Source organism: Urocitellus parryii, chromosome 10, assembly GCF_045843805.1.
Source record: "Urocitellus parryii isolate mUroPar1 chromosome 10, mUroPar1.hap1, whole genome shotgun sequence".
NCBI lineage: Eukaryota > Metazoa > Chordata > Mammalia > Rodentia > Sciuridae > Urocitellus > Urocitellus parryii.
In genome coordinates this window covers 93,621,531-93,690,973 of record NC_135540.1, presented here as the reverse complement: position 1 = coordinate 93,690,973, position 69,443 = coordinate 93,621,531, and the positions used below count along the sequence as shown (strand labels likewise).

General features: G+C 34.7%; 1 protein-coding gene across 1 annotated transcript; it reads right to left on the bottom strand.

Annotated features, from left to right (window-relative positions):
• Positions 1-26,011: 26,011 nt before the first annotated feature.
• On the bottom strand, positions 26,012-63,783 carry LOC113196067 (transmembrane protease serine 11F). The gene is made up of 10 exons (XM_077803138.1): positions 63,734-63,783; positions 60,995-61,146; positions 53,976-54,094; positions 41,150-41,217; positions 39,416-39,579; positions 36,066-36,104; positions 34,876-35,077; positions 33,038-33,297; positions 32,426-32,568; positions 26,012-26,170 (listed from the first exon to the last, which is right to left on the bottom strand). Exons 1-10 carry the CDS (start codon positions 63,781-63,783, stop codon positions 26,012-26,014), a joined length of 1,356 nt encoding a protein of 451 aa, XP_077659264.1.
• Positions 63,784-69,443: the final 5,660 nt, after the last annotated feature.

The window sequence follows — 69,443 nt, the reverse complement described above, 5'->3', positions numbered from 1 at the left end:
CAAGATGCCTGCTGTCATGGAGCTCATGGTTATTAGAGGAGACCAAAATGAACAAATAAAAATCATCAGTTTTGACAGGTGAAAGTAAAATTCACCAATGCGTGACTGAAACCAGAGGCTGGGGGCTGGGAGTATGGGGTGCTAGACTAGGTAGCAGGAGTCATCGGTGAAGAAATGTCATTTGAGCTGAGAGGTGAATTGGAAGGAAACAGGCTTAAGAAAAGCTGGGGAATGAGCAACCAGGTAGCAGAAAGTTCTGAGAGCAGGACAAGAGTGAGCTTGTTGAATTTCTTCAGTAAATGAAGCCAATGTGGCTGGACTGCAGTGAGTTCCAGGAAGGGTGGGGAAAGTTGGCCACAAAGGATCAGATCTCAGGGGCTCTGAGAAGTAAAGGCAAGGTGATACTAATTCTAAAAAATCCATTGGGTAGCTTTAAATGAGTGAGAGAGGTGATGTAATTTACATGTTTAAAAGGAAGTTCTTTCATTTGCTGAATTGAACTGACTTTAGTGCTCTTAATTCACAGTGCTTCCCTTCACCTGTGCTATTGTGTTCCTTACATTCACCCAACCTAGTGCTTTGCTCACAACACCTACTCCATCTGAAATACCCACTCTCTTCTTTCCCCAGCTGCCTGTATTAGCATTTCTGGAAATCTTTCAATGTGCTGTTCTAATGTCTTCTCCTTATTTTAAGAGCCATTTCCTTTCATGGATCCTGCACAGTTAACTCTCTTGAAGTTTTCTGTTATTTTTTGTTGCTCCTCATATTATCACATTGGTCATGTCCTGTCTTCTGTTCTGTATACTTGTGTCACTGAGCTTCCCCTTCTGTCTATTTTAAGCTGCTCAGTCCCATAGTTATGCCCTATGTCTGTCATTATCAATAGCTTCAATTTTTCCAGAATATAAACCTTTACTGAGGTTCCAGCTTACTGCCTTATACCTTGTTTTTAGTCCTAGTGGGCCTTTAACTCACTGATCCTACCACCTTTGCACTCTCTCTCTCATTACTCTCAAGTCAGTATCACTCTTCTTTCCCAGCTTAAATCCCATGGGCTCCCATTATACTCATTCTCTGGCATACAACCTCAGACCCACAACTCTCTCTCATTTTGTCATAATCATCTAACAAAATCTAAACATGAGTTAAATACAACTTTCTACCTGGCCTTTGCACAAATATGGTTGGGAAAGAATACGCAAGTATTCTGATAAGTCTTATTTTAAATTCAGGACAACTAACCTCAAATTTTCCCTCAGTACTTCCTGGCTATCATACTAATTTAGCTTTTCTTTCTCTTAATTTAAGTAATAGACATTATTTATACCTTCTCTTCTCAAATCTCCAATACCTTCTCCTTCATCTTCACCTTCAGCTGATGAACTTGCTTATTTTGTGCTGAGAAAATAAAGGTAATCAGAGCAGAGCATGTACAACTCCCACTACTACATCTGGTTTTTGTGTACCTCATTTTTGTGCCTATGTTCTCTGTCTCTCTTCTTGTCTCTACAGTACTGTTGAACACAGTTCTTGGTCCATGTGGACCTAAATTCTGGTTAGTTCATTGAACTGACTGATATTGTTCTGTTTTCTGTAGTTGATACAATGTGAGAAGAGTATGGGATAGCAAGTGACAAGATTGGGTTCCAGTCTTATCCTCCTGCACTTGCTCTGAATCACTTTAAAAAGGGAAGTCAAGAATTAAGACAATTATCTGGATAATTAAGATGAAAAGCTGGAACATTCTCTTAATTGCCACATAGTTTTCTTGATATTCCACTCATCTGCATATTGTTGTCTCTTTGGGATCTATCTCATATTAGTATTGTTATCTAGGTTGATGTTTTCTTTTGAGCAAGAATAAGACTGATAGTTGCCTATTTACTCCTTTGCATTTTCCTGCTGAGCTTTGTTAAGATATTGACAAAAGTTGTATATAGTATATATACAACTTAAGGTATATAGTATGACGTTTGTATATGTATACATCGTGAAATTACTACCACAAACAAGCTAATTAACATTTCTAGTGCTCCACAGAGTTGCCATTTTTATGTGTGTATGGTGAGTACAATTAATACCTACTCTGCAGAAAATATTAATCATATAATACAGTACAAGTCCTATATTATATATTAGGTTTACTGAACATTGAGCACTCTAATGTGCCAGACATCTAAGAAAGATGTTTGAAGACAATGAGCTAATGCACTATTCTAATTATCAATGGGTTCTGGGGAAAATAAGTAATTTTTTAATGATATTCAGCCTCTTTCATCCAATTTGGCAACTCTCACATACATGTTGGAGAGAAAGTAAGCAAGATTTCTTCCATGTTACTTTTTTCTTAAAGGTGGTTGAAGCAGCCTTACTAGCTCTTCAAGAGGTTGTGTATGTGATAGGAAGAACCTGGGTTATTTTCAGACAGGATTCCTTAGTACTCACAAGAGGTGTGACCCAGCCTCACATATCGGTGCCTGAGGTTATTCTGTAAAAGTGGAGATAATCTCTTTAAGGCTGTTGTGAGAAAGAAGATATGGGAAGTGTTCCCTCAATGTTAGCAATCATCAGACTTGATTAAAGAAGTATCTGTGACTGATTGAACCATGGAATATAATTCGATGGTTTGAAAAAGGTTAACAGTTGATAGCTGCTCTGATCAAGATGGTTAAGCCATATAAAAAAAGTCTTTCTCATTTTGGAGTTTCCTGTCAACATTGTAATCAGGGGATCTCTGCCTAGATAATTCTTTTATCCCCACTTTCCTCTTACTCACCCTTGCATTTTAGTGGCAAGATACCAGCCAGAGGGTGAATGTTACCTCAGCTAAACATAAACGTCATTTGCATACATCTGATAAGCTATCCTAATTGGTGGGAACTCTTTCTGCCTGATGCATTTGCATGGTGTAATCGGAGCCTCTTAAGAGAGGTTTTCCAGTGTCTTAAGGCCCCAGAAAAGGAAGGGAGTGGTCTTTTACTCAAGGTTGCCCCACCTTATTTCAAACAGGTTTGAGAGAACAACAGGTGAGGTATAGAGGTGAAGCATAGGTTGTACTACTAATAATAACAATGATAATTAGTAGCTTTCATTTATGAAGCACTTTACAGTTTATAAAGTACTTAACATGCTCCACAACTCTTGATTTACCCAACAACTATGTGAAATTCATATGGTAAATATTGTCATGCCCATTTTTCAATTGAGGCTATTGAGGCTAAAGAAATTTTCCCAATAGAGTAAGAGCAATAACTAATGGATCCACCTAAATTCCATATCTTCTGTTTATTAATACTTTCCTTTGTACTTTCTAATGCAAAATTACCACTCCAAAGGGACACATTAGAAAAACAGAAGCTTGCAAACTGGGAATGAGTTTTGCTGAGCAGAATTATACTAAGACATAATTTTATTATTTTCAGTAGATTTGAAAGAATTCCAGACTCATGAAAGTGTTGCATGGTCAAAAGTAAGAGCACTAGTATTGTGTGCGGTTGCCATAGCAATCAAGGATATCTGCTGGGGCTGCCCAGCAGACCTTGAGAGAGAGGCAGGCCTTGGTCACATGGTATATGTCTTAACAGAGTAAGGACACTGTCTAGACAGTGACCTTCAGGTCACTCCCAAAAGGAGGATGCTAGGAAATATTTATTCCTTTTGAAGAAGCTAAAACCTTTTAGGGAAGAAAATTAGTTCACTTGCAAACAGAACACAAGAATCTATTCTGTTGGGTTTGTTCTCAAAATTCTGAATAGGAATCCAAATGAAAAAATATGGTAAAAATATAGTCAGGAAAAAATTTAAAAATGACTTGGGACAGTGGGTACCAACAACTTTTAGAGTTTTCCTGTGGACAGGAAGAGAGAGACAAGTCATCTATGAATGTGAGGTTGATAGAGAAATTTATTTTCTTCTGGTTTGGAGAGTTTAAAATATACTTTAAATGACAAAAACTAACCAGCAGATATTCTGAAGTTAGGAGGGGCATTAGGTACAGAGCATTTTTAATGTTCATGAATTATCAACTATTAGTTTCACTGATATGAAATTTATCTTCTATGTAGTTTAAAAGTGGTCATATTTAAACTGGGTGCAGTGACACAGACCTGTAATTCCAGCAACTTGGGAGGCTGAGACAGGAGGATTATACATTCAAGGCCAGCCTGGAAACTTAGCAAGACCTTGTCTCAAAATTAAAAAAAAAAAAATTACAATAAAAAAGGCTGGGGATGTAGCTTAGTGGTTAAGCACCCATGGGCTCAATTCTCTCTATCAAGAAAAAAAAGTAGTCATATATTGACATTTTCATCTGACCCAATCTAATAAATTGGGGAAACTTGTACAACTGTAAGGTCCTCTTGAAAATATGAGTAAAAATGTGAGCAGATAGGTTTGTTGGTTTGATGTGAGGAAGTTGAAGGCATTTTTATCTAGTTGATCAACCACTTTATTTCTTTGAAGTAGTAGAAGATGAGACAGCAGGTGATGGGAACTGGAAATTTTAGGAAGATAGAGAAGTTGGAATAGCGTTAATGATGAAAGAGAAATTGGCAAGAGAACTTATTGGAGTTCATGATACCAATAAAGAATTTGTTTAAATAAGGAAACTAAGAATCACAAGAGAACAAAGATGTGTGTGGATATGTGTACAAATGTGTGTGTGTGTGTGTATGTGTGTGTGTATTTAGGGTGGCAGCTGATACATATAAGGAATTTAAAAATTAGAAGAATAAGTGAGTTTTTAAAAACTCTGGACCATTAGAAGCAAGACTGTAAGAAGGAAGTTTGGAGCTGTGATAGAAATCCAAAGTTATGATTCACATAGAATCATTTCCAGTCATGACAACTACAGGGTGGGGATATGAGAGTAGTGTTTGAATAGATTATACAGATGAGAACATCAAGGAAATAAATGACTAGGTTGTTGTGTACCTACCACAGGCACTGATGCTACCTAGGGCAAATTTAGGAATTGGAGTGGAAAAGGAGTTTGGGAAGGAAGTGCAAAAGTCTTCAATAAATAGGGGGCATAACCGGGGGGCTATCAGGTTAACATTGAGCAAGGACAGTAAAATTATGAACCTCAAAATAGATAATTTTACAAGGCTGTAAGAGTAATGGTCAATGACAAGGATAGCAAAGATCACATACTCAACCAAGAAGTTATCTTGAATTCTTGGGAGAATGAAAAACACTTATGTTAGAAGGCCATAAAGAATCATATCCTGATCCAGGCACAGTGGTGCACACCAGTATTCCCAGGAGATTGGGAATCGAGAGGCATGAGGATGGAGAGTTCAAAGCCAGCTTCAGCAACAGGGAGGCACTAAGCAACTCAGTGAGACCTGTCTCTAAATAAAATACAAAATAGGGATGGGGATGTGGCTTAGTGGTTGAGTGCCCCTGAGTTCAATCCCTGGTATCAAAAAAAAAAAAATGGTGTCCTGAGGAAAGAACTATATTTCATTTGTTCGGGGGATTATTATAGGGAGTAGTCAATGAAACAAAGAAATTTATCATGTAGAGTAGTTTGTTAATCATGGAATGGCATTTCAGGAATTGTGAAAGTGTTTATGCAGAAAAGAATTTGTCTTTAGGAGTCAATTTTGACTAGGCAAACATTATCCAGGGGGATATTTATTACTAAGATAATAATGATTATAATATATGAATAAGTGTAATACTGACTTCAATTCTATTGAAAAATTTAAAAAAATGAATACATTAAAATATTTTCATGACATTTTCCTGTAAAAATACCTAATCACAAATTAACACAGATATGTTTTGGTCTTATTTAAAAATCTATGTGAATATACATATGTACATTCATATATATGTATATATATATATATATGTTCTGATATAGTTACAGTTGCATTTTTAAACTTGAAAATATGCTACTTCAGCAATATTAATTACTCTTGTTTGGTTTGGGTTCATCTTCTCATTTTTCATCTAGTGCTACACTGACACTAGTGAACTCCTATGACCCAAGGCCCTATCATAAAAGACAAGGGGAGTTTCTCACATGGCAAATTTGGTCTCTATATTTAAATTACTAGATCCTGTGTTCTACATTTATACCTTTTTCACTTGACAAAATCTTTTTATGCCTGTTGTTAAATCAACAATCTTGATTTTTAATAATCTATATGGAAAATAAATTAAAATTCACTCTTGGGTGTTACTATATGAAAAGAGACTCTAATATTTCTATATGAGGAAAAGAGAAATGTAAAATTACTCCAACCTTTATTGTAGAAATGAAATCATCTTAAGAGTCTATATTATAGTTACTCATTTTTAGGAAAGCAAATAAGAATTAGATGCTATCAATGTATTTATGCTTATTGACATCACTACAAATACAAAATGGTTTTCTAGAAAATGAATAAAATATTTCTACATAAAATGTAGCCTATAAAATTGGTATAAAATCTATTTGTGTGAAATGGATGAGACCCAAACAACCAGGAGATGCATTGTTCATTGGAAATTAGTCTAAATAAATTTGAAGAACAACTAAGTAATTCCCTAAAATGTGTGCCAAGCATTGTACTCAATACTGGCATGTACAACAAAAAATAAGATAATATTTTCTTCACATTACTCTCAGGTGACAAAAACTAATAAAGATCTGTTTGTGTGTTCCAAATGGAGAAAACCCTCCGAAGCACTGATTATTAATGGGAAGAGGAGAAATGGCTTTTCAACACCTCTGCACCCATCCTCACAACTTCACCCTTCACTTCCCTCTGAACCACAAAAAGGAAAACAAACCTGACACTGCAAAAATATATTATGTGGGCCTACTAATTATATAACTAGAAAGTAAGACTGTGGAATTTTCAAGAATCTTTGCCCTGGAAAGGACAGTTTTGAAAATTTTGAAATAGAAGGTAACAGAAATATACAAGCCTAAATGATTGCCAGGCCTATTAACTAGACATAGGTCTTCTGCTTTCCCAGAGTTTTATTTCACTCCATTTCCCCAGTTTACTTCCTTTTATGTCACTAACACTTGTCTGTTTACCTTTCTTATGGATTTATTTTAGCTTCATCTAGTTGTAATACAAAATTAATATATAGAAAAGTCCTAATAGAAACATAATTATTGCATGTCCCTCAGGACAAGAATGGTTCCTGGAACATAGTAGTACTTGAATCAATGCACAACTGTGAAAGAGAAAATGGATTAATTAAATTACTTTTATTGGTATGGTATCATCATTTTCCCCCCTATGGATTAGAGATCCTTTTAAGTAAAAATAGAAAGATATTTTGTCTTTTAACGAAATAAACCTTAATTTGTGGTGGAAAAGGAAGAGCAGGTAGAAAGGGAAACATTTTGTATTATCTATTTATTTTATTTTTTAATTGGTGCATTATAATTATACATAAAAGTAAGATTCATTGTGGTATATTCATGCATGCATGTAAGATACTTTGGTCAATTTCATAAAAGGAGAACATCTTAAATCATTGGGAAGAATAAAATTAACTCTTAAGAAGATTGTGGTCTGAAAATCTATTTGTTTAATTGAATTTTTATATGCAAATATCCATTTATTAATAATGAAGAAAAAGTGCAATAACTCTGCTTATAAACCATTAAAAAAATCTGAAATTCCCTCATTATCCTGAGTAGGTTTTACTAATTTATTTCATATTTGTAGGTGAAGAACTAATGTTCAATAATGTAAAAAAAAAATTTAAAAATGCAGAATGGATCATAAAGGAAAATGAGGGCTAAAATATGTTTAAGGTATATTTCTATAGATTTCAAAATCTATTAATTTACAAGAATCTTGCAATTATCTTTGCTTCTCACTTTTTATATGCTTATATAAAATTATTCTTATATTATTTCTTAATCTTTAAATTTTAAATATAAAAGTACATCTTTAAATTAAAATTCTATTTTTTGAGTTTCAGTTATATTTATCAGTTTCAGAATGGGATTAAATACAATATTTCCTATACATCTGGATATTTCCTTTCTTTTTCATGAACCAATTTAATGCACAATTTAGGAAGATAACAAATAGTATTACATGTTCTAAACTCTTGAGTAAACTTGAGAAACACTTGCTTCCTTGTGCCATTTCACTGCTATAAACTTACAAATACATGCCTGGCTCTGTTTTTCCTCTCTCTCTCTCTCTCTCTCTCTCTCTCTCTCTCTGATTATCTCATTGTCACATTAAACTTTTCAATTAAAAATTCAACAGTAAATTAAATTTTAAACTGATCCAATATTAAGTTTTTAAAACTTAAATGTAAAAATCATTAGCATAGCTTCCTGATAGAGTATTATTACTATGGCATTTTCTCTAATATAAAGAGCAAAAATGATTAGATTGCCAACTCAAAATAACTTCCAATTTGCATTGGCAACCACAAATATTAAAAAAAATCTTTCAAACATGAAAGAAAATTAAACTTACTGATACATCACACACTGCTGAGAATGTAAACTCCTCCACCACCACTGTGCTGCTTTGTGATTTCTCGTCAAATGAGTAGTATCCCAGGTACTCTTTCATACTTGTAAGCTGACTGAAGTTAAGAATACTTAAGGATTTAAAAAAAAAACTAGTTTTACAAGTTGGGAAGGGTAAATATTAACCAATAGTATGGTTTGAGGTGAAGACTCACTTGATAAATCTTTGTTACAGGAAGTTAAGAATTTCCTGGTTCTGGCTTATTAAAATTAAGTGAGAAACAATTTCAAGTCTAAACCCTAAGACACACCCTTTGATGCTTTGAGGAGTTTTGTATTTGCTTTTCAAAAGGTAGCAGTCTTCCTTCTGAGTCAGTGCAAGTCTGGTCTCCGGCTCAGCCATCCATCTCTATAGGAGGCAAGTCTGAAATAAAATCAGCTTTCATGAATCTTTAATGCCCTTGACTAGTGCAATAAATAGCACTGTGCTCATTATATTTGGCCCAGTGGTTCATTTGTATCTATTCTGAAAGTGGATTCTTCTTAAGGTGGAAAAAGTAATACATATATTGAACCAACGGTCATCTTAAGGTCTTCACCATCTAATCATCTCTGCATGCTCAACTTTTCAGCCACATTATTTATTGTCTACTTTCTTTGAATTAGTCAAGTTCTCTCCATCCAATCTTTTTGTCCCTTTGAGTTTTTGTGTTGCATGTGGAAAAACGTCTTTTCTTTATGTTACAGTCTGCAATTAAAAATCCACTTCACTGTTAGTGTCAATTCATATATTTAATTAGGATCTTTCTGCACTGGCTCCATAGATTGAAAGTCTCTAAGGTAATTTCTCTAGAATGTTCTTTCCTCTAATTACCCTACACATCACACAACCTGGACAATGCTTTACCCACACTTTTCCTTCAAGGGAGCTTCTAACTTTAGTTTGCTTATTTTAGGGTTTTTGAACACATTTCTTCCAGTAGTGAATGATTTGAGAATTAAAGTTGTGATGTCTTTCAAAGCACTTCCTAGTACTCTTGCAAATACTAAGGCATTCTGTACTTATTGAGTCCTTCTGGTCATCATTCTGGTAGTTAATGTTCCCATTTATTTTTCTACTCCTTCATTTGAAAAAATGTTTTTGACAGAACAGGGACAGGTTATAATTACAATTAATAAATTAATATAGAGAGGAAAATATTCAAACTGGCTAATAAATGTAAAATTCTACATTTTTGTCATTTTTCTATTACTGTTTGACAACTTACCATAACCTCTCCATCTAAAAATTATTTATTTTTATTCTATAAATCAGAAGTATAGATAAGTTTGTACAGGTCAAGTTTGTTTTCTGCTTAGGTTCTCAGAAATTGGAAAGCAAATTATATACCTGACTATGGTGAAAAGTCACTTCCAAACTCATTCAGCCAAAGGCAGAATTTAGTTCCTTGTAGAAGGAGTAAGGGCCCTCTTTCCTTGCATACTGTGAGTCAGAGCTGTCCTCAGCTTCTACATTCTGCCAATACCAATATGCCTTACTTAACACATGGCCCCTTCAAGGAAACAATAGTACATCTTCTCACACTTGGAATTTCTTTTTCTGCTATTAGAAAAAGCATATAATTCTAAATTGCTTTATTTATAACATACTACATTAGACCCATTGGATAAAATCCCTTTTGATTAACTTAAAGTCAAACTATTAGTAACTTCTATGATCTGAATATTTGTGTTCCCCACCTCTGCTGCAAATTTATATGATGAAAAGTTGACCACCAAAGTGATGGTATTAGGAGGCAGACTTTGGGAGCTAATTAGATATGAAGGTGCTTAAAAGTTCTAAATGATGCTTACAAAAGCAACCCCGAGAGCTGCCTTATCCCTTCTACCACGTGAGAAGGTGCACATATATGTCTATATAACAGATTTAATCTGTTAGTCTTTTGACATGATGCTTCCCAGACTTTTGAACTGTGAGCAATACATGTTTGTTGTTTATTATCTTTTTGTTATTGCAAGTCTAACACAATTAAATAGTAACTTTAATCAAATTTATTAAATCTCTTTTGCTATGCAATGTAACATGATCAAGGGTATATACCTTTGGGATTTATATAGTGGGATTTAGGTAGAAGATCTTGCAGGATTTTTTTTCCGAATTGTCTACTATAATACCAAAACAAATGCTATTTTATATGCTTTTAACTATACATCTAATAATGCTAGCTAATTTTAATGAAAAATTGGCATTCCCATATTTCAGAGACATGATAAATTGGTAAAATAATTTCAGAAAAAAACTTGCATAGAGTCATAAGGAAGAAAGAATGTCTACGAATATGGATTTTGTAGTGCATTAGGCCTTAAAAAAGCACAAATGTTTTAAAATGCTTTTTTAAAATGAAGAATGAGGCAGAAATGGCAAAAGAGAATTAAAAGTATAAAACAGGAGGAGGATAATTATAAAATTCTTGCACATCAAGAAAATGAGACTGACTTGGAAGATGGTGGAGTAGAGAAAAGCTGCATCCCAAGGTACACTACAGTGTAGGACCAAATCAGTGGGTGTGCAGCTTTTCAGTCATGTGGGTGAAAGAGAGATTTTCATAAATTTTAATATTGGACATTCAAAGTGGCTTAGGGATACAGAAGTTTGGGTACAATAAACAAAGAATACATGGGAGCCAACCTGGTTGTCCCAGGGGCACTGCAGCTGCAGATATACTATAGAGTGTGGTGGCAGGGACATAGTATTGTACAGAGAAGGCTGAGATAAAAAATGCTGCTTAATCTTAGTGATCCAGAGGCTTCAGTGTGTGCTGGTGCTCAAAAAAAGCATGCTCGGTATCTCAACTTGCCTCAGAAAGTTGATGAGGAGCCATCTTGAATTCTCAGTTGAGTTCTATCGGCCTTTATAGAAGAAATAACACCAGTCTTTCTCAAATTATTCCATGAAATTTAAAGAGAGGAAACACTCCCAAATACATTTAATGAAGCCAATATAACTTTGATACCAAAACCAGACAAAGATGCATCAATGAAAGAAAACTATATAGACCAATATCCGTGAAACATCAATACAAAAATCCTTAATAAAATATTAGCAAAATGCATCAAAAACACATCAAAAAGATAATATACCATGATAAAGTGGGTTTCATTCCAGTGATGCAAGTTTGGTTCAACATATGCAAATCAATATGCATAATTCATCACTTAAACAGAATTGAGGACAAAATTTACATGATCATTTCAATAGATGCAAAAAAGCTCTTTGATAAAAATTTGACAACCATTCATGTTAAAAATGCTGCAGAAACCAGGGATTGAAGGCACTTACCTCAACATCATAAAGGCCATTTATGACAAACCCCAAACCAACATCATACTAAATGGAGAAAAATTAAAAGCATTTCTTATAAAATTAGGAACAAGACAAGGCTGTCCATTCTCATACTCCTATTCAATATAGTCCTTGAAACATTAGTCAGAACAATCAGGCAAGAAAAGGGAATCAAATGGATATAAATAGGAAAAGAAGAAATGATGATATGATACTGATGACATGATACTATCTAGAACCCCCCCAAAAACTCCATTAAAAGACTTCTAGAGCTTACAAATGAGTTTAACAGCATAGCGAAGACATGAGATCAACACCATAAATCAATAGCTTTCCTGTATTACAACAGTGACTCAGCCAAGGAAGAAAACAGGAAAATAGTCTCATTCACAATAACCTCAAAATAATTAAATAACTGGAAATTAATCTAACCAAGGAGGTAAAAGAGCTCTACAATCAAAATTGTAAATCACTGAAGAAACTGAAGAAGACCTTAGAAGATGGAAAGACATTCCATATTTTTGGATAGGTAGAAGCAATATTGTCAAAATGGCCATGCTACCAAAAGAAATATACAGACTCAGTGCAATTCTCATCAGAACACCAATACATTCTTCACAGAATTAGAAAAACAAGTCTTAAATTAATTTGGAAGAATGAGACTCAGAAGAGCCAAAGCAACACCAAGCATAAAAAGTGAAGCAGAGGCATCACAATACATGATCTGAAATTATACTACAGAGTTATAGTGACAAAACAGCATGGTATAGGCAGCAAAGTAGACATGAAGACCAATGAAATATAATAGAAGACACAGAGACAAATCTACATATCTATAGCCATCTGATATTTGACAAAGGTTCCAAAAATATATCTTGTAGAAAAGACAAGCTTTTAAACAAATGGTGCCTAGAAAATAGGACAGCTATATGTTAAAAAATGAAATCAGACCCTTCTCTCATACCTGCACAAAACTCAAAGTGAAATGAATCAAAGACTTAGGAATTAGACTAGAAACTTAACAAGTGCTAGAAGAAAACATAGGGTTAAAACTCCATCACCTAAATATTGGCACTAACTTCCTCAACATTCACCAAAAATTCACCGAGACAAAGACCCCCAAAGTGCAATAAATTAAACCAAGGATCAATAAATTAAAAAGCTTCTGCATAGCAAAGTAACTGATTAAGAACATGAAGATGTATGAATTGCCAAGATCATTGTAATGTCATGTGTAGCTAATAAAAAAAAAAAGAACATGAAGAGTGAAACTACAAAATAGGAGAAAATCTTGTCCAGTTACTCTTCCAATAGGTGATTGATATACAAAATACACAAAGAACTCAAAAAAAAATTAATACCACAACACAAAAAAAACCCAAAAAAACAAACCAACAAAAATCTCAAATCACCTAATCAATGAATGGTCAAAAGAACTAAACAGAAACTTCTCAAAAGAAGAAATACCAATGGCCAACAAATATACAAACAAATGTTCAACATCTCTAGCAATGAGGGAAAAGAAAAGAAAAACTACACTAAGATTTCATCTTACTCCAGTCAGAATGACAATGATTAAGAATATGAACAACAGTAAATGCTGGTTGTGGAAAAAAGGTACACTTGCATATTACTGGTGGGACTGCAGACTAGTAAAGCCATCTGGGTATGGAGATTCCTCAAAAAACTAGGGATGGGACCACCATATGACCCAGAAATCTCACTCCTGGATATTTCCCCAAAAAGTTTAAAGTTAGGATATTGCAGTGATATAGCCACCTCAGTGTTTTTAGTAGCACAATTCACAATAGCTAAATTATGAAATCAACCCAGGTTATCATCAATAGATGAATGGTTTAAGAAATTGTGAGACACACATACACACACACACACACACACACACACACACACACACGGAGTTCTACTCAACCATAAAAAAAGGAAATTTTGGCATTTTCCAGTAAATGGAAAGGAGGAGGGAAGAATAGGGCAACATAAATAACCAATCAAATATAAATTAATATATAAGGTAAAGAAAGTCTAGTATAGTAGAGGAAGGAGAATGGTCTGGGGAGGGAGGATGGGAGGGAAAAGAGGGAATAAAAAGAAGGGGATTATGAATTGAAATCAATTTCCATGCATGTATGAGTTTGTCAGAATGAACTCAACTAATATGTGTAACTATAAAGTTCTAATTAAAAATGAAAAATGAATTTTGTCTTTTCCCTAGGTAACAAAGGTCCTTTTTTTAAAAAAAACAAAGGTACTTAATCTCTTTTTGCATCATACGCATGACTATCTCTGGCAATTTGGTGAAAATTCTGTACCCCTTTCTGTAATAATGTTTTAGATACACAAAATAGAATTCATAGAATTATAAAATAACCAATATATTAAACTATAGCCATCAAAATATTTTGAAAAATTGTGATATAGTAATAAATCAACTTCTTTACCAATATATTAAATAATAAGATATGGTAATTATGGTGGAACCTGGGTGATCTGGTGATGGCTGGTACATGGGCAGTGAGAATTCACCAAGACAAAGAGAAGCAGTTAAGAGAGTTTATTGGAGAAAGATACACTGTAAGGGTGCAGTGGGGACACAACAAAGACACTTGTCCATGGACTCAGAGATCTGGGCTTCATGTGCCTCTGAATTCTTTATTTGCATTTGGCAGACTTTTTGCTAGGAGTAATTTATGCTAAGCAAGAGGTTACTGACAGATTCCTGTGGCTTTCCCTTAATGCTTATTGCACACATACCAAATGTTTATTCACAGTTTTTTTTTATTAAAATGAGTTTCAAGTAATATGTATAGGGTCTTACACAGAGATTTCCCCTTCTTAGGTGACTCTAGGTCAAACTTGGAGTCTCTGCACATGCTTCTCAGGATGGTTGGCAACCTTTTCTGTGACTTGTCCAGTGGCATTTATCTAAAAATAGCAGATCTTGCTGAGGAGCACATATAGCCTTCTGGCTTCTTCTGTAAGGAAGTGTAATCCTCACCAATTTTCAAGGACTATACCAGTCAGGAAATTGATAGCCACTTGTTCTTCTTCAGTGGCAGCTACATTAGCCTTCCAGGATGTATGAACCATTATAGTAAAAATAAGTTTCGATAGTTCAAGGAGTGGGAAACCTGCAAACCAGAAGTGGCCTCTAAAAATTTCATGGTTTCATAGAATGGGGTTATAATGGGCATGACCTTCCCAATCTTGGGAAAGATTGCCTCCCAGAAAATCTGTGCATGAACTCTGAAGGCACTGCTCCAGGAAGGAGCCTACATTTGGAATCTGTAATGAGGTTGCCATGTGATTTCTGTAAAATAACTGTTTTCATTAGCATTATTCCTGTGTCCAGTTGAGGGATCTCTTTTAGTTGTGTAATGTAGGGGTCTCTTGGTAAAGGGATTTAGTGTGCCACGTTATGTCTTGTTGACCATCTGAGGGATAGATATTTGGGCTGGATAAACATACCAGCATAAAACAGAAATATAAATACAATCTTCTTGTGTAGGAGGTAAAGAAGATTTGTAAGTTTATGAAATTTAGCTAAGTTAAGTCAGAACAAACCTGTGACTTTGAGTCCTTTGTGATAGTTATTATTGGGAACTTCCACACAGGAACCATTTTTTTTATAACCTCCTAGTTTTACCTACTTTTGGGTAGACTGACACAAGTATACATCTCAAGTTACATTTAAAGAACATTGTCTTTTCTTTTAAATATCCATGTATAAATGTGTTGGTTATACTTTCCTGCCAGGTATTTAAGACCAAGTTGGTCAAAAATTGAACTTGTTCTTATATACTGTTAATTTCAGCTGAGATGCCTCAGTGGTAAATCTTGGAAACTTGTGAGAAGCTGCTGTGTCTCTTTTAGTTTCTTCCTCTATCAGTTGTGTCATCTTCCAATGTGGGTCAAATTCTTGCTGACCACATGTGGCTTACCTTAGAAGCACCAGAGAAATTTCTCTCTCAAATGAACCTCCTTTTTTGCAGAATGTGTGCTGGTTGGCTTCCTGTTCTCTAGGGTCTTCACTATCCCTATGATCAGGAGGTTGGGTGACACACTGGAGTTTCAGGGCCCTTTGACTGATTATTTCATTCCCTGAGTCCTGACTGAACTCAAGAATGTGAGGGTCAAAATATTGGCTGCTTTCTCCTTAGCCCTTTTAATTCCTTGCCTTTGGTCTCTATTTTTTTTTTTTATGCATAGCGGGACAGTTTTGACAGTTTTGAAGGAGAGTAATGGGTTTTAATATTAATATCTATAATTTACAGTCCTCTCTTCTGTTTAATTTCAGTTAATGTTAGTAGTGGAGTCAGTATAATATTCTATCTGTATTGTAGGTGATGGTTTACCTTTAATTAACTCAGATTATTCTGTTAGAAATAGTACATCTGCATAACACTAACAGGCAACAATTATAAAGTTTTACAAGAAAAATAAAGAATTAAATTAGCAAAAGCAAAAACATATTTAGTTTGTATCATAGTTTTGAACCAAGAAACATAATTTCTATAATAATATTAATGTGACCTTGGTGTCTACTTACCACAGGTTAGGCCCATATTTGTCAACTCAATTACATTTGAAATGATAATACAAGTTTTACTTTCTTTCAAAACTCTTTTAAAACTTGTAAATATCTTTTATAATTTACCCATTTTAATGGTTAATTTTAGGTTACCCATGAGAACCAAGATATTAGACAAACCTAGTTAACATTTTAAGCCATCATTTTTCTGGTAAAAAAAAATGTCCTAAGAGCAATGGACATTCACTGTAAACATTTTTTTTTAAGAGAGAGAGAGAGATTTTTTTTAGAGAGAGAGAATTTTTTAATATTTATTTTTTAGTTTTCGGCAGGCACAACGTCTTTGTTTGTATGTGGTGCTGAGGATCGAACCCAGGCCGCACGCATGCCAGGCAAGCTCCCTACGTCTTGAGCCACATCCCCAGCCCCCACTATAAACATTTTATAGAAATTAATGCTCTCTTGATTGGTTGACCACCTAGAAAAATGTGTGAGTTGGTAACATTAAATACATCTTAACTCTGATTTTTTTTTATCAATTTAAGTCATGTGAATTGAAAGGCATTCTTTATTTTAACATTTATGAGCGCCCGTTTATCTATAAGCCAATTTTGGTACCATGTACACAATATATAGACACAAGCACGTATGTAGACACAATATACAATACATAGCTGGCACAAATATGCATAAAATTAAACAGGAAACAAATATTTTATAGCGTTTTACCCAGTATTAGATCCCCACCAGTAGGAGATAGAAGAGCTACAGATGTTTGTTACACTGTGTCTATCAGATTTAACTCTTCTAAAATTAAAATAGAGCCTGTCACAGAGTTTTAAAGTATGGATCAGACATGGGAAGGCCCTATGCAGTTGGGGATATTAGAAGTTGGGTCTGTCAGCCTCACTGGTTGCTGAAATCAAAGGATCAGGTGGCTGCTCATCCAGATTCACTCTCATCCTCATCAATGATTATTTTCCCTTCTCTGGACTCTCCTTCCTCTTTCCTCCTTCCATTTTTCCCTTCTTTCCTTCATTTCTTTGTTTACTATGATAGAAAATTTTTGAAAATTTTTACAGCCTTCCTATTTTCATTTAATTTTATTTTTTAGTAATTTTATTAGGGCATTATTATACATAATAGTGGGATGTACTATGATATGTTCATATGTGTACATAGTATAATTTGGTCTGTTTATTTCCCTCGTGTCTTCAGTCCCCCCCCCCCCATTTCCCCAATTTTCTTCTACTACTCTACTGGTCTCTCTTCTATTTTCATGAGTTTTTTTTCTTTCTTTTCTTTTCTCTCTAATTTTTCCATATAGAGAAAACATATAACACCTGACTTTCTGAGTCTAGCTTATCTCACTTAACATAATGTTCTTCTGTTCTATCCTTATTCCATTGAAGGATATAATTTTATTCTTCATTTTTGAATAAAACTCCATGGTGAATATATACCATTTTTTTCTCTATTCATCTATTGAGAAACACCTGGCTTGTTTCTATCACTGGGATATTGTGAATTTTGCAACTATAAACATGGGTATGCACCTATCATTGTAGTATGCTGATTTTTCTTTGGACTAAATACTGAGGCATGGTATAGTAGCTAGGTCACATAGTGGTTCCATTCCTCATTTTTTTTATGAACTTCCATATTGATCTTCATGTTGTCATACTAATTTACAGTCCACCATCAGTGTAAAAGTGTTTTTTCCCCAACCTCCTCTCCAGCTTTTACTATTGTTTATAGCCTTTTTAGATGGAATTGGGGGATGAAAACCCTGGAGAGAGGGGCAAACAATGAACTAAGATCCAAGCCAGAAGAGAAAGAGGTAATAGTAAAATGGAGATTCTGGTTTACTGAGAAAAAGCACTTTGGTGATACAGAAAGGAAGGAGCAAAAAAATAGAAACATTTACTAGTGTAAAAGTGAGATCAAGGAAGTTTTGGAAAATCTCTTCTGTCCTCCTTTTTTCCCCCTCAACATAATTAGAACCAAAGAGAAGAGGGAAAGCCTGAGCTGAGTACTGATGGTGGGGAAATGTTGACTTCTTGGAACAATAGTTGTAGTAAGAGAAGAATGGGAGCATGTGTTTTCAAAAGAAAATGTAAAGAATTGTCAGGTGCTATTTTACCAACAGCTAATTTAAATTAGCTTATTTAAATTTATAACAGGTATTATAAATTTCCAAATTTATAACTGGTGTTAATACATATGGTTGAATGAGTGTATTTTTTTTAATCTTTTCACTAATTTCAGGCATAAAAGAGCCATTGAGTTCTGGGATTGATAGGACTGGGAGTTTGCTGGATTGGTCGGCTGCAAACTAAGGATCAGGGAATTGGAAAATGATAATTATGGCAAAGCTGTTTATTCTATACACAATGAAGTCCAACAAGTTTACATTCAGGGGAAGGTGGCCTTTAGGAGAATATGGGGACCTAGGAAATTTAGTAAATTAGAAAATTAGATTTCTAGAGCAGAATAGAAATTAACTTCATTTGGATTTATAAACTCAAAGAATTAAGGGTAAGTGTGGGCCATCCAATAGGAAGTTGAAATTTACCACAATGAAAATAGGAGTTGGGTATAGAGATCTATTTTGAGCCAGATGCCTAGTGCCTTAAATGTCAGTAGTGATCTAGAGATTGGAAATAATTTGGAAGGACAATATGTGGTATGGCTTGAGGCATGAGCCTCAAAGAAATATATTTTTATACCATTATACAGAAAAAAAATTTCAGAAGATTACATAAGTATTTGGAAGTTTTTATTTGGACTTGGAAGAATTCTGATTTTGTATTCAATTCAGGAAGAAAGAAAAATCACTTGAGAGCTAAAACAAAGTAATGTTTTAGAAAGTGACATCCAAAATTTAGTAAGATAATGAGGGAGCATCTGTAAAGAGGTTGAATATGTAGGGACATTTGAATAACAGGCAATGAAGACAACATGCTATTATATCAATTTGTAAAATATGTATGCTATATGTGAGGATTAGAAAATAAAAACTAAAAATAGTATTAAGTTGATACAATTGTGTGCTCTCTGTCCCCCAACTAATATTTGTTATTACGCTATTTTTTTTAAAGTGATAAACAAACATTTGCTGTCATTTCCTTCTTAAAAAATAACCTTTATTGTGAAGCCCACTTATTTTTTTCTATAAAATATTTCATCACAATACTGGGACTGAGCATTTTTCTTCCCAATAGCTTCTTTTTTTTTTTATTCTCAAATTCTGTTTATTTCTGCTCTTCACTTTTAAATTTCCCTTTTTTTCTCAAATGTATCTTTGCTGTTCATTCAAACTTCTAACCCTCTTTCCTTAAGCATTAACATTTGTAGGGCAAAATACTCGTGAATTAAAAAAAAAATTCCAAGATTCAGCAATCTCCACTTAGACCTAAACAGAAAGATAGATGTTTGAAGTTTTAAAAAAGTTACTTATTTGGAATACAGATTAAAGATTGTTATTAAAATCATTAAGTTGGTAATTCCACACGTTTATAAAATTTCTCCTAGGAATATTTAGAAGGAGGCATCTAAATATCTTCAATGGAAACTACCTGGGTTTAGGGATGGGAAGAGAAAGCAATCAAATGGAATAATCTCCTTATCTTCAAGACTGCATTTTTAAATAACAGTGGGGAACACAGATACTGACAGTAGATCAAAATGTATAAAAATAGAACTTAACAGGGAAGCTATGATATCTGGTTAACATATTCATTATTTTTATGGATATGTGATTCCAGTTAATACTTGAGAGTATAGACTAAAATATTACTTTGCTGACTCCAGAATGCTTTTGGAATTTTCCACTGTCAGCTACATAATAGCACAAAAATGTTCCAAGTAGATCAACTATGGACATGCTATAGTAAAATATGCTTTAAGTAAAATGAAGTTGGATTATATTTATTCTTAATTATATTTATTCTTAATTCTTAATGCTACCAAGTTAACAATTTCATTTGACTTTTTTTCAACAAATACCAACCACCATATATTATTATAATATATAAGCTATAATATATTTCTCATAAAAAATGTTAAATATAATTTCAAAAAATGCAGTATTTGTGAATACACAAAACCATGCTATTAAAAAAATATTGTATAAAAACTTCTTTACAATATTAATACAGGTGCAGTATCACTTGTGTTAATTATCAGTTCATAATAGCATACTTAGCATTTTTGAGTAGGCATTAAACATTCTCTGAGTTTTGCACTTTATGATTCAACAAAAAAAATCCTCACAACATCATGAGGTCCCATGATGATGTTTTATTTGACAGCTTGAGGATAGTTGGGAGCAATAGTATATTACTCCTTTTAAATTTTGTGATATAACTATATGTTCCACATTTCTTATTGGTTGTAGTTAAAAAATTTTTAAACCCATCTGAAATCTGATTTTTCTTTTCATTTGTTTTATTGGTTCATGATAATTATACAGAATAGTTTGTGTCATTGTGGCATAGTCATACCTGCATATAATTTGATTAGTTTACTCCCAAATGTCTCCCCTCTCTCCTATTCTCCCTATTTTTTATCCACTTAATCTACTTCATGGTTTCCTTTCTATTTTCATGACATTCCTGTTTTCTTTTATTCCGTCTAGCTTCCACATGTGAAAGAAAACATACACTTAAATTTTTGAGTCTGGCTTATTTTGTTTAATATTATTCTCTCCATTTTCATTTATTTTCCTACAAATGGTATTATTTCTTTTTTTATGGCTGAATAAAACGCCCTTGTGTTTATGCCACATTTTCTTTATGCATTCAGCTGTTGATGGATACCTAAACTGATTCCATAATGTGGTTATTCTGAATTGTCCTGCTATAAACATTGGTTTGCCTGTGTCTCTAAAATATACAGACTTTAATACTTTTGAATAAATATATTCAAAAGGAGTGCTTATAGCTGGATCATATGGTAGTTCCATTTCTAGTTTTTTTGAGGAAACTTTGTACTAACTTCCATAGTGGTTGTGTTAATTTATATTTTCACAGTGTATGAGAGTTTGATGTTTCCTTGCATGATTGCCATTCTGTAGTGAGATAGAATCTCAATGTGGTTTTTTACTTCATTTCCCTAATGCTGAAGATATTGAACATATTTTTTCATATAATTGTTGGCCATTTGCACTTCTTTAGAGAAGTGTCTGCATAGTTCACACAATCATTTATAAAATGGGTTATTTGGTTTTTTAAAAATTTTTAAAAATTTGTTTTAATTAGTTTTATATGTTTTTTTGATGTTTTAATTAGTTTTACATTTTTTTTTCTTTTTGGTTCTTTCCATATTCTGAATATTAATGTTTAGTCAGAAGAGGAGCTGGCAAAGATCTCTTCACAATTCTTTCTTTTGCTGTGAAGAAGGTTTTAAATTAGATACTATCTCATTTATCAATTCTTGGTTTTGTTTCCTGAACTAAAGGAGTCCTATTTAGGAAGTCATTGCCTGTGCCTCTATGTTGGAGTTTCCTCCCTATGATTTTTTTTCTAGGGGGTGCACCATTTCTGGTCTTATACCTAAGTCTTTGATCCATTTTTAGTTGACTTCAGTACAGAGTTAGAAATAGGGATCTAGTTTCAGTCTCATACATGTGGATATCCTGTTTTCCCAGCACTATCTGTCAAAAAAGGCCATCTTTTTTTCTCCAGCACGCATTTTTGATACCTTTGTCAAAAATCAGATGACTTAACTTTAAGGCAAGGAAAATATCAAAACCTATAAAAGAATGTTCATTATAAGCATTTATGAAAGCAGCTTAGTTAAAACTTTTTAAAAATTTCCTACATATTTTGGGTTTCTATAGTTTTCTTGGTAAAATAGATTTTCTAATGAATCATTACAAAGAACATGAGCAATTTACATTTGTTATTTTAAAAAAGTTCAAATTTTTTACTGCTCCTCATTTTAAAATATGATATGGATTTTTTATTTGTAGCATATCAAGGTTTTATATTACTTCATAATTATAAAGCTTAGTGTAGACAACGAGAAAAGGAATGACTGAGATATGAATTTGGAGGATAAATTTTCATGGAGTATTATGACTTGCCAGTTTAATTAGCTGAGCAGTATTGCCTACACAAAACCATCCTTCATTTCCTTAGGTATAGGTATAAAAAGTAGGTTGTTATCTAAAGCATAAGACTTGTGGTTTGATCCCCGATGTACTTTGGCACATTTAGCTTATCTCATCTTTTTTTTTTTTTTTGGCGGAGCAGGGGTGGTGGGGGTACTGGGAGGATTAAAGAAGCAATGGATTGGCAATGTTCATTAATTTCAGTGACTTCTGGGATCACAATGTTCCTGCCTACTGAGCCTGCATAACTCAGGTTATAACATTTGGGATAAGATAGGACTGGATAACAAATACTTCTAGATTTTGTTCCTATACTGGCAATAGCCTACTGTACAAACTTGAAGAAATTCAATTGGTCTTGACATCACACTATTCAAAATAGGAAGTTGATGTAAATAATCACTTAAGTTTCTCCCAGTACTAGCAGCTATAAGCTCAGCATTAATTTCAATCATTTATGATGAGTTTATTTTTTATTTCCACAATTTCATGAACAAATGTCTCCCACACATTCTCTATCAAACAATAGATTAACAAATAAAAATATTAACAAATTTGTTCAGTTGAAAGGGCAGATTCCCATTAATATATTTATTTGTTGTTACTGTTGAGTTGTGAAAATGTCACTGAGAGATAGTTAACCATTAGCAAAAATTTTGGTTCAATCTTCTAGCTTCTAGCTTCTAGGTTATAAATTAGCTTCTTCTAGGTTTTAAAATGTAAACTAACTCTTTAGTACCCATGCTGCACAAAATTCTGTGAAGATTTTTAGGGAGTAGATTTTGCATTATTTACTGTCAGATCATAGTTTTGATCTGTCTTTTAAAATGAGTTTGACAAATTGCAGGCTTTTTTTCTATGAGAAAATGTGAATGTTAATATAACATCACCACACAGGAGGCAAACTTTAATGTTTTGTTTGTTTGTTTTTAACCACAAATATATTTGCAAAATTCACAAAGCATTAAAATGCCAACACCGTAAAAAAAATTTATAATCTTAATGCATTTTCAGCATCAGCTGTATTAATATCAGTTTACAATAATATACTTTGCACTTTTAAGCAAGTCTTAAATATTCTTTGACTTTTCATCTTTATCACTCAACAGGAAAGCCTCACAACAATGCCATGAGGTAGATAGCTTAATGTCCCATTTGGCAGAGGAAAACATGAGGTAAAAGACACTGCATAATTCCTATAACACCATTCAGTGGGTCAAATACCAAACTTGATGACACATAAATCCTCCTTTAAAAATTCCACTTTTCCATTGCTCAGCTTTCCATATGATCTTTTGTATTTATTCTTCTCATTTGTGAATGTCATCGAATTGATTTTAATTAAGCATAGAAATATTTAAATAAGTATAGTTTCACAGATATATATGCACAAAAGTTATCACAGTCTTGTGAAATATAAATAAAATTGCACAATGTTACACATCCATTATTTTAGAACTTACATGGAAGAAAGCAATTTGTTTTTCTGAGGCAGGTTTGCTTTCTTCTATGTACAAGAAGAGGTGTTTACCTTTAATATAAAAAGTGTCTAAGATCAATCACGCACATCTTTAATAGGCCAAATGTTCTTTTGAAAGCTTTAGATGTTTTTGTGCTATTTGCAGAATATAGGAACTTAGAATTAAGGAAGTATGAGAATTTAAGTTTTATTCTGCTTATTCTGATAATATTTACTTGTTACTAGTCATCAAATCAGAAAGTTGATAACTTTCCTTTTAAAAAGTAAAGTGTGCATGCATGCATGAACCCTCTGTGCTTATGGTCTTACAAACAATAACAACTAGGAGATTTTCTTTAGTTATGTTTATCTTATTTACACATATTACAGAAAAGTACATATACATATAAACTAACAAAATAAAACAAAACTTTTGATCATTAAAGAACTGGATGGGCCAAGTTTTCTCTGATAAATAAGAGCAAAAAATCTTGTCTCACATTTGAAGGCTGGGAGTGAATACAGATGCACTTCTGTAGCCACAACCATGGCCCCAGATGGTCATCCTGAGCGTTTGTCTATAAGTAGACATAGTTTGAAGTAAATTAAGGAATATAAAAGTGATTTTGGTAATCTAGCATAGTACTTCACTTAATGTTTTTATAATTTAATTTAAAGTAATTTGAAATTGATTGCATCACTTTAAAGAAGCAAAGGGCAATTTTTTAAAAGTATAGTAAGTTTTATTAGGGCCAAAGTATATTAATAATGATTAACAGTAATCATCCATTTTGAGAGCTTACTATGTGCAGACCCCGATGCAAGTGTTCTACTTAAGTTAATGCATTCAGTCCTCATAAACAGCCATATGAGGTATTCCTTTTTTTCAGTCCCAATTAGAGATGAAAGAGCTAATGAATAGAGATGTTAAGTAATTTGCTGAAGGAAATAGTTCAAATGTGACAGAGACAAGGTTCAAACTCGGCAGCCCTGTTTCAAAGAGTCTGTGCTCTGTATGACTATGCCCATCACTAGGCTTTGAGCTATATTTAACCCTAAGGTCATTCAGTTATTTGACAAATTTGAATTCATTTATCTAAAGCTTGCTGAGGCATTTGTTTCCCTTTATTTAGTGCTCAGTGTATGCCAGGCACTGTCCTAAGTACTTCATACAAATCAGTTCTACATTCTACGTTCTGATACACATCTGATCTGTTGGAAAGCTGAGCTGCTGACTTAAAAAAGCACCAGATATCATATGCTGATGTAGATATCACTAAACAAATAAGTGTATGGCTCATTCCATCAAATATTTAGAGTGTTTTTTCCACAAATAATCATTCAAAACCAACTCTGCTAATCTTTGTCCCCTTCTTTATATCTTCCTTGTACTCGTGGAAAATTGTTCCCAAGAATCTTCTTCATTTTGGGCTGACTCTGACTCTGTATAGATGGCAAGATATCATTGAAGAATAAATAAGAAATGCTTCTTAACAACACAACAACTTCTGGAAGCTAGTCCTTGAGTGCCTAATGCAGTGTTAATGGCAAGTTCAGATACATGATAATGCTCTGTACTGCTATATATAAACCCAGGTTAAAGTTCAAGTTATATTGCAGATCCCATGCTCCTCCATTCCAGCCATGAAATGTCCAGTGTAGAATCTTGAAGCTCTGAATTTTCAGGAAAGACTGCTGTTTGACTTTTTGCTAGAAGAATCCCTGATGCTTCAGGTGTTAGTAAGGTAAGATTGTGACAGCCTGGCAGCACTTCATATCCTGTGAAAAATGATGATCCCCATCTTCCATCAAGGAATTACACCACTTGTAAGTATTTATCACATTAAGAACTATCACAGTTTCCCAGGTGAGTGAGGAATCAGTGCTAACTGACATGTGTGTTGTATTCTTCCCTCGAGGTAGAGTTTGTTCAAAAATTCACAAGATCCACCTCAGAATATTAGATTGGTTCAGGTCTCAAAAGTTTCTTGCCATGTAGCAAAAGCACTGATTCAAACCACATGAGTCTAAATGATAATATACAAGATGTAGATGTTTCAGTTCTATTTGCCGTCAGTGTAACTCATGGACCATCCATGCTAGATACCAGTCTTTGAGGCAATCCAGTCTCGATATTTAGTTACTCTTGTGTAGACACCAGGTTTTTTGGGAAGAGCACATGATTGTCCCCAACTTACTATACCAACAATATACCAGATGTCACGATTATCATAAACCAGAGGTCCACCAGAATCTCCCTGGAATAAAAACAAATACATATTTGAAATTGTTAATTCCAATTTAATTCAGTAGGATGATTATTGTAATCATCTCTTTTCCACAGGGGAAATAAAACAAATTTGGTACATAAAACACACAGCCAGACTATTCTTAGACTATATAATGTTTCTTTCAATTTTGTGCTAAAATTTTACATGGACTGTAACTAATTTACATGGAATGGTTGCATTATGTCTGGTCCATAATCTTTGGATTTTTTTAAAAAAGTATTTTGTTTTAGTTGTAGTTGGACACAATACCTTTATTTTATTTTTTTATGTGGTGCTGAGGATTGAACCCAGTGCCCTGCACATGCTAGGCGAGCACTCTACTGCTGAGTCACAACCCCAACCCCTGGATTTTTTTTATTAGTTTGATTTAGTAATATTTTGTTCATAAAAATGCTAAATGTAAAATTATTATTTGTGGTTGAAAATTTCAATGATTTCTCTTGAATATTATTAACTTGACTACTTTATAGACCTATTCTTGATCTCCTTTTCTTTTAATGAACTCTTTCTAATGCATGTTTTCTTGTTGAATTTTATAGATGTTCCTTTGAATCTGTTTGGAACAGGGAAAATTAAAGAAATAAACAGATATACACATAGAGGTTAAAAGTATGAACTTAGTAGTTGAACTGCCTGAGTCTTAGGTCCAGTTCCATTAATTACTATGTAATCTTGGGTAAAATACTTTACCTTTCTGAGCCTTTGCCACTCACTCTTTCATTTATTCTTTTCCCAACTATTTATTGAGTTCCTGTTACGTGTCCCAGCAATTTTTAGGGATATTTGAAATACAGTGATAACCAAAATGCAAAATTACAACTGTGATAGGTGCTATGGAAATATTACAATAGGGGAATGTGACTGATGGGTGAGAAAGGAATGTTTTCCCCCATAAAGTGTAACTGAGCTGATTTCTGAAGGAAGTGAGGTTGACCATGAAAAAGAAAATGAAGATGAAATGCGTTCCAGGCAGAGAGAACATTATTGCAAATATTCTGTGCATAGAGAAGCCTGGAATGTTCAAGGGCCTACATGTAGCTGGGGTGGGGTGTGGAAAGAGGAGAACAAGGCAGGCCAGTTGTATGTGATGAGATAGGGGATGATGAGTCCATGCAGAGCCCTGTAGGTCTTGTGTAGGAGTGTTTCTTTGTTTTGTTTTGTATTTTAAGATAAAAAAGAAAGCCACTGAAGTATTTTAAGGAGGGGTTTGACAGGATCAGATTTGCATCTTGTTAGAAATCAAGCTGGCTTTCATTTGATTAATGCACTTGAGGAGCTTAAGAGTGAAAATGGGATAATTAACAGGATGGCTGATAGCGTCTATTGAAGATAGAAGAAGGAAGGCAGAAAGAGGGGAGGAAGGCAATGGAAAGATAGTGAAGGAGATATATTGAAGAAGGTAAAATGCACAGGGATTAGATCATCAACTGGATATGGAATAGGAAAGCTGGGCTGAAAATAATTACAAACCAGGGACGACACTGTTTAAAGAAAACGGAGTGACGAACATCATAAAATATTGCTACTAAACCCAAAAAGAATAGGATCACAAATATTTTAAAAACATGAATGCCATTGGTGTGTCATTGGCAAGTTTAGAAAGAGCTACTTTGCTGATGTAAAAAGGCAAAATCATATTGAAATAGTTTAAAAAATTATTTGGTGTGAAGAAAATTAGTGTCAAATTTCTCCCCAAATATTTCTCCCCAAATAAAGAAACAAGATAGGATGCTATCTGGAAGCATCTCAGTCAGGAAAGAGATTTTCCTCCCTACTTTAAAGCATCTGAGTAAAGAAGGATCTAGTGTAAGATAAATGTTGAATATAAACATAAAAAGGAAGTAATTGCTAGGGTAATCTTCCCCAAATGGCCAGTGAGAACATAAGCAGAGAACTTTAGAGAAGAGATAGCTACTCTGTTGAGATCTAAGCTGAAAGTGGAAGCAGTGCGTCCAAGCCAAGAAAGGGCTGCATGCTTGGTTCTGGGAATGAGGGAAATTCCCCTCTTATGGTTTCTTCAAAAATTGGAAAACAGACATTTGCTGCAAGTAAGGGGTAGGAAAAAGTGGAAATTAATGAAATTTCAGAGAATGGTAGATTGGGTGGTGGGGGGCACAAAACAAGAAAGCAGACAACAACAAAAATGAAACAGAGCAGGACCATGAGCTTTGTTATCTGGAATCTCTAGTGAAACTAAGGTTCTCTGTGAGGTTATTTTTTTTTTCCAGGAGCAATTAACTGCTTGGGTGCAGGTCAAGAGACACAGAGAGAAGACAGACAGATAGACAAAAATAAGAGGTAGGAGTGATGTCAGCAAGATAGAATAAGATTTTTCCTGCTCAACTCCCCATCCCTCAGAAATTCCACCAGGACAGCCATACAAGAACTATAACAGGAGCAGTTCCATTTTGGCCATGTTGGCTCTTCTGAAAGCCAGCATAGGGGATTCTAAGGGATCCTGTTTTTGTAGTGGGAGGAAGGAGGTGGAAACAGACATTTGCTTCCCCACTATTCTGGGTCCCAACATAAGAGACCCTCTCCTGTCCCACCCCATTGGAACTTTGGAGGTATCAGCAAAGCTAGACTAACTGAGGTAAGTTAGAAACAAAAGGACTTGGGTGGGGCTCACAGTGACCAGAGGGCTAATCTTGGTGACTCAGTATTCTGGCCATAGGGTGGGGTGGGGGGCACACCATCACTGCCAGAGCATAGCTAATAGCATCATGCTGCAGGAAACATGATAAATGGGTCTCCCAGACTTGAGACCCTGGCCAGATTCCCCAGCCAGTGTTCTGGTGCTCTCCTTAACTCTTCCACCAACTTTCAGGCAGAAATATGTTGGTGAATATCTACTGAGTGAACATTTGACCCCACCCATATCCAACTGCTAAGCATCAACACATCCAAACCCTGAATGTCTCCAAAAGTACTTGCCAAGGCAGAAGTCAAGACCAGGTCCGTGAATGTCTGCTGAGGAAAGCATCTGACTTTGCCCAAGCCTATCATCTAAAATGCTATGCCACCAAGCCTTGGTACTCAATGCTTAAGTCTACAGTAGGACAGGAGATAACCCCATGTTCATATATATCTGTGTAACATAGCCTCTGGCTTTTCTTCAGCTATGCTCACAAGATTTAATAATGATCTCAGAGCTCTTTCCCAGCTTCTGAGCCAAGAACATGGCCCTGCCCAACTATAGATATCCAACTGCAGAACAGGTTAGCCAGGAAAGTCAACCTATAACACTGCCCAAATAGAGCAATTACAGAGCCCAAATAATAGTTCAGCTTTAATACAGAGTCCAGCCAATGGTCTCACTAGACAACAGAGCACAGCTAGCAGTTCTACTTGACCACAGAGCATAGGTAACATTCCATAACAACTAGAGAACACAATACTACTTGACTGGAGTCACTAATAGCTGACCCAAAAAGAAGTCCAGGTGAGAATAAATAGTGAACTGCCATTGTCAAAGAACACCAAAAAAGGATGGAAGAGGTAGCTCTTTCCTCTAGATTGTACATAAGGAACCAGGAGCAACTGAAAGATAGTGGACAGAGGGGAAATACAGGGTTGCTAATCAAATAGAAGATGGGAATTTATGCCTTTGAAGATGAAAGTGTTTATGATAACAAAGCCTGATATGTAATTTACAATATCCTCAAAAAAAAATAATAAAACACCTAGGAATCAAGCTAACAAAAGAGATGAAAGACCTCTATAATGAAAACTATAGAATACTAAAGAAAGAAATTGAAGAAAACTTCAGAAGATGGAAAGAGCTTCCATGCTCCTGGATAGGCAAAATTAATATTGTCAAAATGGCCATACTACCAAAAGCATTATATAGATTTAATGCAATTCATATTAAAACCCCAATGAAATTCTTCATAGAACTAGAAAAAGCACTCATGAAATCTCTTGGAAAAATAAGAGACCCAGAATAGATAAAGCAATCCTTAGCAAGAAAAGTGAAGCAGGGAGCATCAGGATATCAGAACTTAAACTATACTACAGAGCTATTGTAACAAAAACAGCATGGTATTGGCACCAAAATAGACTCGTTGACCAATGGTACAGAATAGAGGATACAGAAACAAACCCACATAAATATGGTTATCTCATATTAGATAAGGGTTCCCAAAGCATTCATGGAGAAAAGATAGCCTATTCAACAAATGGTGCTGGCAAAACTGGAAATCCATATGTAGCAAAATGAAATTAAACCCTATCTCTTACCCTGCACAAAAATCAACTCAAAGTAGATCAAAGACCTAGGCACTAGAACAGAGACCCTGTGCCTAATAGAACAAAAAATAGGCCCATATCTTTACCACATTGACCTAGGATCTGACTTCCTTAACAAGACTCCAAAAGCACAAGAAGTAAAATCAAGAATTGATAAATGGGATGGATTCACATTAAAAAGCTTTTTCTCAGCAAAGGAAACAATTAATAACGTGAGAAGAGAACCTAAATATTGGGAGAAAATCTTTACCACATGCACCTCCAATAAAGCATTAATCTCTAGGATATATAAAGAACTAAAAAAACTTAACACCAAAAAAATAAATAAATATAAAACAACAACAAATAACCCAATCAATAAATGGGCTAAGGAACTGAACAGACACTTCACAGAAGAAGAAATACAACTGGTCAACAGATATATGAAAAAGTGTTCAACATCTCTAGCAATTAGATAAATGCAAATCAAAACTATTCTAAGATTACATCTCATCCCTGTCTGAACAGCAATCATCAAGAATACAGACAACAATAAATGTTGGCAAGGATGTGGGGGGAAAGGTACACCCATACATTGCTGGTGGAACTGTAAATTGGTGCAACCACTATGGAAAACAGTATGGAGATTCCTCAGAAAATTGGGAATGGAACCACCATTTGACCCAGCTATCCCATTACTTGGTTTATACCCAAAGGACTTAAAATCAGCATATTGACATAGCCACGTCAATGTTTATAGCAGCTCACTTCACAATAGCTAGACTATGAAACAAGCCTAGGTGTTCCTCAATAGATGAATGGATAAAGAAAATGTGGTATATATACTCAATGGAATATTACTCAGCTTTAATGAAGAAAGAAATTATGGCATTTGCCAGTATGGTTGGAGTTGGAGAATATCATGCTAAGTTTGAAATAAGCCAGTCCCATAAAACCAAAGGCTGAATGTTTTCTCTAATATGTGGATGCTAATTCACAATAAGGCAGGGGGCACTAGGGAAGAATAGTGTTACCTTAGATTAGGTAGTGATGGAGGGAAGGGAAGGTGATGTGGGGATAGAAATGAAACAGACATTATTACTTTATGTATATATGTGACTGCATGACCAATATGATTCTGCAACATGTACACTCAGAAAAAATTATATCCCTTCTTATGTATGATATATTGAAGTGCATAAATGCATTCTACTGTCATATGTAACTAATTAAAACAAATAAGAAGATTTAAATCCCTAAAAAAAAATAGGGTCTAAGGTGACTGAAGAAATCCTCAATCACTAGAAAGGAAATGTAGGAACTAAGAGTACACTATTTAAATGGGTCAGTATTGATACTGCAGAGTTTGAGGTTGAGAGGAAACCTGTTTTAGATGACAAAGTTTACAGTGTGTGAGAGGGACAAAAGGGAGTGTCTTAGATGGTGGGGGATGATAACATATTTGACAGATTATGAAGACATGAGTGATGTGCCCTTCAGAGAAGAGGTTTCCTTGTCTTTTGTTTATGACTTTCAGAAAGCAACAATAGATCATAAAAGTAATTGTGTGAACAGAAATATGGAGCAAGCCTTTAATTTCCTAATTTGTTAGATAGGAATCATTATAGTACTGCTTATGTCTCATTATATTAAATGAAATAACATGCAGCAAGTTCTTTTTTTTAATATTTTTTTTTTTAGTTTTCGGCGGACACAACATCTTTGTTTGTATGTGGTGTTGAGGATCGAACCCAGCGCCCCGCACATGCCAGGTGAGCGCGCTACTGCTTGAGCCACATCCCCAGCCCCCAGCAAGTTCTTTGTTTTTGCCTTAGCACACACTAAACATAATATAATAATATTTGTATATTAGATAAACTTAGCTCTTAGTGAAGTAGATGCCATTTTTTTCCTTCCAGGTAAAATATATGCCAGAGTTAAAAATATATAATGAAAACTTTTCCTTTAAAGTTTTGGCTTTGACTTTAGCTTTACCTTACACGCATCCACTTTCCCTTCCATGAATCCAGCACACAACATCCCTGGAGTTACCAGGCCATCATACACATCCTTTCTGTTACACACATCAGTACCTATGGTTTCCACCCTGGCTTGACGAAGTTTATTTTGTGTAGGTCCTGTTACACAAACAAACAAACAAACAATGTGTATTTCTAATATAATCGTATACAAGACATGAGAGACAGCAATGTGATATATTTCTAGGAGCAAAATCACAAGGTTATTTTTTTAACTTCAGTTATTCCTTGAGTTTATGTTCTATATAGTAAGTGCACACAAAGAAAAATAATAATCACAACCCAATTTTGTATCATATTGATGGATCTTTCAGGGCAGCCTTAAAACTGTGTACAAAATATTATATATTTTACATATTTGTATATTATAGAAAATATTAAAATATATGCAAATTTTACACATGTATATTTTAATGAGGGGAGGTTCTACAGTTTTCATGAGATTCTCACAGCGATCGATCACATCAGTCTTGTCCAACTGGTATATTTTTGGTATAAGGAAACTCAGACCAAGGAAATTCATTGATACCAGGACATAGCTGCATAAAATTAGATTGAAACCACTCACCATCATCTACAATGGAACCAAATCCTGTGACAAAAACACTGGTTTTAGGTGGCAACTTCATAGATGAATCTGGGAGGCATACTCTCTGGACTATATTTGAAAATTCAACTCGAGTTGTGAGCTGAGCCAAAGCAATGTCATTTTCATTCGTTTCTCTATGGTAATTTTCATGGAGGATAATTTTCCCCACACTTCGTTTCACAGCAGGTGGTGTTATAGTTGTACCAAAAGTCACAATCCATTGACTTGGGTCCTTATTCCTACAAAAAATTTTAAAAATAAAGTTAAGCACAACAAATGTTACCTTTTAATTTTTTTGGCTTATTATTATCTGTGTAAACTATACTATAATTTTGTCTTCCACATTTAAAAATATCATCATTTTCATCACAACTACCATCAACTTCATATTTCTCATTAAAAAAATTCCTAAAAGTGGTCTTTAAACATACTGCACCCTATCTTCCATCCATTTTTTCTTGAATCCTTTCCCATTCCAATTACACTACCAAATATCTCTCTTCAAAGTCACCAGTAATCTTTACTTTATCAAGCTCAATAGCCAATTGCCATGTATGTCTGTCAGCATACAGAGACCTACTGAAGCAAGTATTTCAATCATTATAGCTTATATTCTTCATTATTTAAAGATTCATTCTATAAAGCCAGAATTCTGATTTTTGTTTGTTTGTTTTCGTTTGTTTTTTAGTTTACTTTAAAAGAAATCCACTATAAACTAAAGAGGATGACACTTTCACAAAAAGAGAAGCACAAAGATTAGTAGGCTATGAGAACATGAGTAAATCAGAAAGCCTTAACAAGTGAGGGAGATTCAAGTTCACCTCTAAGGCATGAGGCTAGTTATTTTTGGGACTCATAAATATACATAAGTGAGTCTCTTCTCAGTGAGGGAGTGACAGACAATCACCATAAATTCATTAGATCATTCGCATAAAAAATGGTGTAAATATCCTGGAATCATTTGGGTTATTACCCTTAGAAGAATGAAAACAATCTTAGGATAACGAAGGATAGGATTCTCTAGAAGGGTATACAAATAGTGGCTCAGGCCAGGCAAAGAGGCTTTATTCAGAACCTTTCTATCTTGAGACTTTAAAGAAAAATTTTCTGTACCCTGAGGATAAAACTTCTGGATGAAAAGATGGTTATTTCCCTGATCTCCCGGGGTAATAGGGTGCCTATGTATGTCTGTGTATAGAATTGACACAGCTGAATTTTGAGAGCTACAACTGTGAAAGCCCAAGGAGATAGCTCCCGCTGGATTATAAATGACCAGTCTTTGCTATTGTGAGGGCAGTGTGACAAAATAGCAGGTCTTGCCCAACTTCCACCTCTCCAAATTATACAAGCCCACTAGGGTTTCTTGGATAATGAAGTGAGAATGGAGAGTGTCAAGAGGGATATTTATTATTATTTTTATTATTTCTAAAGTCACACTGAATATTAACAGAGGGAAGTTAGAGGGATTAATTGGGAGGAAAGGACAGAACAGAAATGGATGACTTTGAGTATTTGGAAGAGATTAAACTTGTTACATGTATAATATTTAGTCTTTGCACTAAAATCATCTGATATCATAGGAAAGATAGTACTGGGATCATGATGACACAGGGGAACCCATGGTAAGAACTACCAGTAATTCAAACCAAGCATCATGGATGGGACATAGAGCAAGCACGATGCATTTAGGGGACAGTGCCAGGTACATATTGAGTAGAGCAGAGGACAAAATAGTGAGATTGGGCCCTTCCCATGCATTGAATCAATAGCCAGAGAAGACTGGGAAAATAATGTTCATAACAGCCTGGTGAACTTACCTCCGGAAACAGTGAGCTGCTGTGAGCAGCCATGTGTTACTGATGAGGCTGGCTCCACACTGATGGCCTGCCCCTATGAGCTGCAGGCTGGCCTGCCATGGCCACTCCCCTTCCATTGCAGTCTCTCTTCCTTGGACAATCCTTTCTGTAGAAGACGATGCTGGTAATGGCATGTTTGAAGATGTCATCCTTATTCCACAGCCTGTCACACAGAAATATATGTTAGTTGAAAAAGGAAAAAGGAGAAAACACACACACACACACACACACACACTCACACACATTTGTATTGTGTGGAGATACTTAGAAAATTCATTGTCTCAGCCCTCTAAACCATTCCTAGCACTCAACCTCTGAGGTTATTTTATATTTTGTATAGCTCTTACTAATTATATTGAGGCTCAGAAGAAATATTACCAACATTTGGAGGCATTCAGTCCAAGAATTGATTTCCATCTTTCTATGAAACATATATAGATGGATAATGTAAACTAAATCATAAATGAGATTAAATTACAAGAAAGGACAGTTTTAATATAGTGCAGAATAGATTTAGAAACTGGAAAACACAGCCAGACTGGACAAGCACTTGGTCATGGTCATGGGCTTGGGCTTTTCTAACCAAGACAGGTGAGGGGGGCAGCTCTAAAGTGCAGAAAAAGATTTCTGTTCTTTTGACCGTTACCCAGACATTTTGATTTGTATTTTATCAATAAATAGATAATTTACTGAGTATCAAAAATTTGTCCACAAAAGACCCAAAGTTTTCATGGGCGTGGGGGGCAGGGCTGAGAAGGGGGCAGAAAATGTGCATATCAGCTATTCCATTAAAATGCAAGAAAACTGAAAAAATTTAACAAAGTCTCAACTTATTACCAGTTTAAAACACTCTCTTGAGTTGTGAGAGAATATTAAAAGAGAAATATTTAAAGAACTTATTAATATGATATCTGGAATACTATGTAATTTTTAACTCATCCCATGGATCATAAAAGTTCAAGTTACATTTAGTATAAAGTTATGAATTTAACCTTAATTATTAAAAATAGCAAAGTATAATTAAAGGAATACATGGTTTATAAAAATATAAATGAGCAAAAAAATCTTAGTAAATTATACTTCTGATTTTTCTGTGGTTCTTATTATCTTTACAGTGAAATAAATAGTTAATTGTGGATTTTGAAACTTACGACTATTGAGAAGATTCCTCATCTTTCTGCTGTCAATAGCTGGAAGAAGCAAAAACACAAGTTAGTTGGAAGAGTAACATATTTGTATTTTCATGTTATATTGTTAAATTATCATTAATTGAAAAGTTAATTATCTGAGACATCTATATTTCAAGAGGTATAAGATGTTTTTATAACCAAAGAATATACAAATAACCCTATACTCTACTTTGGTTCAAAGTGTAAAATTTCACTTAAAAATAAAATCAGAGAGCATTTTATTTTCTAGTTTTGCTTCAGAAACAGAAAAAGAAATCGGAAAATCAGGAAAGAAGGAATAGGAATGAATATGCCTGGTTGCTTTCTTTGAAGGCCCCAGTATAAGTCAGAGAAGCAACCTGAGTCCCATTGTAGTTAGTGTTTACCAAACTATATGGTTTAAAGCAACTTCCTAATGACCAGAGTGCAGAGGGCAGCTCTAAGGAGCAAAAGGTACCAAAGATCCCTTGGGGCCCAATTTCAAGGCCCTGGTCTAACAAAAGGTAGGGATTTAGTCTAGGTAAATTGATAACCTTCTCTCATTGAGGATTGTTCCTCCTGATGAGTGCTAGGTACTGTGAGCAGGGCATGAGCTCTTTCACATACAACAGTCCAAAGAACCCACCCATGCACAAACTCTCACTATACTTTTTGCTTCTCTTTCAAGACATCTTTTCCTTTCAAGACATTTTTTTTCCTTTCAGAGTTACTTTTTTCCTGTTCTTTTTAACTCAGCTACATTGGATTTGTGTTGGTATGGTGGCCATTTATTTTGTTTTATTTGTCAGAGAAAATGGAGAATTATACTGTGCTTTTCTCAAGGAAAATGACTTTCCCTTGTAAGAAGTGAAAAGTTTCTTTAACCTTCATAGGTTAAAGGTTTATAGGGTTCCTGAAATAGAATTGACAAGGGCAGATTAACAGGAGAAAGTATATGCATTTATGGAAAAAAATGCTTGTATCTTGGAGTCTTCAGATTGAAAAACCCAGGGAAAACCGTTTTTATTTATTCTTGTGTCTAATGAAGAATGAACAGTCAGAATGTAGAAATGTACCGAACTGAAGGGTGTGATCTAAAGCTAATGCATTAAGGTGGGCAGAGGACCCACCCAGCAGGGCCTGACAGTTCAGTCTTCTTAACCTCTCTAGGTGGAGTTCCTTCTTCCTGGGTGTAGGGCAGGCCCCTCAGGAAAAAAGGTTTTGTGATCTATAGTTAGAAATCATAGGTCAGAGTATTTATTTATGGCCAGCTCCTACAAAGAAGTGCAAGGGAAGGTTAGAATAATATTTTTAGGTTTTACCATTAGTTTGGGGAAAGAAGAGTTCTAGCTTCTATGACTTACCATGGAGGAGAAAGGCCAGCAGAAGAAAGAAGAGATGGAGAAGGACAGAAAGATCTTCAGAAAGATCTCGCTTCTAAGGTCTTTTTTTAAAAAAATCTCTCTCTCCTATCTCTCTCTCTCTCTCTCTCTCTCTCTCTCTCTCTCTCTCTCTCTCTGGCACCAGGGGTGGAACCCAGCAGCACCTTACTACCAAGCTATATCCCCAGTCCTTTTTAAGTTTTCATTTTGAGATAGGGTCTCACTAAGTTGAATTAGGTCTTATTAAGTTGCTAAGATTGGTCTCCAACTTGTGATCCTCCTGCCTCAGGCTGAATAGTCTTTGGAGGAGGCTATGCCACCATACTCTGTTTCTCAGGCCCTTTTGATTTCCTTTGGTTCAAAATAATCAGTATGACAAGGCACCATACTTTGAGGCAGTCTGTTCTGAGCCACAACATCTCACAGAGGGATGTGAGCCCCAATCCCTTCTAGGGATTTCCTGGATATGTCTCTGTTTTTAATGAATGATATGTATATGGCAGAAGAAAACATGAATGATTGAGCATGATCATAGAATATAGTTATTTTGGCATTAAAACAACCTGTATAATAAAAAGTCTCTGTGCATGACCAGCAAGGCCCAAAATTACTTTTTATAATTGTAAAATAAAAAATTCTACAATTTAAAAAACTAAATAAACTATTAAAATTGATATTTTGGGCTGGGGATGTGGCTCAAGCTGTAGCGCGCTCGCCTGGCATGCGTGCGGCCCGGGTTCGATCCTCAGCACCACATACCAACAAAGATGTTGTGTCCGCCGAGAACTAAAAAATAAATATTAAAAATTCTCTCTCTCTCTCTCTCTCTCTCACTCTCTCTTTGAAAAAAAAATGATATTTTGCTTTAAAATATATGATTATGCCTTAAGAACAGTTATCAGGAGTTGAGATTAAATTTGAGATCTCCCTTTACAAGAATGTTAGAAAAAATTATATTTTATTTTGGAATATAGCTGATTAACAATCAAGGTGAATACCATACTCTTCATTACTTCTAATGACTTCAAGAAAAGTTATCCCTAATGTTTGGAGAGATTCTACCTCAACATTTATGAAATGTTTTTATGAAACATTTTTTATGAAATTTGAAATAACTAACCTTGGAAATACATAACATAAAATAAGGAACAGAGCTGAAATACCTATTTCATGTGAGATGTATGCTACAATTGGAGTCAGAGGTAAGAAGATAAAAATACAGTTCCTGTCCTTGATACTTAAAATCTTATTTGAAATACACCATTTTATTTTCTAATTGTATGTTGTAGAGGAAAATAAAAATGCCTCTTGGCTTGGATTTCAACTAGATGTAAGGTGATTTTCATTTTAGTTTCCTAAACTTTCTAAACTTAATTTTCTTCTACTCTGGGGGAAAAACAAAAAGAACTTTCCTAATATTTGTATGTGTGTGCATGTATGTGAAAACAATAAGAAAATAAGTGAAAAATAGTTTTAATTGGGAACAAGATACAGGACCTCTTTACAATTCATGTCACTTATTATTAGGCAGGCACACCTTGATAAATATGTCTGTGTCTTTGACACTATAAAAATGAACCCCCAGATTCACAATGCCTATGTCTAATTCTAGCCCCAAGGTTTGCTTATCCTATGTCTCAGAACTTCTCAGTTTCCTTACCTATAAGTAGTGAAAACAGTAGCTACCCTTTGGTGCTTTTGTAAGGATCCAAGTATCATATTATATGGGAAAAAAATTAGAAACTTTATCAAAAAACCCTAGTAAAATGTTAAGAAAGTAACACTAAATTTCCCTTCATAGTGAATATTTATTTTACTTTAATTCCACATTGATATATTTATCAGTAGTGAATTCTTTAAATGAGAGAATACATTGACCAAATTCTTTTGAAAAATAAAGGAAATTGAGATTGAAGGGAACTACAAAAATGTACTCCTCCAAAAAGAAAGAAATTAAAGAAAAAGACTTACGTGTGAGTGTAAATGATGGTTTATTTATGGTCAGGGGCAATTGTTTGATCTTCAGACTTTGGTAAAAACTTCTTTCAATTTTTTTCCTGATTATTTCAGTACTGTCAGTAGATGGGTATCGAAACATGAGCACCATAAGAATGTTCACACCTTGTTCATCTGGACTAAGAGCAAAACAGCAGACAAATGGTGACATTACCTATTCAGAATCACTGAATTTAAAGAAACATAATGGATCATATATGATAATGCTTTTAAATTACTTCTAGATAAAGGGAATAAGAATGGATGTATAATGATCAGGAAGTGTTGGAAGGAAAAGTAACATGCTAGAAATACTAGGTAAGTGATATTTCTGAAAAATCTTTTCCTCCGTCCTTCCAAAGCTAATGGGTTTAGAGAGATTCTTGGGAAGACATATTCATGAAATCATGCTTTACATGCACTTACACAACTTGCTTTTTAAGGAATTATTAGCAAAATTTGTAACTGAGGTCATTATTCTTCAGAGTGGTATGGCAGAGACAAACCCAATGTCCTCTGCTTCTTCAACACAGAGCTAGATTTCATTTCCAACCCTTCTTGAAATTGACTGAAATGGTCTAATGAATTTTGGTCAATGGGATGTGGGCAGAAACAATATTCCCCCATTTCCAGGCCTGACTCTTTATAAAACTCCCATACTATTTTCCATGCTCTTGTTCTTCCTTGGTCTGCCAATTGGAAGTGGAAGGTCCTTTGGGAAATTCCACCCCACAATGACCACCAGCAGAGCCTGGTACACATTTCCCTGCTTCTGCCTCTTTAGACTTCACCAGGAAGTGAAATAAAATTTTATTGTATTAAAGCACTGATGTTTAGGCATTTCATGACCAGTTAATAGGTGAATAATTAGAGAAAGAAGTTTGTAAAAGGAGATAATTTGATCAATGATTCAAATACATAATACATATTGTGATGTGTAGGACTAGAAAGCCTCCAATAACCTTTTCAGAATGAATTTAACTTATAAAAGAATCAAAGAAAGGAAGGGAGATAGAAAAAGGAGAAAGGTAAGAAAAGTAAAGAAACAAAAGAAGGAAGGGCAAGAGTGAAAAAAGGGATAAGGGCCTTAATCATTTCATCATACGTGTATTTACTTTATCACCACCAAGTAAACAAATTTTACAAATATATACACACACACATCAAAAACAAAACAGTATAGCATCTAGGTATAGAAACCCAGTATAGAATCTTTCCAACATATTAAAACGGGATTCTAGTAATTAAATTTAGTCTCTGATAATAATTCATGTTTAGTTTAAATATATTACCTTTCACAAAAACATCAAAATAAAAAGGCATTTAAAATAATGTCAAATACGCACTGGCATTAAAGAAAAACCCTTGCATAGAAAGTCATAGTCTGATGGTTGTGTAACTGTAAATAAGGAAAATTAAAAAAAACCTTAAGTTCTACTTAACTCCTTGCTTACAAGGCACGATGGTGTTCATAATCCTATCCCTCCCCTTTCTGTATCTTTTTCTCTATTTTTTTTTTTTGTAAGAGACTCTCTTGTCATTGCACTTTACATCTTTCTATTGTGGTTGGGAAATGGTTAGGACACATAACCTGAGTTTCTTGAAATCTGTGTAGCTACACAGAATTGCTAAGAGCAGCTCAGAAACCATGTTGATTATATATTTCATCTTAGCAGTACTGGTTTGAAGTTACAAACCAAATTTACATACCTTATTTTGATAACATGAGATTTGATAAATCGACCCCCTCCAGAAGCACGTCGGAATATCCTAGACATCTGATTAAAAAAAAATGTATTAAGAAAAATGTTACTCCTTGTGTTATCTAGAGACTTGGGAAAAGAAAGTTTTCAGTTAATCACTCATCACATAAATTTGTTTTAAACAATGGTAAGTCTAACCTGAGTTTTAATTCTTACAGAACTGAACAATCTTAACTAAATTTTTCAACTTTGCTAAGTCTCTGTAAACTGAGATAACATCATCTGCCTCAAAGAGTTGATTTGAGAATTTAATAAAATTATGTCATATTTCAACCTGATCTGCTTTCTAGGAAATGACTGATAATGTTACTTTTAATCACTGTCAAATGAATTAAAGTATGTGCTATTTTTTTTTTAAAGAGAGAGTGAGAGAGGGGAGAGAGAGAGAGAGAGAGAATTTTTAATATTTATTTTTTAGTTCTCGGCGGACACAACATCTTTGTTGGTATGTGGTGCTGAGGATCGAACCCGGGCCGCACGCATGCCAGGCGAGCGCGCTACAGCTTGAGCCACATCCCCAGCCCCAGTATGTGCTATTTTTAAAAGAAGCATCTTTTTCTCTAAAAAAGCCCATCCTGTTTCTGCACTCAATACTGAGTATGCCATCTAGTCCACTACTCTATGTTTGTTGATTTCTTAAATTATCATGCCATTACTAGATCATTTGTCATAACTTGTAGCATCTGTCATGAGACTGACACTCCTCGCATTGTTAGTCATATCTCTATGCTCTCAGATTTCACAACTGGTACAGGAGTTGATTATAAGTTTCACCACACTTCATACCAAGAGTATTTCATTCCTCAATTTTCCTGCATGAAACTTTGAAATATTTTGTATGTTCAGTGAACTAATTTCCTAGACAGACCTGATTCCCTAAAGGAATCCAGTTGACTATTGAAGCCCCGCCTTAGAGTGGAAGAGCCCTGGACTGACAGAAGAACTTACAGACTCATGCAAGTTTATATAAGGTCCATATCGGAAACAAGTCTTGCTCTCTATTACTATATCCTTTGAGAATAGAGAATATTATCTCCCTTCCCATAAGATTCCTCCCTCCCCCACCCCATTCGTCTGAATTAGTCACAATGTCAAGTAGATTTGACTTCCTAAATATTAAATCTACCTCCCTTGCTTCTATTCCATTGCAGTTTTTAAAACTAGGTCCTCAGAAACTCAAGTTTATATGGTTCTACCCTATCCTCTCTCCCCTCATTTGTTCCTTCATAATACTAATAACCAATGATAGCTCTAAAATTCAACCCTAGCTAGTTCATAAATGATGGCCTGGACTCCTAGCTGTTCCACATCATCCAGTGCTGAAAAGAAGGGTCTAATCGCAAAGATCCACCATTCCATGTACACCAGGAACATCCTGGGAATTAGCTAGCTTGATACTGGATGTCCACTCTTGGAAACAGTTCCTAGTCCAACCTCCCCAATTTTTTTTGGTGGAATTTTTTCCACCAAACAATGAGGGAAAAAAAAAAAAACATAGCAGACAGGAAGAACTACGAAGTGGTTTTGGCAGAACCAAAGATCCAGGGCATACAAGAGCACGTTCATGCTCACATTTTGGACATTCACTGTGATCCTGGTAATGTCATGAGGCACAATGATGACCTCACTTCATATATATCTTGTCTGCAGCTGGAACAGAAATGCTGCTGGAAGAGCAGGAATAAAATTATATAAATTTGGACTATCCTAAAGACTTCAGGGTTTTAAGAGCAAGAGAATATCCTCCATATTGAAGAGGATAGCCCAGTAAGGTAGAACACACGACATCAAAATGAGGGTTCCTCTTTGAAGAATGATCCTCATGCATTTAACGTCTCCAAAGAATTGACACGTTAGTGTGTCACAAGCCAAAGCTAATTTGGTTTCAATGGAAATCCCAACAGCATTCACAACCAAAACAGCAAGCATAACAACATTCCCCTCAATTTTGCCCAGATGTCCACTGACAGTGCTAATAACAAACATCATGGACTATGCTAAGAACACAGAGCCTGTGAAATGCAGCTAGCTCAGCAGCCTCCTGCCACAAGTCCTGGGAAGAGCTCCCTGGAGGATACTACAGACAATTGCCTTGGCGGGGGACTGACCTATAGGCCAGTCAGATTCTGTCTGGGGTGGCTCCAGGGGTCCACAAGGGAATGTGCAGAGAGGCCTCAATGGCTGGATGCCCATCTGAAAAGAGTGAGAGCGAGAGGCAGAGGTGGGGAGACAACCTGGCTGGCAGAAGTTCCCAGTGCACACATTGCCCTGGGGGGGAGAGCGGATGAGTGGCACTCACCACCCAGGCCCCCATCCCTCCCTCACCCTTTCCCTACCTCAGCCAGGGAGTTGGTCCTATTTTGGCTGTCACAGAATCCCAGGATGTGCATGAGGTGGGGAAGGCATGGCTACTGAATCAATTGCTCTCTTCTAATACACTATGTTGGTTGGCACCTGAATGATTTTGCACATTCAATTCCCTCTTCCAATAACACACTTTTTGCCCCCAAGTGAATTTCTTCAATTAAACTCTGGTCTCCTTGAGAACTCCAATGACAACTAAGTTAGCTTCTACTTAGTCTCCTTTATTTAGGCCCCCCCGGTAATCTTGCACGTGATTCTATTATAGCAATTTTTGCACTGGTATATATAGTGTTTCTCCTGGTGTAGATTATGAGCTGTGTGAAGTCGGAGTGTATCTGATTCATCTTTGTATTTCCAGTGCTCCACACATTGTCAGGCCTAGTGTAAACACTCTGGCATGGCTGATAAGTAAATGAATGAATGAATAAATGAGTTTAATTAAGAATCAACAACACGGTAAAGTTGCCAAGTGTAACTCCCAAAAACAGTGTGGGAGCTAGGAGTCCCCAGGGATAAGTCCACAAGGATGGTCATCCCAAGGGTTGCAGTAGTTCTGAAACATGCTAGTTAGGCTTTCATTGAACTTCTCTGAGCTCAATTATTTCCATATTTCAAAGAATGGGAAGAAACATCAATTTTAGTCTCGAGAACTTCATTTAGATAAGTGTCCTCTGAAATTTTGAACTGTTTAAATATGACACTCATATCAGAGTATAAAAAAATTCCAAGAATCTGCTCAAACCCTGATATGATCAAACACTGGTCTCCTAAGGCGTTGACTTATACTTAAAAATGTGTAGAACCTAGTAAATTACAATGTTGTGTGACCACTAATTCGTATGTATTAAGTCAATGCTCCATGGCAGGGATTAAACTGATTCCTTTCTTTAAACGTCACATTATCTTGGGAGGAAAGTACTATTCTCATCAGCCCTATTTTTAGATGAAGAAATTGAGGCTCAGTAGGCTTAAACTTGTTTAATGTGGTACAGGAAGTGGTAGTTCTGATATGTGAACCCAGGGAATCTGGCTTTAGATCTTGTGTTAACTACATTGATTGTCACAGAAAACCCTTAGTTACATACTTGAATACAGTTGTCTACTTTTGAGGGGGAGGATGATTTTACTAGTTATTATTTCCCTTTAAAAAAGATAGTGGCTATGGTGCTGATAAAAATCACTTTTTCACCTTAAAACTAGAACCTAATTGTAGTCCTTGATTTGAACTCCAGCATTAAAAATTTGGGAACAATGTGGGTGGCTCTGACTAAGAGGCCTGGTACCTACCCAGTTACTGTTTTTGGCAAGCCTGGGCTTGCAGCTTTCCTCTGGCTGAGAACTGCATGCACATTAAGTCTTTAAGAAAGATCAGTAGTCGTTAGATGCTGGCAGTTTCTAGATGCCAGCTAGGGAATCCCTTTGAGGTCCATCCATGAAAATAAGTAAATCAAATTCTTTAGGATTCCTGTTACTTTCAGTGGAATATATACCAGCAAAGGAAAAATAAACCAACAAAACTGATTCTTTTTCTCTTTCTTCTCCAGGAAAGTTTCCTGCTAACTCAAAGGGGATTTCCCTTCCTCTGATTTCAGAAAATACTGATCATTCAAGTCACACATTTTGGCAATTATATGTTGCACGGTAGCAGTTCTGATATTATGTATTATCTAAATTTTCTTTTTGTATTCTTTCCCACACATAAACTTCCATATTGAAACAATATTATAAACTCTTTTAGGGAAGGGACCAAACTTTATTGACCTTGGCATTCTTCACAGCTTTGTACAAGGTAGGTGTACAGTAATATTTTCACTAATGATTGAATTTCCAGCTGTGGTTAAACTAAAGCAACATTGTGAGGGAAAAAAAATTACTGGCTTTTGGACCCCTTGGTGATCCTTTAATTATATGTGTGTATCTTTTTTCATTTTTGTCATTTATTTTTTTTAATTCAACACAATCAATGATGAATCTCCATTGTCGAGTCACTGTGATAGACAATGTAGAAACACTGTGATAAAGTATTCAACAAAAACGTGTAGGCCCCAAATTCCTAGAATAGAGAGATAGACAGAATCAAGACACATAAATTATCAAACTGTAATAGAGGAAGGGTTCTGAAAATAGATGATATTTAAGTGATATCTGAAAGATGAGCAGTGACCAACAGAAAGCAGGGTCGTGGGGCAATCTTCCAAGTGGAAAAAGAGTATACGAAGAATTCTAAAAAAGAACAATATGTGTAGAGCACAGTTAGGAAGCAGCAAAGTATAGAAAATGAAGAAATGATAGCCACAGTTAGTGAGGAGCTTGAATTTTATTCTAAGTACATTTGGAAGCCATTTGTGAAATTTTAAGCAAATAAATAACAAAATATGTTTTCAAAGATCATTCTGACTTCTATGTAGATGTTAGTGATAACTGTGAGTTGCCCATATGAAGGAAGATATAGGTAGGTACAGAATGGAAATAATTAATTGGAAATAGAAACATAACTTGTGAATGAATTAGACATGAGGACAAGAGAAACATAGGCATTCTAGCAATTAGGTGGACAGAGATGACATTTGCTGAGCAGGAACCAAATTATAGAGTGAGATAATGGAAGAGGAAACAATAAAATTCAGACATTGTAATTTTGCCATGCCTCTGAGAAATCCAAGTGGAAATATCGAGTAGACTATCAAATGCACAGGTATGACACAGCTTTATCCACATGGTTCAAAAGGAGATAAATTTGCCTCCCTTTCCCACATCCCATAAGGGTGACACAGTTTTGTCCCCTTGGTAACAGTGTTTTAATGTAGGGATGGGCAAGTGTTCCAAATTAGGCCAACCAGTTGACAAGACTGCTTCTTCAAAAATGCATTCAAGGCCAATTTTGGAATTTTTTTTTTCTTGCTTCAATTCTAACCTAGGAAAATGCAAATATAAAGCTATATTTGTTAGCTATCACAGCTGTCATGTAGAGAATAATCAAAAGGAGGAATAAAAGCCCAAAGGCTTGGTTTGATCTCGTTAACTCAGTCATACCCAAAGCCAGATGAGTCTTTAGGGTTTCTAGTATTCTTTATTTTATTTATCTAAATATCTTACTTTAACTTTTTAATTTGGTTTCTGTTATTTGCCACCAAGAGTGTCCTAGTATGGAAATGGAGGAAATCATTTACAGATGACCAGAAGAAAGAGAAACAAGCCAGGATCACACCTGGGGTGATCTACAGGCCTGGGCCAATGAGGATTTAGTGTTTATATTGCTTAGCAAAAAAATGAAAATCTTTTTTTATTTAGAAATTTCTTAAGAAGTTGGATTCACTTACATGTTGATGAATTGTGACGAAAATAGAGTTGTAGCATGTATTTGCTTTCTACCCAACTGCAGTTAGTGGATGTGTGTACACATCCCCAGCTTCTGTAAGTATTGACTGATATCAACTCATACCTGCACTTCCCCAGAGGCTTGCCCTTGCCTGACCTGCACCACGCCCAGTGATATCTGGGAGGTAATGCTCCACCTTCCCTGGGAAAACCTTTTCAGTGTAAAACAGACAGCCCAGCCCTCATAGTTTTGCAAAGAACCACCTCTGTGATGTACACTAAGCCCTACCCCTCCAAGAGAAATCAGCTGAGACAGCACTTTTGAAACCACATCTTTGTCTAGCTTCTTCCTTTGCTCTTTTCTGATGTCTCAACTTCCTTACAATGTTTTCTTGAAAACTCTTAGTTAATGAACCACTTAACCAAGAACATTCAATCACAGATCCTGATTCTTGGGATCAAACCTGTACAAGAATTACTCAGTTGGAGCTAGAGAATGCTGTGCTAGCAATCTATTTCAGTGTCTCTATTTCTTTCTTTCTTTCTTTCTTTTTTTTTTTTTTTGGAAGATCTGAGATCTTACATTTCTGATTTTTAGATGAGATGTAGCTTATAACTAGGAAAATGATGAATAAACTTTAATATTCATTTTAATATTTGGTGTTTACAAGGGAGCTTTTGTATTGAAAGTGCTATTTCCTTGAAATAAGAAAAGAAAAAGAAAGAATAAACTTAAAGATGGTCCCTTAAACTATGTTGTAATTTTTTAACATAATAACCCCACAAAAAAAGATTTTATGGAAGCTATTATTGAAAGATGAGGTTAGACAAGTATAAAGCCAGCATCTGTAGGCTCTAAATAATGTCTTTATTGACACTAAAAATGCAGCATAGCATTTTGATTGTCAATTCATTCATCTATAGTATTAAGTTCTGGGATTATTCTAAGAATGTATTTCTAAAGCAAAGCAAATATATTATAGAGATCATGGAAAAATATCAGAACTGCTATTTATATTTATTTTTATCTAAACAAACAAGTTTTTACAGCTTTGAAATGTAGACTTCTGGCAGAAATTCACTAATTACCTGAGGCTCCCAAGAAGAAAATGGAAATGGGGCTGTTTTAGAATGACATCTAGTACAGTGCTAGTTTTGGGATGAGCACTCAGTAAGTTCTTTGTGTACTGAATCAAATTAGAGTCATACTATAGTCCTTAAACTTAATCTAATGAGCAATTCTTGGTATATAAACAATTACTATCTTTAATTACTATATTTGTCACATTTAAGTCTGCCCAAAACAATGAAGTATTGTTGAAATATACATCCAGTTATTAAGCAAAACAGTTTCATGACAAACCCTAGCACACATCTAGCTCTGGGATTTCAGGTGGGCTCTGGAGAACAGAAAGATATTAAAGACAATGACTGACTATCTTTAACATTTTTTTTTCCTGAAGAAACATGATTTAAACTAATAATAATTTTAAATGTTAAGAAATTGTTGGAAATGGATATGTTTTATTTATCACCTACTTTCTTGGCCACTAATAAAACATAGCATGGTTTTTATAATACCCTGTATTTGAAAGAACTCTAGAGTTAAGCATCTGCTAAATATGCATTAAACAAAAACTTTGGCAAATAAATTGATGGATTGATGGCTTAACAGGTAAATGGATAGATGGATGAATGAGTTATAGGCTATGCTTTTATATCATTATCTTCAATAATCATGAAAGTCAAATCTATATTTGTTTGGAATGGAAAGAATCTATTAAAATCAGGAAAAGAAACTGCCAAAAGGAATAGTAATTAAGACTGGAACAACATGTGATAATTTTTACATTTTTAAAAAATATTTATTTTTTTGCTGGGCACAATATCTTTGTCTTATTTATTTTTATGTGGTGCAGAGGATCGAACCCAGGGCCACACACATACTAGGCAAGTGCTCTACCACTGAGCAAAAACCCCAGCCCAAATTTTTACATTTTGAGAAGCTATTAGTATAATAGTTTCTGGTGACAAAAGATGAAAGACCAACATATTACTGTCATCACAAAAAATATTGGAGTCAGCTAGAAAACTCATGCTTGCTTGCTATGCACAAGCCCTTACTGCATAAACACCTTATTTTATTTACTGTCCTTGAAGAAGATTATTGGCATAGCATGAGAAATGACAAAGAGAAAGGGAAATAAAACATTCTGGAGTATGAAGGTATTATTATAAAAGAAATAATTCTAAGGACTAGGAAATTTTAAAATGCTAATTTTTGATACATGTAAATGAAGAGATTTTGGTTCAAAATAACATTTTGACAAAATGATATGTAATTTCTCTTTTTTGAAGACCCCATTAAATTATATTATATATCAAAATAGGGCTAAACCCATGATGCTGACAAAAATAAGAGAGATTTCTTTAGTATACAGAGATTCAACTCATGCCAGTGGGGGAAAAAGAGTCTGATAAAGTGGGAGAAGACACAGACTAGACCAGTGTTTCTTACCCTTGGCCATTAACATTGGGGGCCAGGTAATTCTTTATTGTGGGGAGGGTACCTGTCATGTTGAATTGTAGGGTCTTTAGAAGCTCCATGGCCTCTACATACTATATGCCCTTAATACCCCCTCCCCATAGTGTGACAACAAAAAGTGTCTCTGGATCTTCCCAAGTCTTCTTGGGACAAAATTACTCCTTATTGAGAACTACTACACAGCACTATGAGTCAAGAGAACTCAGCCAAGGGAAGAATTCATCTTCTCTAAAAAAAATCTAAAAGAGGCCAGGCACAGTGGTACACACCTATAATCTCAGTGGTTTGGGAGACTGAGGCAGGAGGATTGCAAATTCAAAGCCAGCTTCAACAAAAGTGAGATGCTAAGCAACTCACTGAGGCCCTGTCTCTATTTTAAATAAAGTTCAAAATAGGGCTGGGGATGAGGCTCAGTGGCCAAGTACCTGAGTTTAATCCCTAGTACCTCCCAAAATAGACAAAAATCCAAGAGGTTCAGCCAATAGAACCAGTAAATACAAAAAAATAAGTACCTAGGATTAAGTCTAAGAATGACTAAGACTTTTAAGGAAACAAACGTTTTGTTGAAAACATCAAATAAATTCTAAATAAATTAAGATATCAATTATCTTTACATTGGACTCTAGATTTGAAACAAGTTAAATCAAAATCCCAATATGAAGAAGTGTGTGTGTGTGTGTGTGTGTGTGTGTGTGTTACTTGACATAGAAAAACAAAGAACCAAAAATACCTAATGTTGGATATAGAAAAGGACAAACCCCAAAATAATGTGGCCCAGTGAAAACGAATGAGGGAGTCACTGTCTTTCCCCGTGACAAGACAGATCCCTGGGGAGAAGATATCCATTTAGTCTGAAATGACAATTTCTGGGAAGATGCCAAAGCATTGATCCCATCCTAAAACTGACCCCACACCCTCCATCTGGCCCAGTAAAGATAAATCCCAGGTACTGACCATTGACTCCACACCCACAGACCACACACCCTCCATCTGGCCCAGTAAAGATAGCCCAAACAGATATGCTCATTAATTGAGTCATCTCCAAGTGTAATCAATATAAGCTTAACCCTCACCTCCTTTAGCTGGTGGCTCATTTTCCACCATAAAAAAATGGGTCCATCAGAAGTGTTACTCCATTCCTGAATAAAAGCTGTGCTGAGCTGATCTGTTTGCCTCTGGCCTAATCCGTTTGAACTAACATTTAAGATACACCTGAAGAAGAACATGATATTCCCAGGTTTACTGGGTTGAATGGTGGGTCCATGAAGGATAAATCTAAATCCAGGAATCTGTGAATGTGACCATATTTGTAAAAGAATCTTTCTAGATGTAATTAAGTTAAGGATCTTCAGGTGAAAACATCATGGATTATCCAGGGAGGCATTGAATCTAAGGACGAGGGCTCTTATCAGCATGGAAACACACTGAGACAGAGAAGAAGGTCATGTGAAGATTGAGACATAAATTGGAAGTTCCATTTTATGTAGCAACAAGTCAAGAGATGCCCGGAGTTATCAGGAATTTGAGTAGGCCAGGAAGGATCCTCCCTAGAGTCTCCCTAGGAATTGCTGACATTTTAATTTCAAATTTCTGGCCTCCAGAACTGTTAGAGAATAAATTTCTGTTGTTTTCACCACCTAGATTTGTGATAATTTGCTATAGCAGCCCCCAAAACCAATAAAACAGGGACCAATGCTTGTTGTCAGACAACAGAGGTCAAAGTATTGTGGGTGGTAATGACACAGTGAGAAACAAGGCAGCCAATGGAACAGGTTGGAGAGCCCAGTAACACTCAATTCACTTAGGGAAACTTGTTTTGTGGGAGAGATGGCTTGGCAAATCAGATAGAGAAGGATTGGCTATTCAATCAGTAGTGTTAAGAGAACTGCTTAATATGTATAAAGGAAAATGAAGGCAATCTCTAAATTAAACTGACATGCAAATAACAATTTCATACTGAGTAAGTCTTAAATGCAAAATGCAAAACCAAGATTTTTTTTGAGGATAGAAAACATCAGAATAAGCAAGGATTTCTTGCACAATCTTGTTGTTAAGAAAAGAATGACACCTTTCAATATTTCAAAATTCAGAACCTCTATTCATCTATTTATAAATATAATAGATATGTCACAAATGAAAAAATATGCATTTAATACATATAATGGACAGATGATCCATTTTCAGGAAAACGTGTTTCTAATAAATTTTAAAAAGTCAGATGCAATAAGAAATTACAAAAAATCACAAGTAAGCTTTTATAGAAGATGAATTACAAATAGTTGATGAATTGATGAATCTCATTAATAATCAGAAAATGCAAATGAAATCCATAATGAGATATTATTACACGTTATCAGAATGGCAAACTGGAAAATCAAATTGATAAGTTTTGGGGAGGATGTAGAACAACATGAACTCTCATGCTTTGCCAGTAGCAGTGCAAATGTTTACAAATACTTTGGAGAATGGTCAAAATCCACTAGAGTCTGACTGAACATAGTGTATGACACAATAAGCCCCTACTGGGCTTATTCCCTGGAAAGACTCTAGCACACATGCTAGTGCTAGGAGGCATGTAAGGATGTTTGTTAGTCATAAAGAGTGGAAAGAAAAGTATTAGCAAATATTCTATTCCTATTAGGTCATTCTACGGAGAAGTAACATAAGCAAGCTCTAGTTTTATGTATCAAAATAGAAAAATCTTGAAAATATGTGAGTGAAGTCACAGATGAAAATGATTCCATTTACATAAAATTCAAAAGAAGCAATATTGAGTAGTATACTGTTTAGAGAAATATACATAAGTAATAAAACTGCAAAGAGTAATTCCAAACAAGAGTTTTTACTTCTGAGGAAAAGAAAAGAAAGAACATACAGAGAGTAGACAAAGTTCTACTTCTTAATTGGGTATTCAAATTATAGTTCTTTAAATGTTTTACATAGTTTTTAAAGCATGATTACATCCAAATAAAGGTGATGACAGAAAACAAAAGCAAACATTAAGTATTATTGCTAAATTTCAGAAAAATGAAAAAAAAGTATAAAAGCTTCTAGAGAAAAAACAGGTCATCTAAAAAGCAACACAATTCCTGATCTGTCACATTTGATAAAGTAGTAAAACTGAAGTCCTTAAATGGTCTGAGGAAAAATAAGTTTCAATTTAAAATTGTACATCCAAACTATCAATTCATTATAACATAGAATAAAGGATTTTCCCAACAAGAGATAATTCATAAATTTTACCTCCCATGATTTTTCCCCCATAGGGAAAAGGCTTAAGGACACAACACAACACAAGAAGTAAAACATGGGATTCAAGAAGCAATGATTCCCACACTCAAGGGCAGGACTGTGTTAGCCCAGATTTACCTGTATGAAGTAGCCCTGAGGAGCAACCAGTTGAAGTTAAGCAGGAAACATGAGGTTTTGAGAAAATATATTTAAAGAAATAAAGAATTATCAAGACCTTGAAAATAGCTGAAAATATAGTTAAAAGAAGGAAAACAAAAAGATGGTGGGGCGGGGTTGGGGGAGGCAGATGGAGAAGAGAAATATTCAAATTTAACTCTGCCTATATTTTTTGAATGGCAAAGAATTGTGGCATAATTGTAAAAAACAAAAGCACTGCTGTACTAAACATGTCAAATACTATTTAAATTAACTATGGAAAGGAAAATGCTGTTTTGAAATTTAGAATTGGCCTGTGTAAAGGTAAATAACAGAATAAAATGCAAATATCCTCCCCAACATTGTTCATACTGAGAAGAGTATAATCAGAGAAGGGTAGGACAGCTAAAATCTTCAACTTTTAATTTAAAAAGAGAATGTCTATAGCTAATCATAAAGAATCATACTAATACAGTGTCTTTTATATTTAGCCATTGCTTCTTTTTTCCAGAATAACTGTACACTTAAAGGAGTACACTCTAAGCTAACAATGTTCTCCATAATCATTCCTTTCATTTTATTCTATTTGACATTTGGCCATGAGGAGTATGGATTAGCTCGCCAAATATAGTTTAAAAATTTGAAATGCCTCAGTAAATGTAGAAAGTATCAAGAAAAAAAATATTTAGGTGCATAACTAAATTTGAGATTGATACCAAGAATTGTAGACACATCACATCCTTTTATATGATCCTATTAGTACTTTTCAAAGACAAAAGTAAGCAAAATGACAAGGTGAGTATGCCAGTTCTATATTGTTAAAGAAGGCTAAAGAAAATGAACGAAAAAGATCAAATCAAAGAGTTAAAAACAGGGAAAATATGTTTCAACCAACACTTTCCTAAGCTAATTAATTGTCTACTCTATATTTCCAGAAGATAATTAGTTGTCCACTCTATAATCTGCAACATACATTTGCTGGTACACAGCACTATTCTAAATTTTTTATAATATTATATATTTGTATAATTCTTACAGCTGTCTGGCCTAAATTCTCCATTTTACAGTCAAAGAAAATTGACACAGAGAGACCAAGTTCCTAAACTCAAAGTGACAAAAAAATTAATACATAAACATTTAAATTTTCTGTTGAGCTCACCATTCTCTCAATCTGATGACTCCTTTCTGTAAATTCTCTTGAGGATCTCATTGCATAATTTTCTTTATATTTGATATTTGTGACTTTAAAAGAGGCAAGGTAATAGAATGACTTATCATCTGAAAGATAAAATAAAGATCTATGGTTAAAAGTAACCAGCCCATTGTTCCCAACCTGCTAAAAAGACTACTGTGATGCAATCTGTATCCCCTTAGGACAAAAATCAGTGTAGATACATTTCAAATATTTTCTAATTTCATCATTGCTGTCAGTGAAAATAGAAAATTCAGGTCCCCAAATCACTTACCAAATATTCCATTTATAGATGTTTATGTATATCACAATTTTCATACAATTGGGCATGCAGCATACAATGGAAAGTGAATATTGAACACAATGGCTGAAAAGTCATGTAAAAATAATTTATTTCCTCAAAGAATTGCTAATTTACATATATCACACATAAACTGTAATATGAAGATATATTAAATAAAGTCTATTTTTTTCTCTACCACTGCTAAGCTTACTTATAAAATATAACTATTTATTGTTTTCATGTTCTTGCTTCCCATTCACTGTTAATTCTCTGCAGTCTACTCTCAATATACTACTCAAATAGCCATTGTCAAGGACAGCAGTTCTAATATTTACTGTTTACTGTTTTGGGTTTTTTCTTTGGTTTACTCCTTGATTTTTTGGCAACCTCAATTGTGTTCTTTAAAACCTCATCTTTGGCTCTACGAAGCCATGTAGTTTTCTTTCTTCCTTCTTGACCACTTCTCATTTACAATAGAAGGCTCTTTATTTCTGTCCTCATTCTTACCTTCCTAAGGTCCCATCCTTGGTACAGGTATTCATACTAAGCACTTCTCAGTGATCTTAACTAGGATGGCTTTAATTACTATTTGTTGGTATCTCCTAAATTTAATTTCCAGACCAAACTTTTGTCATGAGTTTCAATTCCATATCAATTCACTTCAGAATATTCACTGTGCATTCAATAGGTACCTCAAATACTATAATATTCCTAGAGTGAAATAATCATTTACTGCTTCCTTTACTCAAACTGCTCAGCTCCTGCATTTCTCTTTGTGAACAGTACACATGGTCATTCATGGCATGTCTATATCCTTATTCCAATATCAAACTAATCTTTCAGTCTTTAAATCCAATGGGTGCAGCCCATTTAATCATTCCAATCTCTTATTCAGGTTCTCATTAACCACCCAAAATGTTATTCAAAACAAAATGACATTTGTATTAAAAAGAAATCTCTCATTTATGTTCTCTATCTTAAATTATAATCTACTTCATAACAATCTACTTCATCGCTCAGACTAGATATCTTAATCTTTGATTCTTTCCTAGTTAATCATCAGTTTCTGACAATATTGCCAACTAAGTTTTTTTTTTTTTAAATCCATCCTCCTCACACATTCTGCTACCACCACTGCATGATCCAGTTCAAACCCTCATCATTCTTTGCAAAATATAATAGCTTTTTGACTAGTGGCCTGCATCTAGTCTTGCTTTCCTCAAATCCGTTTTCCAGAGTGATCTGCTAGGCTGCAATTTTGACACTATCACTTTTCCAATGAAATCATTACTCATTGTCAATGGAAATGACTTATGGAGTTTTTCTAGGCCTGAAGCCTGCCTACCGCTTCAGTATAAACTGTCATGTTCTCCCTAGAATTTATGTTGAAACCTCAGCAAACTGTATTTGTCTGCATTTACTCTGCTGTTTTCTTTCCTTAGGATTTTGCTTTTGTTTTTACTTTGACCTGAAATGTCCTTTCTATGGACTTCTCCAATCCTATTGCTGATGTCAACACCTACCAAGAAAGTTCCTGGAACATCCAGACTGAAATGGGGACTTCACCTATGTGGCTAAGTATAGCTTTTGGAGCTCTCTTTTGAAGAGCTTTGCCTTGCACTTGGCACAGCATCATAAAGATCTATAGATTGTAGTATAATAGAACATCAGTCTCTGGTAGGAGATATTGTGCAATTTTTCATTCAAAAGGGAGGAAACACTTCAAGTAATGTTAACAAAAAGAATAGTATCTTAAACTTTTTAAAGTAATGAAATAATAAATAATTAAGTATTTCAATATCAAACATTTATTAAGTGTGTAATGTATCAGACTCTGCACTGAATATTCTAATTTAGTTAGACTTTCATTTTTAATTTTTAAAATTATAAATGCTACATTGTAATCCATGAGAAGAATTTATAAGAGAATAAACATATTATATAATCCTGATACCTAGAAGTAATTGATATTATTATTTTGATTTATTTTTCTCTTATTAAAAATATTGGTTAGTTGGCTGAGATGGATTTTCACCACAGTTTTGAATCTTTCTTCTACATAAGCATTTTCTTACTTCTTAAAAAAGTGTGTTTTGTTCATTCAAAATTAGTTGAGAAAAATGCACCAAGGATGATATGTTTATATATATATTTTAAACAAGTATATACTTATGTGACAATTTGTTGTTTTTCTGCTTCTTTTTATTTTTAAGATTATGGCTTAATTCTTATTGATGGATGAAAGAATAATTAAATAATATTTACCAGGGCCTAACAGACACTAAGCTCTCCATTGTATTGCCTTATTAAATTAAATGGATCCAGGCTACTTATCTATGCATATCTTGATAAAATTTCATAGCTGAAGTTCTATTATAAAAAGATTAAAATTAATGTGAAAGTCCAGTTCTAACTACTATATTCTTAGAAATTTCATGCAACTCTATAAAGTAGGTTTACTTTTTCTCCATAACAAGAAATATAATAATCCCAATTAATCCTAAAAAGTAATCCAAATTATAAAAATGTTTGTTGAAAAATATAGTTTATTACGTAATTCTAATAACTAACAAATAAAACAATAGCAACAAAAATAAAACAACCAAAATAAACCCCAAAAGCAGACAACTTGCAAATTCAAAGTTTGCACTTCCCTAATTAATGCCATATTTCACGTGAATTGTGGTAGTAGTGACTGGCTTTTTCATTAATCTTAAAACGACTCTCAAATAGTTATACAGTATGAAGCTATCACAATCATACATGCACATTTATGCCATGAACTTTTCCACTGGCAGAAGATATTTGTAACAAGCCATGAATAAAATATATATGGAACTACTCAAAATCAATAAGAAATGACAGATGATTCAATAAAAAATGAGAGAAAAACTTAAGCCCTTAACAATAATAGTAAACCCAAATGAACAACTGATAGATACACTGTTGTTGATCAGGCAAATAAATATAAATTGAAGTTACAATGATAACACTACAACCTACACCAAATGAGAAAGTATAAAAAGATATGCAGGAGTAAGTGTGGGTGATGAAATATAGAGCTATAGAAATTGCCATAGGTGCTGGAAGAAAGTTTAGTATTAACCATAAAGATAAAAATGACCCAGCAATTAATTCTATATCTACATAGGAAAACCCTTGCATGTGTGTACCAAAATATATGCAGAAGAAGGATCATAGTGATGTTTTACTAATACCTAAAATCTGAAACAATTCAAATGACTACAAACATTGAATACATAAATTAATTATGAAATGTTTAAGACAATTATGGAATATTTAAGACAATGTACTAGCAAAAAATAATGAAAATAAATGCACCAAAGCTGCCTACATCAAGGTGTATGACTTCTGCAACAACTTTTAGTAGAAGCCAGCCTCACATAATATGTTAAATGCTATTATAGTTAATGGTCAAATGGGATTTCACTATTTTTTTTGCCAAAATAAAATAAGGATCCAGTTGAAAATCCTAAGAATAAAATACCCAAGAAGCTTATCAGTCTTTTCATAATGATGTATAGTAAAATTTAGAGATATGAATTCCACCAAGCACTGCTATGATTTGGGTATAGTTTGTCCCAAAAACTGTATTTATGTGTTAGAATCTTAGTCTCCACTGTGGTGAGATGAGAGGTGGTAGAAACTTTAAGAGCTGGAGCCTGGGCCTGGTGTGCCTGGAGCCTGTGATCCCTAGCACTGAGAGAGAGAGAGAGAGAGAGAGAGAGAGAGAGAGAGAGAGAGGAGAAGGGGTTTTGTGAAAGGTGCTTAACTTATGGGGGAACTACACTAGAAAGCAATTAACACTCTAATAATTTTTTAAGGAACTAGCTCACTCTAAATATTAATTTAAAAATTAATTTTAAAATGTGTTGTTTTAAAGAGTAAGCCTGCTTCTCCTCATGTGATTTCTTCCTCATGGGCTCCTGCAATGACATCATTACCCATGTTGTGACCCAGTGAAGGGGTTCTTCACCAAGTGCCAAACCAAGAGGGCTTCCCCACCTTGGAATTTTTTCTCTTAAACTGCAAGATAAATATCCAATAAGTATCCAATTTCAGGTATTTTGCTATAGCAGCATAACAGGGACTAAGACAAGTACTTAAGAGTCAACAAGATAAATTAATTTTTAAAGTAATAACCAATTAGCATAAAAATTATAAAGTCATGAATATAGGAGAGAAAAAAGTATCCCCTAACATTCAAAAACTGATCTGGTGCTATCAGTTGGGTCTTGAAATTCTGTTGAACATCAGTATCAGACAAAGCCCTTCTTTGGTCATATTAGATCAAAACAAAAATAAGACCATTCTGAAATATGTCCGAACTCAAAGACAAGAACGTTATTCAGAGCCACAAAGTAAAGGGAAAAAAAGAAAGAAAGAAAGAAAGAAAGAAACACCGCCTATGCTGGCTAATATGGGTGTCTGCTGCTTCTTTAATCCTTAATTGCAGCTTTTGCTTCATTTCATTGTTCTTTGCTTCATAGATGAGATTTATTATAATACCCAATAATAGCACTGTTCTAGCTTCCTGAGAGCATTCAATCCAGAGGAAAAGGATAGTTCCTTCAACTTTCCCCCAAATCGCCCAACAGAAAGCAAAATTTTATAGTACATCATTGTAAAGAATCTCTTACATAGTAGCCCTGTGGTTTCCTATAGGATATGCTCTTCCCTGCAACTACTAATAAACCCAATCATAGATATGTTCCTCATGATCCACAGCTAGAATGCACTAATAAACTAAATGTATTCTAAAAGTTACTGGATTATTTTACTATTGTTTATTTTGAAATGGCCCATTTTTAATGGGTAGTGAATAATTGGTCAAAATTTTAATACAGTGAAAGCCAATTTCATAACTGTTGAGCTCTTTAGAATCAAAATATCTCCAACAGATATACTTCAACCCTGGTGAGACAACTTTTATCAATAGTTCCTCTAAAATTTTTACTTCCATTGCAATTATCACATACATGTATTTTTATTCTTCTATCTTCAGATCTATTCATTTACAACCTTTAAAAGCAATATTTAAAAACATAATTTTTCCTTTTATTATTGTCCTAGTTACTGAAATGTGATTCCTTTATTGGCTCCTTTGTGCTATGAAAATGTGTATTTCCTTTATACAATTGTGTACACCATCTTAGATGACCCTGATTATCTCAATTTGCTTATCCTCTGTTATAGTTCACCTTCTTCCTTTACTAAATGTCCATCTCAGAAAACTGTTCACTTACCCTCATGTAATGTCCTAGTAATGAATCTCTCAAATCCTTGAGTGTTAATCTCTGCATTATTTTCTTACTGCTCCTGTTTAATGACTTGAGCTAATACACACTTACCTTGTACATTTCTGGAGGTCAGGAGTCTGAGGTCAGTTTTACTGCCTAAAATGAGTATGTTGGTGGAGTTGGTTCTTTCTGAGGCTCTAAGAGGTAAACCAGTGTCTTGCTTTTTACTAGAGACTATCCTCATTCCTGGCTCATTCCCTGCATCACATTGTCCCATTCTCCCCTTCTGATATATTACTGTTTTTCTCCTCCTTTCACCTTTTTTTCCTTTCTCTTATAAAGACCCTTGTATTTATGTGTAGGGCCCTTCTGGAAAATCCAGAATAATCTCCCCATCTCAAAATGTTTGGAGATATTTGGAATGTTTCTTTTGCTGTATAGGTAATAGGATATGGAAAACTTGGGATGAGAATGAGGCATTTATTCAGTCTATTACAGCTTCTATGGGAAGTTCTTCTTAGCACTTTTTTCTATTATTATTATTATTATTATATTATTATTATTTCTTCACTTTTTCTCTTTCAAACACCTATAGAATTGGGTCTAGGGGTATGTTAAATACAAAACTACTTGGCTATTTTCTAACCCAAAGGAAATATTAACAAAAAAATAAAATTGTAGGGCTTAACTCCATTCATGTTTTTATTTTATTATAGTTTAGGAAGTGGATATTATCAATGCCCCAAGAAAAGTGGGTAGCAGGTAAGCTGAAAATGTTGGACAATATTTTTTTCTGGAGGACGTTCAAATGTGGTTTTATTGTTATGACTGGCATGGGTGCCTAAAAATTTAAGCAAAGCTCTAATCTTCTGTAATTATAAACACAAATCAAAAGCCAAGGTAAATGAATCTTAGTCCTAATGGCTATTGATTTCTCCATTAACTAGAAATTAATTCTGAACTTCCTCAACATGAAACAAATCTAGTTTTCCTTCAAAAGTAATGCTTGATTTCTAGCCACTAAAGACTTTTTTTAAGGTAAGTTTTTATATATTACCTAAGCTTTTCTTGAGGCAACTCAATAATATAGTGATTCTGATAACAGTATATTAAACTCATCATAGGATGAGTTTAAGGATTGTTTTTACTATTCTTTTTTTTAATATATGTTTATATGTTTCTTATCATAGGATGAGTTTAAGGATTGTTTTTACTATTTTTTATATATATATATGTTTCTTATGGAGGCATTTACCAATGTACTAAATATTTAAACCTCAACTGGGTAGAAATACATAACATAGAGTTAATTGTGGGAACAAAATACAATTAAACAGCAAAATGTTAATGTCACGCAGATGTCATTTCTTATACACGAAAAGAATTTCAAGACTCTAAGTCATACAGTACTTAGGAAACGGAAATATGACCTGGATACTTACCCTCAACAACAAAATGAGTAACAATACCAATTGAAATTCCTATGATTGCTACAATCGCCAACGTGAAAAGAGCTAGCCTTATTGGGTCCCAAAACTGTTGTCTTCTTTGATATTCAACTCGTGGATATTCAGCTTCTGAAATTTCAACTGGTCTGTGAGAAAACAGTATCACAATTACAAAATGCATTGCATTTCTGCTTTATGTCCACTTGCTGTGATCTCTGAAAATACCTTACTTTGCAAAATAACAATAGGATACTTAAATCTGGATAAGAACAGTAGGTTTTAATTAGCATATACTCCCTCAACACCACAATACAGTACAAATTTTAAAGTTCTACTGATGTTGACATTCAAGTGACAGTGTTGCCCCACCACATTGTGTCTGGCATACTGGCAATTTGAAATTTTGGTAGTGAAACGCAAAGACTCAACTTTTTAAAACTGAAATTTAGAAATAATATTTTGATGTTATTTAAATAAGGGAACTTCAAGCAAAAAAGTTATATAATACTCCCACCAGTTTTACTAGATTAAAAAATAAGAGATTTTAATATGACTATTATGTAATGACCTTGAAAAATTCTTAGTGGTGAAATTTCATCTCATTCCAGTCAGGATGGTAATCATTAAGAATATGAACAATAATTAATACTGGAAAGAATGTGGAGAAAAGGAACACTTTTATATTAATGATGGGAATATAAGTTAGTACAACCACTATGGAAATCAGTATGGAGATTCCTTAAAAAACTAGGCATGGAACCACCATATGACCCAGCATCACTGATCCTCCATATTTATCCTGAAGCATTAAAGTCATCATACTATAACAATACATGAATATCTGTGTTTATAGCAGCACAACTCACAATAGCAAAATTATGGAAACAGGCTAGGGTCCATCAATGGATGAATAGATATAGGAAATGTGGCATATATACACAATGGAGTTTTATTCATTCATGAATAAAAATGAAATTATGTCATTTTCAGGAAAATATATGGAACTTGAGATCATTATGTTAAGTAAAATAAGCCAAACTCAGAAAGTCAAGAGTCATATATTTCCTCTCATGTAGAAGCTAGAGAGGAAAAAGGAAAAGAGACATGGTGGGGTGGGGGAATCACATGAAAATCAAAGGGAGGTTAGTAGAGTAGAGAGAAAGGACCAGGAGGAGGGAGGAGGGAAAGAAAACTCAAGATACTGAAAATAATATTGGCCAAATTATATTATATTTTGTGCATGTACAAATATGTAACAATGAATTTCAATATTATGTATAACTAAACTGCACCATTAAAAAGGAAAAAAATTCTTAATGTCTTGTTAAGTAAGCTATTGTTAAGTTGTTAGTTATTGCAATGGTGGTGGTTATAGTGTTACTTAAGTAAGTAACAATACTACTTTTGAAGATCATGGTTCTTTGCATTCCATTAGCATCTCCCAGTGAAATCACAACTTGTGAATTATACTTGATAGAACTCTAGTATTCAAAAACACCTATTATCTTCACTCAACTCACCTATGCCCACTTGTGCACTACCTTCTCTTCCCACATCTTACATCATTTATATTATCTTTTCCCAACTTGAAAGTTGTCATTTATTTACTTTATTTTCTGAATCCCCAAAACAGTATTCAATATTATGATATTTTGCAAGTAAGTTTCTTAAAACGTTTTTGTACTTTTAATTTTTATTTAGTAAATACATATTATAAATTTTCACTAAATTATATAATGGAAAATCCTTATAATAGAATCTATCACATCAGGATAATGTTTCAGAAACAGTTCTAGATCTCTAGAAGTATGAAGATTTCAAAATATTCTCTTTGCCGTTAAGACATTTACATTTGGAAAGGGGAGAAAGATATGGAAACAAGGATTTACAGTGTGACCTGCTAAGATGACACTACTAAACATAGAGGAATAAAAGCAGACCAGATGGGGAAAAAAAAAAAAAGAAACAAGAACAGAGAAAATGGCATGTAGAACAACAGAAATAAACAAAAAGGATACGGTATGAAAAACCATTCATTACTAATAATGAATACTGGAAATAAAAATAAAACATGGGTTTGCAAAGTATATCCAGACTATAAGTCTTTCCCAGCACACTGCTAAAGGACATGGCAGAGCAAGTGGCTGTAGAGTTTATGAGGACATTCGTAACCCAAAGGAAAGGGTTAGAAATTTACCCTACAGGAGCTGCAGAGCTAATAAAAATTTAATCAGACAGTGAATTTAGAATAATCACAGGTGAATGAGGACAAGGATGAGCTAAGAGCACAGACAAGGTTAGAAGTCTTATTGAAGGTCTAGAGAGGATGGAGGCTTGAACTAAGGCCATGGTGAAAGATGGAGGGAAGAAAATCAGTTTAGTTCTAGTCCTTGAGCTTTGTTGAGTGATTTATCGTTGTGTGAGATATGGAAAGGATTAATGAACCACTTATTTGGATTTTGTGCCTCCAGGCAAGATGAGGAAGATTAAAGAGTTTCCAATATAGACATCAATACTGTTAATAAAGAAAAATTTATTGTCTTTATATCTGAGCCTGAGCCAAATGGAAAGAATCTGCTTTATGTCCTTTCTCTGTGACTCATTTTATTTTAGTTGTGTCACAAATGCCTGTTTACATGATTCTAATCAAAGCAAGTATTAATGTAGAAAGTATACCCCCTCCCAAAAAAGGTTACTTGAAATTGCAAAAGAATGCATTGCCTTCTTTCTCACCCATGATTGAAATCTCTATTTCCAAAATCTATGGCAATGTATTTCTTCATTACTTATTTTATAGATGTTTTGACTGTAGCAATTCATTTTTGTTCCCGTTCCCTTTTCCCTTAAGCTTTGAAGATTTCATTGCTGTACCCCGAGCCCTTCAAAAAGTGAGAAATGATGAGAATCAAATTTTATCAAACTCATGGGGGTGATAACCAAGTTTCACAACATGTTAACAATGCATCATTATAAAGATGATTTTCTTTTTCTTTTCTCATGGTCACATTTAATTTTAAAATAAGTTTCTTCTATTGGTGATCAGCTATTTTCAGTGTGGTATAACTGGAATGCAAACTTTTGTCTGATGTAGAAGTTGAAGTATTACCAAATATTCATTTTTGTGTTTTGAACCAACAGAAGCAGTATGCAGATAATGGCAAAGGAAATAGTAATTACCATTTCCAAAAATTGCAAAAGAAATGGTGTATAGTGTAAGGGGGTGGGTAAAAATCCAGCAAAGTATTAAAAAAATAATAAAGCAATTTGTTGGTTAGTCTGCTGTGAAATGTTTGCAGTGGGCATAACAACAAATCAAAATGCATTCAATGCAATTTTATCCAATGAAATAAATGTTATTTTTAAAAATTTTATTGTTGCATAAAATTTTCACAATAGTGGGATCGATTATAGCTATGAATACATGCATATCACTTTCTTTGATAAATTTCATTCACCAGAAATTCCTCTTGCCTTCCCCTTCTCCCTTGATCTCCTTTCTCTATCCTAGTTGTCCCTTCTGTTTTTGTAATTGTTTGTTGTCCCCCCAACTTCTTCCTCTCTAGCTTCCACAATGGAGAAAAAAAAACATATGAATCTTGACTTTCTGGGTCTGATTTATTTTACTTAACATAATGCTCTCCCATTCCATACATTTTCCTGCAAATGCCTTCATTTTGTTCTTTTTTATGGCTAAATAAAATTTCCTGGTGAATATATACCAGATTTTTTTTATCTGTTTATTTGTGGATGGGTACCAAGACTGGTCCCATAACCTGGCTAGTTTGAGTTATGTGGCTATAAACATGGTTATGCATGTATCATTACAGTATGCTGACCTTAATTCTTTTGATAAATACTGGGGAGTTTCATATCTGGATCAAACTGTGTTTCCATTCCTAGTCTTTTAGGAAACTCCATACTAGTTTCCATAAAGATAATACTAATTTACATTCCCACTAACAGTTCCCTTTCCCCTGCAAGGCATTCTTATGTATGTAGTGAACTTTGAGAATCTGGCTATGACATATTAGATATGATTGTTAAATATATAACTGGCTAAACCGTCAATAAAGATTGCTTTATTTGTAGGATATTTAGAATTCTTAATGCTTTTAAATATTCCTAAATGGTTCCATGATTTGTAAATGACAATTATTTGTTTATTTAAATCCAAATATGAATTAGATACCGAGTGGAACTTTTTAACAGTCTTTTATGCTATTTCATATTACATCTGTTCTAATAAAGGAATTAAGCATGGTTTGTTCTTAGTTATTTGGGGGAGGGGATGTTGTTTCTCTTGCTTTGTTTTATTTTCTTTCTTTATGTCAAAGTAAAATGATAATGACAACCTGGAATTGTATAAATCAATGGAGAAGAAAAATACAACTCAAACATACTATTCTATTTAAGCAATCTTTACAGTTAAATGGAAAATGTGTATCTTCTAAATTGGCTATGGCTTTAATGATGGAAATATAAACGCAGGTCAACTGAGTTTAATTCTGACTTTGTTATTATCAACAAGGTGTTAAATCATGGACCTCAATCTTCTCGTTTTAAAATGAAGAATTAAAGCCTTTAGGGCTTTATGAAGGTTCCAAATAGATAATGCAAGTAGACTCTGAGGACAGTCATGCTCATTCCTTCATTGAAGTAAGAGCTGTGTTTTGCAATGGTTTGTTCTGGTTTTGTGGTCTTGATTCTAAATATAACTCTTGAGATAACCTGACAGCTTATCATAAAGAATATTTTTATATTTTCTCTAGAATAATCTAAACTCAGTACAATTACTGTCAAATTACTCATGTATGTTAGTTTTCTTCATAATTTATATGAACCATTGTTTTTTGATTTGTTGCCAAATGAATAACAAACTGATCTCTAGAAGGATAAGCATCAAAGATATAAATCTGTTAGTTTTAATTGCCAAAATTCCCTGACTAGTTTAGCTGGTTCTATATATCAAATACTTGACAGAACTAAAAGACTTGAGCCTCAGGCTGAAGTAACAAACCCATGATATTTAAAAAAAAAATACATTTCTGCTTTAAAAACCTCCTGAGTATATAAGCCCAGAAGTGCTTATAGTTTGACTTTTTTCTTTAATACTTTAAAGTAAATACAAAGCAAAATGGCAGTGTTGTGAAATTATATTAGTATTGAGATGAATATATAAAACAACTACCATCTTTAGAAATCCCTGTCATTTAAAAATTTTGCTCAATAAATGAAATACAGGAACAAAATAAAACTTTTTGGTACTTTGCAGAGAAATAATCCTTTAAAGTTTGTAGTAATGTAGTACATATGAAAACAGTTCAAAAGAGCAGTAAATTTATCATCAGAAATTCTAGGTTCAAGTCTGTTCATGTATCAATTCTCTTTTCCCATGTATGGATTCTCTAAGAATCCCTCATCTATGAAATTAGGATTATGATATCCCCTCTTCAAGGTTATTGTGAGGAATAAATTATCAAGGTACTTCACAAAATTTAAAGAACTATATGAACAGAATTAACAGAAATCATAGAAAAGAACAATGTGCTGCACTTTCTTTTATCTAACCATGGTATCTAGCATAATTCCTGACATAAATATTTCTGCTATTTTAATGAATGAATGAACAAATGTTGAATGAAAGAAAATAAGTCTAAATCCTAGCTTCAGAAAATGTGTTTATGGCTATAGGCTAAGTAATGAAAGAGTTATTATTATTTAAAATTGAACAATTATTTTAGAACCATCTACTCTGTTTTAATCACTAAGGGAAAATATTAGAAATATAGTGAATAATATACAAATACTCCTGCTCAGATGTGACAGCTGAACAGGCCTTTGAAGGATAAAGGAAGTTTTCTAGCCAAATAAAACTGATTAAATAATATGACCACTGAGCTTATTTGGAGTTCAAATAAATTGCTTGCAGATCCCACAAATTAGAAGTATTTTTCAGTACCCTTCAAAAGGATTAGAGATAAAATTGAACAAAAAAACAAAACCGCACAACAACAACAATAAACCAAAGCCATATGTATCAGATGGACAATCAGAAATAAAAATCTAAGACAATTTGAGAAGCTATTTTGGTAGTTTAAACAGTCTTTAGCTCAGGTACAGGCTGTGGGCTTCCCTTTGGAAGCTCCTTTTGTGGTAAGGCTGTTGGAAATGGTGGAAAGCAAGAGTTGGGAACCTCCACAACTGGGAATAATAAAGAGGAGAGCAGAGTGATGTCATCAAAACAGCTGAAAAGATATGCTCCAGGCTTAGTTACTTTCCATAGTATGAAAACAAACAAATGAATAAAGAAACAAACAAAAAAATTATTATCCTTCAAGGAAAGCTTCTGAAGGAGACCACAGCAATTGAGCAGGGGATTCATAGGGACCCCCGTGTGGCATGGAAACTCAGGATGGCAGCATAGAGAAGAGCAAGAGGCACTCTGCAGCTATGACCCTGGCTCCTAGCTTGGATCAGCTCACAGCCAGGGGACTCCCCATTGCAGGGAAAAGGTAAGCACAAAATCCCCACCAGCCTCCATCACAATGGCAGATACTTATAGTCCTAACTACAGGAGAGTCCTGCAGTCCTCACAGACCCAAGCCCAGTTTTGGAAGCTGCCTTGCTCCAGAGAAAGATCTTATGTTGTGTTCCCCAGCTTCCTGGGATCCAAGCTTCTACCCAGTATGGCACCATCTTGAGAATGGAACCACTGCTACAATACATCCTCCCCCAGAGGAGTAGTCACTACATCTGCCCAACCCCTGAGGCTCTACTCTTATTCTATCACACAGAAAACTACAACTTCATGACCTCAACCAGACCCAGCAGTACAGCAATGACCACGGCACCCTAGCCTGCACAATGGCCTCAACTCCAAGGAACAAGTATCCAGCAGAACAATGAGGCTGTTCTCAAGACCAGGAGATCTTATGTGTGTTCCTGCCAAGGCCTGAAGACTTACCCACCAGGCAGCTCCCACCTGTAGTGACTCCACCACCCTTCCACCATCAGCCCCACTGCACTCAGCAAATGCCCCCAAAGATTTGAGGATCAACCCTCTCTGCAGCCCCAGCAAAATCAAAGGACTACCTTTATAAACATCTGCCATCTAGCCCACTGAGAAACTTGCAGCTAAAGTGAAAATCATATGGAGGCTACACTACTGTACTCACAGAACCAAAGCCAAAGCACCCTACCCAACCAAATTCCATAACATAGCTACAGGAAGTCTTCCATACTGAAAAGTGTTCCATAAAGTTAGAATAAGTGACTATTTGATCACATGCATAGATAGAGACACAAGAAACATGATATATTAAGGAAACATAACACCTCTAAAGGAACATGGACCCCCAAAGGGAAAAAAATATATGAGATGCTTGAAAAGAAATTCAAAAGGATGATCTTAGGAAAACTCAGCAACAGGAGCATACCGATAATTCAACAAAATCAAGAAAATTATTCCTGATCTGAATGAGAAATTCAATAAAAAGATAGATATTATAACAAAGAACCAAATAAAAATTTTGGATCTGAAGAAATCAATGAATGTTATACACACACACACACACACACACTCACACACACACAATTGAGACCTTTGAGAACATACTAGATCAAGCACAGGAAAGAATTTCTGCACCTAAAGACAATCTTTTGAAATAATCCAGTCAGACATTTAAAAAAAGTATGGAGTGGTGAGGAACTAATTGTGTTATTGCAGCATTTAAAATAATAACATCCATTTAAGTTGTGATGGCATTGGTATTTTCATGATGAGGCAAAATTTCCTATGGACTTGATGTGAATTTCAAAGACAAGGAGCATAAATCAGAGGACTACGAAAACTGTGCCAAAAGGCACATGGAGGCACATTCTGTATCATGAAGCTGTCCTGGAGCTGTGGAGCCATGGCTCAGGTGGGCTAAAGCACAGGCAGTAGCTCTGCAGAACCTGCCATGCTAGTGTAGACCTGAGGCATGGAAAGCCAGGGCTGAAACAAGGCAGGTCACCTCAACCTGTCACCTGCCATGCTAGTGTGGACCTGAGGCATGGCAAGCCAGGGCTGAAACAAGGCAGGTCACCTCGACCTGTCACCTGCCATGCTAGTGTGGACCTGAGGCATGGCAAGCCAGGGCTGAAACAAGTCAGGTCACCTCGACCTGTCACCTGCCATGCTAGTGTGGACCTGAAGCATGGCAAGCCAGGGCTGAAACAAGGCAGGTCACCTCAACCTGTCACACTATGATATCCAACCACCATTCATAGACCTCAAACTACACTCCCTTCCTGAACAAGAGTGAGAACATGGAAATGGGGCAGACCTAAATGGAAGTTCAGACTCAAGAGTTAATCAGTAGTATTAGTGCTTTAAAAAAACCCTGATTAGCATCAGTTTGGACCAATAGGGTTGACCCAAGTGCTATATATAAACCCCTGG

Excerpts from the sequence above, each read along its gene's own strand:
- LOC113196067 (XM_077803138.1), bottom strand. The coding sequence starts at position 63,783 with ATGAAGAAATACATTGCCATAGATTTTGGAAATAGAGATTTCAATCAT. Across the intron at positions 61,147-63,733 it reads AATAGAGATTTCAATCATGG|ACCAGTTGAAATTTCAGAAG; the intron begins GTGAGAAAGAAG and ends GTTTTCTCACAG. Across the intron at positions 41,218-53,975 it reads GTCATCAGATTGAGAGAATG|ATGTCTAGGATATTCCGACG; the intron begins GTGAGCTCAACA and ends TTTTTTAATCAG.